This window comes from Lathyrus oleraceus, chromosome 7 (assembly GCF_024323335.1).
Source record: "Lathyrus oleraceus cultivar Zhongwan6 chromosome 7, CAAS_Psat_ZW6_1.0, whole genome shotgun sequence".
Taxonomy (NCBI): Eukaryota; Viridiplantae; Streptophyta; class Magnoliopsida; order Fabales; family Fabaceae; genus Lathyrus; species Lathyrus oleraceus.
The window spans coordinates 546,198,012-546,270,100 of record NC_066585.1 but is presented as its reverse complement, the minus strand read 5'-3'; the positions used below and the strand labels follow the sequence as shown (position 1 = coordinate 546,270,100).

Below are 72,089 nucleotides of genomic sequence, written 5' to 3'. Positions count from 1 at the left end.
TGAATAGATGTCCAACAAAGAAGCTTGAGAATGTAACACTGGAGGAAACATGTTCGAGTTTCAAACTGAATCTGAACAATTTGAGATCTTTTGGTACCGTGGAATATCGACATGTTTCAGGGAAGCTTAGAAAGAAATTGGATGATAAGGGAGAAATGATTATACTTGATGCAGCAAACAAGAGGGTTGTGATCAGCCGAGACGTCACTGTCGATGAAATTAAGGAGCAACAGAAGCCTGTAACCAATTACATAAAAGTTGTAATCGGTTACAACTTTGAAAATTCAAATTCTGCAGATACGGGAAGTGCATAAACTCCCTGTAGCCGAAGCCCAAATTGAAGAAAATATGATAAGATCAACAAGGCAAAGAGGTTTGCCTCAAAGGCTCTAGATTGTCGGTTGTCCTGAGACAACAAGGTCAATGATGGTGGTGATTTCGTTTATTTTGCACTTATGGACGAATCTGAACCCGTTAAAATGGAAGAGGCTTTAAGTGATCCAAAGTATATTTGTGCTATGAAGGAGAAGCTGAAATCTATTAAGAAGAAGAATACTTGGGAGTTGGTTGATCTACCAGACGGAAATATGCCCATTGGTGTGAGATGGTTGTTCAAAGTGAAGGAAAATCCTAAGGATGAAATAATTAAGTATAAGGCTCGATTAGTTGCAAATGAGTTCTTGCAAAGAGAAGGCATAAACTTTGAAGAGGTAATCTCACTGGTTGCTAGGATTGAGACCATAAGGCTAGTTGTTGATATTAATAATAACAACAATTGGCCCATCTATCAAATTGACGTCAAATCTGCATTTTTGAACGAACCTTTTGAAGAAGAGGTTATGTAGAGCAACCCCCTGGTTTTGTTGTGAGAAACCAAAAGCTAAAGTTCTACAAGTTGCAAAAAAATGTTATATGGTTTGAAGCAAGCTCAAATAGCTTGGAACAAAAGAATATATGGTTTCCTAAAGGAGGTTTGCTTTAAGAAATGAGTATCCGAGCATGGCGTGTATGTGAAGACGGATACAAGTGAAGGATTGAGTATCCTTTGTCTATATGTAGACGAATTGTTGATAACGGGCAGCAAAAAAAGTGCATTTCTAAGTTTAAGGGTGAACTTATGAAAGAAATTGATATGACCGACCTTGGCCTCATGACATACTTCCTTGGCATTGTGTTCCACAAGTCCAAAATGGGGTTACTCATGCACCAAAGAAGGTATGTGTTTGAGATATTAAAGAAGTTCGAAATGGAGTATTGTAATGCTGCCATTGCTCCGGCTGAACCGAGGTTACAGTTGTCGAAGAATGAGGATGAGCAAGATGTTGATCCAACTCAATATAGGAGGCTGATTTGATCCTTGCGTTATTTATGCAATACGCGACCGGACTTGGCGTTTAGTGTCAGTGTTGTGAGTAGATTCATAGGGAGACTGAAGGTGTCTCACTTGGAAGCAATCAAGAGAATCCTAAGATATGTCAAAGGTTATGTTGGTTGCGGAATTCACTTTCTCGCAGTGGATATGGGAATAAAATGCAATTTTCTCAATTTTACTGATTCCAATTGTACAAGGATAAAGATGATCTAAAGGCTACAGTTAGATACATCTTTATGTTCGGTGGAACACCAATATCACGGTGTTTGAAGAAGGAATCGATAGTTTCACTCTTGTCTTGTTAGGCCGAGTACATTACCGCTTAATTATGTGTGTGCCAAGCCGTGTGGCTAATGAATCTATTTGAGGAGTTGGAGAGCAATGAGGGTGAGACTATTACACTCCTAGTTGATTATGTTTTCGTGATTAGTATTGCTAAGAAAGAAATTGCACATGGAATGAGCAAGCATATTGAGATGACATTTCACTACTTGATGAAACTTGTTAGTAAAGAAAGGTTAAGATTGAGATATTGTAGAAGTAAAGACCAATTGACTGATTTGTTGACTAAGAGAGTCACAAATGATGTGTTCAAGAGGTTGAAGGTGAACATGGGGATAAAAGACTTGGAACACTTGAATTAAGGTGGTGTGTTAAAAGTATTTTTGACAAGTCAAGTGTTGTAACTGGTTAACGTTAACGCGAGGGTGTAACTGGTTACAGCAAGGCCAAAGTCACTTATGAGTTGAAGAAACATGGAAAATATTGTAGTTGTAAGCAATTAACACATGCACGTAACTGATTACCACTGAAAGTGATTTAATATTTGTAGCAGCGATAACTGGTTACATGTCTAGTGTAATCGGTTATAGGCACACATTTTTTTAGTTTTTCTATTATTTGGCTTATGTTATTTGAGTCCCAGTCACTTTGTAATATTTGTATAAATGCCTTGGAGGCATCCTCATCAATAACTCATAGAAAATATTTTCACCCTCAATTATCTCTCTCAATTTCCTCTCTCCCTCCCCACCCTCTAATGTTCTCCATTATTCATCAATCATGTGATTCTAAGAAAAAAATATATTAAAAAAATAATAAAAATTTAATGATTGAATATAGCAATTTTATAAAATTATCTTTATTTATTACTAGTTATTATAAATTGTCATAAATGAATAATTGAATTTAATAACTTAAAAGTTATGTAAGAAATATTAATTAAATATAAAGTTAAAATGAATTAATTGATGTTGCATTTGAAAAGATTATATTATATGACAAAATTCATTTAAAATGACACTTATTTTGAAATATTACATTTTTATCAATTTAAGAGTCAAATTCAAATTGATAACCTAAATTAATAGATTAATAAAATTTGAATAAGTTGTTTAAGGTTATTTTATTAATTTATTAATTTTTTATTTATTATTCTTGTCACATTTAGTATATTTTTTAAATATTACACTTTATTTTTTAATAGTCAAATTGATAATTTTATTTGGTAGATTAAATCCATTAAGTTTGAATATTATTAATAATTAAACATTAAAAATTATTCTTGTCATATTTAATAAAGAATTAATCATTAAATCTTAAAAATCATTTTAAAAATATTATAAATTTTATTAAAATGATTTTATAATTTAAACCTAATATATTTCTAAATATATAAAATATTAAAATAAAAATATTTTATTTTCTATATATCATATCATATCTTTCATTTTAAATATCATATCTCCATATCATCGTCATTATCGTATTATATGAATTTTTTACAAAAATAACTCATTTTTTAAAGGAAATTCCCAAAATATCCCTAGTTTCAAAAAAATCTCAAACTACCTCACTTTTAGGAGGAGGCGCCAATTCAATTGGCAACTCCTCTTAAAAATTGAATGCAGGCGCCAATTGGATTGGCTAGGGCAGATGCCCTAGCCAATTGGATTGGCGCCCCTGTGTATAAGTTAATAGGAGGCACCAATTGGATTGGCGCCTCAGTGTAAAATGCATTTTTTTTTTGTTATAAATAGATGCGTTGTGTGAGTCATTGTTGCACATCTCATTTTATCATTTGGCAATCATGTTTGGTGTTCGTCACCGATACGGAAAGGTGATTTATGCGAGAAACAAACCTCGGATGCTGGTGTTGTTCTGGAACATCACTACGTTCGATCAACTGAAGAAGGAGTTGGTTCATTGGTTAGATGAGAAAATACCAGAAGGGGAAAAAATTAGAAGTATTGAGAGACTTGACAGTATCTTTGGCTGGGTGCGAATGAAGACTGATAAGGATGCTAGGGAAATGATGTTCGGTCGAGATGACATCAATTTGATTGTTGTAATCAGTTAGAATTTTTTTTTCCAGATAGGTTATTTTGTACTGATGTTTGTTGTGAATCTCGTTGTAACAAAAAGTTAATGATATATAATGATTGAAGGTTACATAAATACAATGTTACAAAAAGCTTAAGACCCAGATGATGCTCCTCGATTGGGACAGTTTTACTTGTTGTGTCCTGGTTGACGACAAATACTACATAATCTTATCATTTTATCTGTGGAATCCATTTCTGTCGTGATACGTGTGCTGTTTGGCCTTCCTTTTTTCTTTCTACGTATCTCGTCATTGTGCCAAACTATATCACCTTCATATGGAGGCCAGTCATTGGTAGTACCGAGAAGCTTTGATTATATACATTCATGACAGTGATGATCTTGTACACATCAGATAAATGGCTGTAAGCGTCTTGACGAGTATAAGCGCATGCTGCAATGACATGAGAGCAAGGAATGCGGAAGGCCTAGAATTTTCCACAATCGCACCAACTTCTGTTTAGTCTAACAGCATAGGCTAAATTTGGTCTCCCCTCGTTGTGGTCCGTTATTTCCTGGACGCTGAAATTTTGCCTATGACGGTCAAAGACTGTTACAACGTGTGTGCTAGCTTTGATGCTCTCCTCTTTCATGACCTTCATGCAACACTCATTGAATACTTGCCCGGACATTAATGTAACACCCAGAATATTGTTAGATTAATTTAAATATTATTTTAATATGATTATTTGAAGGTAAAATGAATTATTAAATAATATTGGGAATTATTATTATTATTATAGATGTTATTTATTTTAATAATAATTAAATAAACAAAATAAATGGAATATGAAGAGTGGAAGGGTAAAAGTGGAAGTGGATAAAAGAGGCCAAGGTGAGAACTCAGAGTGTTTTTCACGTATTTTTGCCTCAGAGTCAGAGAAAGGGAGAAACGCTGAAGAGAAAGAGAAGGAAGAGGAAAAGGCCAAAGATTGCTCAGAACTTCCTTCAATCCAAAGAGGTAAGGGGTCTGAACCTTATTAAACGATAATATGCGAGCAAATTCATGATATATGTTGGATTGTTGATGGATTTTGGGGATTTTAGGGAGATTGGGAAAGTTTGGGGTTTTGATGGAAATTCTCCGATCTGTGAGTTTTGTTGAGTTATATGCTTAGAAGCCCGCGCGTCCACTGTTTCTGCACTTAAAATCTTATTTATGCACATAACAGCCAAATGACGTTCGCCATTATGCCTTTGGCGTTCGCCATTTGGGCTTTTTTTTCCAGAATAAGAGCGTTTAACGCTAATGGCGTTCGCCATTAGCCTAATGGCGTTCGCCATATCAGTTTGACGGACAGTTTTTCCAGAATAAGAGCGTTTAACGCTAATGGCGTTCGCCATTAGCCTAATGGCGTTCGCCATATCAGTTTGACGGACAGCTTTCGCGTTTTAAACTCCCAGATGTGATATCGTTGTAATGTTGTTGTTGTTTTGTTGAGTTGTATGTCATGCTATTAATGGTGATGATAACATGACTATATGATGCTGTTGTTGCTATGTTGATTATGATGCATGTTTGGTGTGCATGCATTCATGAAAGGCCGATGCCTAGTGATGAACGGACTGAGTTCCAATGATGTTGTTGACTCCGGGCTTGTGGAGAGGCTTGGTTCCTTGCGGGGAACTCGGATTCTATGGTGATGAATCTGGGAGTGGTGATCCTGTAGTTGGTCACAAAATGGGTATACCGAGTCGTGTTGAGTCATGCATGGGTGTGTGCATTGCATTTGATATGTTGTTTTGTTGATGTTCATGAGTATGTTGATTATGATGATTATGATGAGCTGTGTTGGCATATGTGAAATATATTTATGTTTATATTTCTGTCGTTATATTATTATTTAATAATGTAATTCTCACCCCTTCTGCATGTGTTTATGTTCATCTATGATGAGCAATGTGCAGATAAAGAGGAGTAGCTATTGTTGAGGTTTGAAGAATAAGTGTAGAGTTATTCTACGGAGTCGAGTCAAATGCTCTGGTCATGTGACACCGGGGTTATGGGATTCGATAGATAATTGGTTATTATTTACGTTGTTTATGATGACTAATATGTTGAGATGCTTTGTTGAGATAATGTTGAAACATTATTATGAATTGTTATATGATGAATGATAATATTTGTGTTGTTGTCCGCTGCGAAGTTTTAATAAAATAAATAATATGGTATATGTTGTGATGCGATAAGTGTTATGTTGTAAGAAATGTAAACTCTTCTACATGTTGTACTCTGATAATTTATTTAAATATGTCGTTTGGGTAGAAGGGTGTTACATTAGTGGTATCAGAGCATAGTCAGTCCAGTCGAGTCATAATGTGATGTTTTCCCTGTTGGTCGATTAGTGTAAATGACAGTGGGAGACTCCGAAGTCTGCTACTGAGATACGCAGTTTTCTGGGGTTAGCTGGTTATTATCGCAGATTTATTGAGGGCTTCTCTAAGTTGGCATTGCCGTTGACGCAATTGACTAAGAAGGGTCAAGTGTATGTGTGGGATGCAGCTTGTGAAGCGAGTTTTGTTGAGTTGAAGAGGCGGTTGACCAGTGCTCCAGTGTTGATCTTGCCTAATCCTGGTGAGTCCTTCGTTGTTTATTGTGATGCTTCTTTGATGGGTCTTGGTGGTGTTTTGATGCAGAATGGTAAAGTTGTAGCTTATGCTTCTAGACAGTTGAAAGTTCATGAGAGGAATTATCCTACGCATGATCTAGAACTTGCAGCTGTTGTATTTGTGTTGAAAATGTGGAGGCATTATCTGTATGGTTCCAGATTCGAAGTGTTCAGTGATCACAAGAGTCTGAAGTATCTGTTTGATCAGAAAGAGTTAAATATGAGGCAGAGAAGGTGGTTAGAATTACTGAAGGATTTTGACTTTGAATTGAGTTATCATCCCGGTAAGGCTAATGTAGTTGCAGATGCGCTGAGTAGAAAGTCTCTACATATGTCTATGATGATGGTTCGGGAGCTTGAGTTAATTGAACAGTTCCGTGATATGAGTTTGGGTTGTGAAGTTTCCGCTGATAGTGTAAAGTTGGGTATGCTGAAGTTGACTAGTGAAATTCTGGAAGATATTCGGAATGGTCAGCAAGTTGATGTCGCTCTAGTTGATCATATTACTATGGTTAACCAGGGTAATGGTGGTAATTTTGAGATTGATGAAAATGGCATCCTGCGATTTAAAGGTAGAGTTTGTGTTCCTGAGGTGTCTGAATTGAAAAAGAGTATTCTTGAAGAGGGCCATAGGAGTGGATTGAGTATCCATCCAGGTGCAACTAAAATGTATCAAGATTTGAAGAAGTTGTTTTGGTGGGCTGGTATGAAAAGAGATGTTGCTAAGTTTGTGTATGCCTGTTTGACTTGTCAGAAGTCAAAGATTGAACATCAGAAACCGGCAGGTATGATACAACCTTTGAAGATTCCTGAATGGAAGTGGGATAGCATTTCCATGGATTTTGTGACGGGATTGCCGAGGACGGTGAAAGGTAATGATTCTATTTGGGTGATTGTGGATCGATTGACTAAGTCGGCGCATTTCTTGCCGATGAAGATTAATCACTCTTTAGAGAAGTTGGCAGAGTTGTATATTGAGGAGATAGTGAGGCTGCATGGTATTCCATCCAGTATTGTGTCTGATAGAGATCCCAGATTTACTTCTAGATTTTGGGAAAGTTTGCAGAAAGCGTTGGGGACTAAGTTGAGGTTGAGTTCAGCTTATCATCCTCAGACTGATGGTCAGACTGAAAGAACTATCCAATCCTTGGAGGATTTGTTGAGAGCTTGTGTGTTGGAGCAGAGTGGTTCTTGGGATAGTTATTTGCCGTTGGTGGAGTTTACTTATAATAATAGTTTTCATGCTAGTATCGGTATGGCTCCATATGAAGCATTGTATGGTAGGAGGTGTAGAACTCCATTGTGTTGGTATGAACCAGGTGAGAGTGTTGTACTCGGACCTGAGATTGTGCAGCAGACGACTGAAAGGGTTAAGATGATTCAAGAGAAAATGAAGATTTCTCAGAGTCGTCAGAAGAGTTATCATGATAAGAGGAGGAAGGCACTTGAGTTCCAAGAGGGAGATCATGTGTTCTTGAGAGTTACTCCGACGACAGGTGTGGGTAGAGCTTTAAAGTCTAAAAAGCTTACTCCGAGGTTTGTGGGTCCGTATCAGGTTTTGAAGAGGGTTGGGGAAGTGGCGTATCGGATAGCTTTACCGCCATCGCTTTCTAATCTGCATGATGTGTTTCATGTATCTCAGTTGAGAAAATATATTGCGGATCCTTCGCATGTTGTTCAGTTGGATGATATCCAGGTGAGGGATAATTTGACCGTTGAGGTGTTGCCAATTCGGATAGATGACCGAGAAGAGAAGACCCTGAGAGGTAAGAAGATTGCTCTAGTGAAAGTTGTTTGGGGAGGTCCAGCTGGTGAGAGCTTGACTTGGGAGCGTGAAGATCAGATGAAGGAGTCGTATCCGGCTCTATTTGCTTGAGGTATGTTTTCGAGGACGAAAACTTCTAAAGTGGGGGAGAGTTGTAACACCCAGAATATTGTTAGATTAATTTAAATATTATTTTAATATGATTATTTGAAGGTAAAATGAATTATTAAATAATATTGGGAATTATTATTATTATTATAGATGTTATTTATTTTAATAATAATTAAATAAACAAAATAAATGGAATATGAAGAGTGGAAGGGTAAAAGTGGAAGTGGATAAAAGAGGCCAAGGTGAGAACTCAGAGTGTTTTTCACGTATTTTTGCCTCAGAGTCAGAGAAAGGGAGAAACGCTGAAGAGAAAGAGAAGGAAGAGGAAAAGGCCAAAGATTGCTCAGAACTTCCTTCAATCCAAAGAGGTAAGGGGTCTGAACCTTATTAAACGATAATATGCGAGCAAATTCATGATATATGTTGGATTGTTGATGGATTTTGGGGATTTTAGGGAGATTGGGAAAGTTTGGGGTTTTGATGGAAATTCTCCGATCTGTGAGTTTTGTTGAGTTATATGCTTAGAAGCCCGCGCGTCCACTGTTTCTGCACTTAAAATCTTATTTATGCACATAACAGCCAAATGACGTTCGCCATTATGCCTTTGGCGTTCGCCATTTGGGCTTTTTTTTCCAGAATAAGAGCGTTTAACGCTAATGGCGTTCGCCATTAGCCTAATGGCGTTCGCCATATCAGTTTGACGGACAGTTTTTCCAGAATAAGAGCGTTTAACGCTAATGGCGTTCGCCATTAGCCTAATGGCGTTCGCCATATCAGTTTGACGGACAGCTTTCGCGTTTTAAACTCCCAGATGTGATATCGTTGTAATGTTGTTGTTGTTTTGTTGAGTTGTATGTCATGCTATTAATGGTGATGATAACATGACTATATGATGCTGTTGTTGCTATGTTGATTATGATGCATGTTTGGTGTGCATGCATTCATGAAAGGCCGATGCCTAGTGATGAACGGACTGAGTTCCAATGATGTTGTTGACTCCGGGCTTGTGGAGAGGCTTGGTTCCTTGCGGGGAACTCGGATTCTATGGTGATGAATCTGGGAGTGGTGATCCTGTAGTTGGTCACAAAATGGGTATACCGAGTCGTGTTGAGTCATGCATGGGTGTGTGCATTGCATTTGATATGTTGTTTTGTTGATGTTCATGAGTATGTTGATTATGATGATTATGATGAGCTGTGTTGGCATATGTGAAATATATTTATGTTTATATTTCTGTCGTTATATTATTATTTAATAATGTAATTCTCACCCCTTCTGCATGTGTTTATGTTCATCTATGATGAGCAATGTGCAGATAAAGAGGAGTAGCTATTGTTGAGGTTTGAAGAATAAGTGTAGAGTTATTCTACGGAGTCGAGTCAAATGCTCTGGTCATGTGACACCGGGGTTATGGGATTCGATAGATAATTCGTTATTATTTACGTTGTTTATGATGACTAATATGTTGAGATGCTTTGTTGAGATAATGTTGAAACATTATTATGAATTGTTATATGATGAATGATAATATTTGTGTTGTTGTCCGCTGCGAAGTTTTAATAAAATAAATAATATGGTATATGTTGTGATGCGATAAGTGTTATGTTGTAAGAAATGTAAACTCTTCTACATGTTGTACTCTGATAATTTATTTAAATATGTCGTTTGGGTAGAAGGGTGTTACAATTAACATCGCACTTCATCTTTTACCTCTGGTTGCGAACGTAGAAGCCAACCTATAATAGGTCGATCTTACCATGGCGGTTATCGGCAGATTTTGAATTCCTTTAAATACCCCGTTCATGCATTCCACAAGGTTTATTGTCATGTGTCCCCATCGACAACCTCTGTCAAATTCCCTTGTTCACCGCTCTACTAGTATGTTATTTATCCATCTCCCTATGTCTTCATTAGACAGTCTAATTTCATCACGATAATATTGAAATAACGGTTAAGTTAGAGCATACCCAGCATTCACCACCTTCTTGCAAAGATTCTTATCTTATATAGCACGCATGAAGTTTTGTGCAATGTGTCTGATGCAATAAACATGGGTAGAAGGAGGATCATGCCATCAATTGTCATGGTTATTGTAGGCACTCTCAACGGAAGCATGTCTATCAGAAATCAAACCGAGATTGGCTTGTGGAGCCACATGCGTTATGAGATGTCGAAGAAAGAAACCCCATCCACTAGCCGTTTCACCTTCAACTAGAGCAAAGGCAATGGGAAAGACATTGTTGTTGCCGTCTTGTGCAACCGCCATAAGCAAAGTAACCTTGTATTTTTCGTATGACCAAGTGTCATCAATTTGAATAATAGGTTTGCAGAATGCGAAACCTTTGATGCATGGGCCAAACGCCCAAAAGAGACAGTGAAAGATTCTATTACCTGTAACACAGGTTCCGTCTGGCATCATCGCTGGTAATGTCTCCATAATTTCCACAGTTCCTGGGACATATGTTTTTAGTGCCCATAAAAACCGTGGCAATTCTTTGTATGAATCCTCCCAGTTGCCAAATACCTGTTCAACAGTCTTTGTCCTCGCAATCCAGGCTTTTCTGTAAGATGGAGTATAATTATATGTTGTTCTGATATGGGATATAATTATACTTACCTTCACTGATGAGTCTTTATTAACCAACGACAGAATGTCTTGACATATCAATGCAGCGCTTAGTTTACGGTGATCTTGTTCAACGTTAGTTGCAATACAACTGTGAGGTGGGTTTATTGAAGCGATCTCCCAAGAGTCGTTTTTCTTTTTGTAAGACGCAGCCAGCTGAAACTTACAAAGGATGTTACGACATTCGATAACATACCTTCTTGAATCAGTGTGTTTCACTGTAAAATCAGCAGAGTTTTTCATGTGGAATTTTTTGATAGCTCGCACACATTCTTCTTTGGTACGAAACATGTCTCCAACCTTTAATTCGCCTTCTGATCATGGATACGGGTTATAGAAAACACTGTTGGATATATCATTGTCGTGCAGATCCAAATTTGTCATATGTTGAGGCGGATTGTAGACATGACTAGGAGGTATTGGTGGTGGTTGATCATCATCTTCAATGTCGCTGTTCAGCATCTGATCAACCTGTATCTCGGTCTCCTCTTCTTCTTCATCAACGACGTCTACTTCTACTTCTGCTTCTGGGTTGACGTCATCTGACCATTGTGGATCAAATTCACCAGATTCATCCTGAATGGTTATTTGAGACTGCTGAGAGGGTATACATGGTTGAAGAGTAATGTACAACTCAATACAATTGCAGCCTGAATGTTCATGACTAACAAACATGTATTCATTATCTTCATCGCCTCGTACCTTAAGCAGGAAAAACTTGCATTGACTATTCTAAAAAAATATTGGATTTCGATACGTGATCTTTGACACAATACCCAATCCTATACACGATTGCATTCTTTTTTTCAAATGCAAGAAGGTTGCATTTCTCTTGATCGTGAGTGTAATGGTATCAATGTTTCGAAAACAAAAACCATATAACTCAGACTCGTATGTTTCACTGTTGTAGTGAACGTTGACAATGTATTTTGGTGAAGATGACATTGTGCAAATGAAAACTATTTTCTTGCTGCAGATGAATGTGAGTGAAGTGTCTTGGATGTTGATAGTAAGACACTTAAATAAGGGAGTGAAGTGTCTCACATGCTAGCTAGTTCGAAATGACGTGTCGCACATGCAAGCTAGTCCGAAATGATGTGTCAACCATGCAAACTACTAAAAAGTGACATGTTCAGCATGCAAGAGAGAGGACAACCACGTGTCAGACATGCAGACACACACTCCAAATGAATTGACGCCCCCATTCATTCCTTGCACATGGGCGCCAATCCATTTGGCGACACCTTGTCAAAGCATGCATGCAGACCTCAAAACTAAGCAATCAGACCTAGGTCTTACATGCATGTCCCTATGGAGGCACCAATTTGAATGGCGACACCATGTACAAGTTGTACATGGGCGCCAATTTAAGTGGAGACACCATGCAAGCACAACTTTTCATGCTCCCATTCATTTGCCTATAAATACATCCACTCCATCAACACTTCTTCCACATCATCACTCTCACTACTTCCTCTACAATATTTCTTCTACAATTTCATCTGCAATAACTTCTTCTAGTTTCATCTGCACCAACCCCCCGACAAAATGTCTATCCTCACAATGGGCGAATCACATAGAGGAACGGTTGCAAACATCGCAACATGTCATACGGTGAACTGACTTGGTGTGTTTTGCTTTGGAAAGCAAATGTCGCGGTTAGCAAGAGTCGCCACCGACTTTTCTTTTATCCAATAAGGAAAGGTGGAAAAGAACAGGAAAGACCTTAATTTAGATTTTGGGTTCGGGAGGTACATTATACAAAGGGAAGGTGTTAGCACCCTTTGTATCCATGGTTATCCATGGGCTCTTAATTGCTTAATCACTTATGTTTTTCTTGTTTGAAAAAGTGTTTGAGAAATGTTTAGAAATGTTTTGAAACGGAGAATTTAGCTTTGTAATGATTCTTGTATGAATGTATACAAAGTGGTTATCTCGTTTAGTTTTGAAAGTCGTTTAGAAAAATATAACTCGGCAATGATTCTAGTACGAATGTATGCCAAGTGGTGATTTTCTAATGGAGGTTTTGAAAGGTGTAAGGTGTGAAAAGTATTTTAAGTTGTGGATAAGCAATTAAGAGTTATACCTACCCAAGGTCTTTACGGGCATTTCCTATCCTTATGAGGGTAAAACTGTCCTTACTATTGAGAAGTAAGTAGTTTTATCCTTTGGATGTAAAAGGGTCATCGTAGGGTCATCGATTGGTCATTGAAGGCAACATTTGTAAGGATACCTTAGCATGCGAAGGGACGATCATCATTTAACCGTAGGCTATACCGACGGGTCATCGAGGGATAAAGGCAACATTCGAGGGACTATGATGATTTAACCGAAGGGTCTTTGCTAAGTGTATCCCCACATTCGCGGGACATGACCGTTATACCGTAATATCGTAGGGTAACAAAGAGAGGTCCAAGATCGCATATTTAAAGGCAAAGTTTTATAATTAATTAGATAGCCGTAATCGATTAAGTAATTAGGTCCACATTAAAATCGATGAAATCAATACATTAAAATTAGCTAGGTAATTTAGGATGAATCTCCACATTAAAATTAAGTAATTCAGAATCCATCTCCATAAGGGTATCCCACACATAAAGTGGAATACCTAGCCGGCCGTTTCCTCGGGAATATGTAAGCCTTTACACAATTCAGCACACGGGTTAGAACATCGAGATAAAGCACAATTGAAAATTGCACCACAAAATAAACACAACAGTCATAAAGTCAGGTCAACTAATGCAGAATTATAATAAAACTCGATTAGATAAACATAAGGCAGAACAGAAAAGCAACAAAACAGCCACTGTCCCGTTCGCTTCTGCTTCGCCTAGCGAAGGCTTAGCGAGTGCTCGCTACAGGCTCGCTTAGCGATGTGCTAGTGAGCGGCTACGGGTTTTGAGTTTGATAGCAGCATGATCTCCGGAACCCTGAACTTTATGGCATTTAATTACAGGAATAGCATGGACAAACATTCAGAATATTCAGGCATACTTAAATTCACATGTGAAATCAAATTACATATCCGAAAATTTAATCATGATGCTTTATGTATGTAGAGATTACCGATTAAAAGCATAAAACAGTAGTGATGCGCAAACCTGTTTGCAACTGAGCTGCGATGTTGAAGGGACTGACCACTCTTGGTATCGGATGGAGTTGGGGCGGAGGTAACTTCGGTGCGGATGAGCGGCCTTCAGGGTTTCTTTACTCGGAATTCTCTGAGTTAGTCTCCAGGGTTTCTATGCCAGGGTTTCTGTCCGTCTTCCTCTGTCTATTTTCGTGACTGAAGTGTCGGTATTTATAGTGATTGTGGTGACCTAATGGGCTCAGAATGAAGCCCAAAAATTCTGATATTCGCAAGCTTCGCTAGGCGAGCGTGTAGCGAAGGGTTCGCTAGGCGAAGGAGTTGCTCGCCTAGCGAGCAGGCCAGTTTGGGCCATTTTCTGGATTGGGCCACTCGTGAGCTGGGCCTTTGTTCTTTTAAGGTCAATCCCTTGAAAAATGAGTTGGAGTGCTTCAAAAAATGTTTTGTAAGATTAACGGGCAAATTTTGGGGTATGACACAACATATGTAAGTTTTTTCTTTTGTTAACTTTTTTTCTTTCATCTCTAACAACTTCTTGTAGTTTCATCTTCACGAACCCCCTTTTATTTTAACATACCAACTTAGTCAAATTTTTTGTTCTTTCTTTTATAGGATGTATCAAGGTTCCAGACTCGGGTATCGCAATATGTTGGATCACCTTCGACCGACAGACATAAGGATGATAACTTAATTATTTTGTTATAATTTGTTAACTTCTTCTACCTAGATTATAATCCTATCTTCTTTCACATTTCAGTTCATTTGGCGTCCATACCTTAATTTGGATCATGACCATGAGGTCAACGCCGAAGACGCGGCCGTATGGACTGCATGCATACCGATAATACGGTTCACAACTGTGGAGATACACAACAATGATCGTGTGAAGTTGTAGTTCGATATGCCCCAAAACATCCCAGATCCCCCAGCTAGCCTAGGAGAATGACATTTGCGCAAAGTTAACGACCAATTGAACTTCAATCCATGGCAAAGCTTCGCAAGATCAGAGTGTCCCAAATGGAAGCACCGCCATGACCATGTGTTAACTGACGCAATCATGCCAACTGAAGAAAAACCAAGCCGTACTTATATGGCTTGGTACATATCGGTTGGTTTTCAGTTCATCGCTGAGGATATGTACCTGTACGACCCACGCCAGATGACTTACACACCTGACACCTAAACATCAAACCCCCAACAACAGTGTCAGACCGGATACACACAACCCCCTGTCCGTCAAACGTTCCGTTCGACCAACACACAAACATACAACCAAAACATGCCATACACCAAACCCCAATACCAAGAGCATACCCCATACCACCACCAACAAATTGACCATCAACCTGAGACTCAACATCGCTTCGCACCCACCCCATCACCCTACCAAAGTCGCCTTAGTCAGAACATCCAACGATCATTCAACACCAACCGCACCTCCTCCTACCATAGCCAAGAAGCCCAGACCTCGCAAAACCAAAACATCCAACAATCCTATCTCTACCAAACACCCCAACAACCATTCCAACCTTTCCTCGACGCATCACTCACACCCATGTCTCCCTTCAACCGTCTCGGTCGCCCATTAATGAGTCAACCACAATCTAACTTCTCTGGCATGAGTCATGAACTTAGCTACGGCGGTACACCATCGATGCATACTGAAGATTATGCCGACTTGTCTGACTACCTCAACAGGCCTTCTCCTGTAGTTGGTAGTGACACTCATGGGCCCTCAGATGCTCAAACATCGGTACTGAATCATCAACGTGGGTTAGGGCCACGGGTTAGGGTAGCTAGAGGATGTGGGACCAAAGGTCGGTTAGTTGATCACGATCATCACCATTAGACTTTTTTGTGTAAACGAAATATTTTATTAATATCAATTGGTCCTATTTCAAATTTATCCTATCAACTTATACACATGGGCGTCAATCTAATTGTTTAGGGCACCTGCCCTAACCAATCCAATTGGCGCATGCATTCAAGCATTTAAGAGGAGTAGCCAATTGAATTGGCACCTCCTCCTAAAAATGGAGTAGTTTGGGAATTTTTTGAAAACCAGGGGTATTTTGGGAATTTCCGTGAAAAATTGAGTTATTTTTCTAAAAGAATCGTATTATATTCTTAGCTTTTTATCATATTATATTTATGGTATATTTAGATAATTTTCAAATATTAAATTTTTTATTTAAATAATTTTATAATTTAAATCTAATAAGTTTATAAATATATAAAATCTTGATATATATATATATATATATATATATATATATATATATATTTGTCAAGAGAGAAAGTTAGAAGGAAAAAGTGATGGCTAGTCTTCCAAGATCAGAAGTATCATTCAGAAGATCAGGTTCATCTGGTCTTGTTTGGGATGATAGATTCTTATCAGCTGAATTAAACAAATTCAATCCAGAACAACAGCATCAACAACAACGCAAAAGTACTTCTACTACTACCGAAGATAATAATAATAATAATAATAATAATAATAATAATAATAATAATAATAATAATAATAATAATAATAATAATAATAATAATAATAATATCAAAGAGCATCACGCGGGAACCACCATACAGAGAAGCCGCTGCACCGGCGCTGGCGGAGGATACCGCACCGGAAAAGTCTCCCCGCCGGCAATCGATCCACCGTCTCCGAAACTCTCTGTGTGCGGGTTCTGTGGTCCTTTTGCGGAAAAGAGTCGACAGTCAAAGCCCGGACCGCGTCGATTGAGATAGGTATGGTTGTCTATTGATGTGAATAGCTGTCGAAGCTTTTCCGGTTGCCGGCAAAAGGATGCTCCGGTGTGTGTAGGCTGGTTGAATTTTGATCTCTCTGTTTTGTGTGTTTTCTTCTTTGTTTGATGAGTGTATGACAAGTTTGATCTTTGTACAAATCATCCAAGTTTGAACGGTTGGTTTTGAATTTCCGATCGTTGTTAAATATAACTCGGTCAAGTAAGTTATTTTGACATGAACTTTTAAGAAAAGGTTCAAAAGAATATCCTTTTTAACGGATTAATCTAAACTTTTAGTTATTCTTTAAAAAATATCGTTCGTTAGAAACCATGGCAGGTTTAAATGAAAAAAGAGAACGAGTCGACAACGAATACCTTACAAAGGTTTTTTGTTTTTTGTTTTAATAATTATTTTTCTCTTTTTGAATTGTACCAAAAAATAAATAGCATCACAAGCTATTTATTAGTAAAAATACAAACAAATATTTCTTAGATACATAATTTAACATCAACACCATAGTTTAACCTGTTTTTTTTTTTGTGGTAAATACAGGTTTTTCATTTTATAGTTGTACTATTGGGACACAAATATTGACAACGATAAATGATTTTTTTTTTAAATAATTAATATTTTTAAATAAAATTTCAAAAAAATTAAAATTTCAAAAAATATATCAAAATAATAACTTTTTTCTATTGATACGCCAATTGAATTGGCGTATCCATCTAAGGTACATAGGAGGCACCCAAAACCACGACGTATGCATGCAAAGTCAATGCATGTAGGCGCCAAACGCATTGGCGAATGCATACACTACATAGTGTATGCGTCAATGCATGTGGCACATGCATACACTACATTGTATATGCGTCAATGCATGTGGCGCATGCTCCTTTCATTTTTTTTTTAAATTTTAAATATTAAATTTATAATTAATTAAATGAAATATTGAAAATAAAAATTATATTATATTATAATGAAAAATTACATAGAATTGACAAGAAATTCAATGACCCGTCCCGATTGAAATGCCCCATGTTCCACATCCAGGTGCGTTAGTCTGTCTTCGAGGTCTCCCACGATTTTTCTGAGGTGTTTGGGGTCTTTGAGTGCTGATATGATCCAATGGTGGCTGGTGTGAAGGTTCGGTAGAAAGTCAAGCAGTATTAGATATATGTGTCATCATTTGTCCCCAATAGCTGAGGGGTTGTCGCCAACGGTTCTTCCGTAATTGAGTCTGGTGCCCATTTTTTCGTAGTTAGATCGTTGTGGTTGAGTGAATTGTGGACGGTATGGTTGTCCGAATTGGGACATCGAATCGATTTGGAAACGAATCAATGGTTCATGGGGTGTACTATAGTTAAACAATGGTTAAGTGTTCTGACAATGAGATGTTTGGGTGGTCATTGGTGGGGGGCTACGATGGCATGACACTGAATCGTATGAATCATCTAGACTATATACTGTTGTGGTGGTTGCGTATGGTTGTTGGTGGTTAGGGTTTGATTCTTGGTTTTTAGTTTGGGTGTGTGGCATGAATGAGTTGTGAGGTTGGATGTATATGGTAGGGTGATGGTGTGAGGTTGGTCGTTGGGTTTGGGTGGATTGACATTGTTCTTTGACGGGGATTTGTTGTTGGGCGTATGATGACGAAGCTAGTTGGCGTGGATCAATCAAATACCTTGGCTCAGACACAAATTGTGGCATTACAACCGACCTAAACCATGTCATATAATGTTGAGTTGGTCTAGCACCTTGTATGACTGATTCGTTTAAGATGTGTTGTCGCCGATTCCTCCAATGACGACACATCTCTTTTGTGAAGTCTCTCTAGTCGGAATAATCCCATTGGGCATCGACTTTTTGTTGATGTCAATCTCCCAAACACGTCGGAGGTTCTGGAATTTGTTGATGCATGCCGAACTGCAGTTTTACACGGTCACTCTGGTGCATTTCCACAGTAGTGAACCGGATAATTGGTGTTTTTATTCTCCAAACTGAATCATCATCATGGTTAACCTGATGATCAAGATCCAAATATGGCCTCCAGATAAACTGTACAAGAATATGACATGATTAAATGATATGTAATTTGATAATTTTTTTAAAACAGAAGTAAAGTTGTGTAGTATTATTACATCGTCTGGTCCAATGTGTTCCAATAGATTGCGATAAATTACTACAGCGTGTTTCGGACACCTGTTGTAGTTTATCCCTTTAACTGACCACCTAGATCGAAAACATTTGAAAAATATTATTTATAATTAGTTGTAATATAAAGCCTAATAAATTAGATGGTAAAGTTGTAAACTTACTTTGTTACAAAGGGAAATATGAACGACTTCTCATTTATCAGGGGGAGTGACAACAGTCTTGACCAATCTCATGCTTGTAGAAAATACGTGTATGAATAAAACGTACAAGTATTTTTTTTTGGCATTTTTACACAACGCACTATATAGATTAGCCAAAACAGCTGAACCTTAACTATATGTGCTTACCTTATTTATGTTTTGTAACAACGGTAAATATATAATATTTATCGTATTACCAGTACTTTCAGGAAATAAAAAATTACCGAATAGAATCATAATATAACACTGAGGTTAAATTATTTTTTCATACTCGGTAGATTCTTCGGTTAGTGTTATACTTGCATAATATTGTTTGAGATATTTTAAGTTAATACCTTGACCCCTAGCTTGACCAGAAGCCTCTCCCGTAGTTGTGTCGTCACACACAGGGGCACCCAACAATTCATTGCGTATAGAGTTATCTTGGTTAACTCTACCATTTACTGCCTTACCATCGATACGTAGACCTAACAACATGTAGATGTCCTCAAGTGTAACGGTACACTCGCCGAAAGGAAGGTGAAATGTGTGGGTCTCAGGTCTCCATCTCTCTAACAAAGCAAAAATAAATTTGTAGTACATGGTTGTATGAGAAATATAAAGGAACGCTATTGATAGCAGTGACCCAAGATGGCAACAACAACATTTTTCCAATCGCCTTTGCCCTAGTTAAAGGGGAGACTGCTGAAGGATGGAGTTTTTTCCTAAAAAATCTTCGATTGCACGTTGCTCCTCAACCTAACTTATGTTTGATCTCTGAGCGACACCCTTCAATAGTGAATTCCTACAAAAACATTGATAATGACTGGCAGAATCCTAAGTCGACGCATGTCTACTGCAGTAGACATATCACTCAAAAATTTATGCGAGAGATCAAAGACAAAACGTTGTGGAAGAAGGTTGTCAATACAGGTTATACATTAACAAAACATTCTTTCAAACACTACCGCGAAGACATCAGATTATCAAACATAGATACATTACAATTGATCAACAATATTCCATTAGAGAAGTGGACTAGGGCATACGAGAACGGTCAATATTGGGGCCACATGACAATAAATCTTGTGGAATCAATGAACTCTGTCTTAGAGGGCATCTGAAACCTACCTATAACCGCTTTAGTGAAAGCAACATATTTTAGACTAGGGGCGTTGTTTGAGACCAGATGTTCCAAATGGAGTTCAGTGTTACAATCTGAGAAGTTCTTCAGTGATGCTTCAATGAAATTCATTAGACACGAAACTGCCAAAACTAACACACACGTGATCATGGTGTTTGACTGTACTAAAGGTTGGTACAGTGTTGTTGAGTCCATGGATCACAATGAAGGCATGCCGATTGGACAATATAGAGTAGAACTAGATAGAGGTTGGTGCAACTGCGGAAAGTTTCAAGCCTTTCGTATACCCTGCTCCCATGTCATTGCGGGATGTTCAAAGGTTTGAAGGGATTCATCCTACTTACTATACGACGTTTACAAAGTCATAAGTTTGTCCAATGTTTACAAAATTAGCTTCTCAGTGGTAGAAAAAGAGGATTACTGACTTGAATATCAAGGGGACATTCTCTGACACAATGAAGTAATACGAAGAAAGAAAAAGGGCCGCCCAAACAACACCCACATTCGAACCGAAATGGATACAGCGAACAAAATGGTTCGATTATGTAGTTCATATCGTCAGCCCGGTCACAATCGTACTAATTGTCCCAGTGTTAGAACAAGCACAACAAGATAATTTTAATTATACCTCTTTTGCTTTATATTAAAAACAACATTTATTTCATATGATAATTTTGTGAGAAAATACCATCACAAACAAATACACCACATTCAACACATAAATAACAACGCAACAGACTACAACAAATAAAATACCATTACTATAACTAAGCGATTATAGCCATCAAAACAGTTTTGAACATATTATACATCATCCTGTGAACGTCTTTGTCAGTCTTAATATCCACTCATACACGCACTTCTCCATTTTGGCTGAACATGGACTCAAACCATTGAGTTCTTCTAATCCTTTCACCATCTATAATTTCTCCATCTAACCAACGGTTCAACATCCGATTAAGACGTTCAAACGATTCTATATTCCAAAGTCGAATCTTTATCGGAGGTTGCACATTTGAAAAGATTAAATCGGCATTTCTCTTGTGAATGTATTCAGACATGATTAAAGAACACAAAATTGAAGGAGATTGAAGGAAAATGAAAGAAAATAGAAGGAGGGTAAGAAGTTTTCTGAAAAATATGGGAGATGCGTATGGTATTTATAGATGAAACCATGCATGCATGCGCCAATGCCCTGGGCGACACACACACATGGCACATGCATGTGTCAAATGCATGGACGCACACACTCAACCACACATGCATGTGCCAGCTCCAATGACGTCGAAGTGCAATGTCATTCCAAGCATGCGTCAGCTCCAATGGCGCCTCATTTGAATGGTTATTGGATGACGTCTCCTTTGAATGGTTATTTTGGTAATTATTTTGAAAAATTGATTATTTTGATATTTAAACTGAAAAAAGTGATTATTTTAAAAAAATTCACAATAAATAAATACCATAAATGATTGTTTTCTATACCGAATTTTAACTTTCCATACTATTTTAGGGTGGATTTTGTCTCTCTTAAATGTCTCTGATATTAGTTGAATTGAGTTAAATTTGATTAAGTTCTATTTCAGAAATCTATTCAATTTGAAATTTCAATTTGAAATTTTAGGTAAATTTGTCGTAATCTTTTTTCAATTTAAATCTTGATTTAAATTTGTTATGAATTTTCTTTTGTCTCGAATTTCAACTTGAGTTCATCATGAATTTTTTCAGTTCAAACTCGACTTAATTAAAATTTACAAACAATTAGGTTAAACTCGATAACGTAAATCGGTTAAACTCGATAACTCAAATTCGGCTCAGCTTGATAGCTCAAAAATGAATTAAAGAATAAATAAATTTAAAAAGACTATTTTTTCAAAAATTATGGTCATATATTTTACACTAGGCAAGAAAAACATATTTAAAAAAAGAAAGTATCTTAAAACTTTTTAAAGTCTCTAATGTTATATATATATATATATATATATATATATATATATATATATATATATATATATATATATATATATATATATATATATATATATATATATATATATATATATATATATATATATATATATATATATATATATATATATATATATATGTGTGTGTGAGAGAAGTATGTTTTACCATTAGAGAATAATAGGATGTAAAGAAGTCTGTTTTATAATGTGAGACTTAAATGAATAAAATAAGAAGAGTTTGCTAAACGTTGAATTTGTAAATGTTGAACTTAATTAATAATAAACTTTAAGTAATAATTTCATCTATCTATATATATATATATAAAATTTAATTGATATACACTGATATTGTAAAGATTTTTTACACTATCAGTTAATCACAACCACTGATCTATTTGAAAAGTTTGACTTTTATTTTAAACATTTAAAAGGGAATACAACGGATGATTGTGATGCATTAACGGTGTAAATTTTTTTACACCGACAATGTATAACAATTAATATTATATATATATATATATAGATTAATTACTATGCACTATCAGTGTAAAAGAATTTACATTGTCGATTCATCACCATCATCCATTTGTATTATTTTATAGATTTTTAAAATAAAAGTCAAACTTATTTCAATATCCAACGTATAGGATTAACTGACGGTGTAAAATCCTTTTACATTATTAATGTATTTCAATTATATATATATATATATATATATATATATATATATATATATATATATATATATATATATATATATATATATATATATATATATATATATATATATATGAAACATAATAATTAAATTAAAATACAAATATATCAATTAAAATAATAGCTCAAAAATTAGGGTGTTGCACCGTTTCTCTAATATTCTTGTCTTTTAAGACAATGTCCCTTCCATTCTCTTGTTTGGGGTCCCAATTTTTAAAGGAAACCCATAGGCTACTAATCTCAGACCTATTGTGAACAAATAAAATCCAAATTTTCCATTTGGAAGCCTTCTCAGTTTTACCAGCAGAGTTGAAATGGTTAAGTCTATAATTCAGGCCATGTTATTTCATAACTTCTCCATTTACTCATATCCCATGTCCTTAATAAAAGAACTAGATAAATGAAACAAAAATTTTATTTTTTATGGATACATCATAAAGGCTAAACCGGTTACTATGTCTTGTAAAAAGGTATGCAAGCTATGAAGCTCCGACACACCATTCACACAGCGTGTCGCCGTGTCGGATACGTGTCAGACACCGAGACACGTATGACACGTATCAGACACGTTTTTGAAGTGTCCAATGAAAAAATAAATTTAATTATTTCGGACATGGATACGACACTTTATTTCAAATAAAAGACACGGTTAAATTCAAAAAATCCCAAAAATTTTTATTTAAAAAAGAAACCCTACTCAAAAAATTTCAAAATAAATAGGTTTTTTACCTTTCATACTCCACTTTACTATAAAAATTATATAATTAGGATTCCTTCTTTTTTTTATATTTCACTGTTTTTGTCTACACAAAATTCTTTTATCTTCTCTTGTTATTTTCATCTTTGCACACCATTGCTTCGATTTTCACAAGATATCTATGAATATCAATTATCATGTTTGAAATTTGTTTGAAAGTTGTTGAAAGATTTTTTTATTGTTTTATCTTAAATAAACATAAATTTTGCTACTCATTTTAAACTCTTTACAAATTTTACCCATAAATAACATTATTATATTAATATATAAAATATATATAGTCGTGTCTGTGTCCTATGATTTTTACATTAGCGGAGTTCTCGTGTCCGTATCTGTGTCGTGTCCCGTGTCCGTGTCCGAGTCTGGGCTTCATAGTACGCAAACCATTTAACCAAGGTAACCACTACAACAAACAAGACCTTAGACAGCGCTTTTTTTAGCCTTAGACAACGCTTTAAAGCGCTGTCTAAACCTCCGCTGCTAAAGGTTTAGACAGCGCTTTTTTAAATCTTAAAAGCGCTGTCTAAGCCCCCCCTTAGACAGCGCTTTGGCCAAAAGCGCTTTATAAGACCCTCTTATTTTAAATTTTTTAGGTATACCTTAGACATCGCTTTTGAAAAGCGTTGTCTAAGCCCCACCCCCCAGAATTTCTACCTGTTTTCAACCAGATTTTGACAGACAATTATCACATTTTATATAAGCCATTTTGGCCTTTTTTCTACCAATTTTTGGCTAACAAATATATATATATATATACCAATTCAAACCAATTTTGCCTTAAATGTATCAAAATATATACAAATTTATGTACACATTTACAAGTCATAACATATACTACAAATGTACACATTAATTACACAAATTTATGAACAAACATTGAGCTTTATCATGAATTGACACCACTCCTCTTTGATTTCGTCCACTTGATCCTTTGTATAAAATGCACACTTGAATTCATCAAAGTACTACATAATAATATAACATATTTTGAATTAATTCCAACTATTTAATTATATGAGATATGTGTAAATATAAAGAAACCATGGATAATTTACCTAAGTCACTAACATCTCTTTCTTTTCTTTGTTGGAATATTAATAACTTGTTTCTTAGCAATGCGTACGGATGAATTGATCCAAATTCCAAGAGCAGCCTGCATAGCCTGCATTGCAGCACAGCCTGCATTGCAGCACAGCCTGCATTGCAGCACAGCCAATGATCACATAATCAAAAGAAAAACCAAAATAATTGATAAGTAGTAAATAATATAAGCAATAATAATAACAATAAGAGTACTGTTCCCAATCCCCGGTGTCTTAAGAACAAATCTTACATAACTACAAAATAAAAAACAGGGCAAAGCCTTACATTGTACATGATAAAATACAATGAGTGTCTATAAGAAAGGTACTAAATTTAGTCTTCAAAAATAATCATTTCAGTATAGTTTCTAGGGATGTATTAGTTCTCATTAGGCACAATTTCGACCTAAATTGTAAACTTTTTAACACTATTTGACACTCAACGTTATTCAGACACTCCTAAACTTCTTTATCATAAAATCATTTACTGAAATTAATAGAGTAAATAAGCATTTTAATCCTCAAAATTATAAGAATCAAACAACTTAGTCCTTTCAATTAAAGAACACAGTCAATTTATTCCATACACCAAAAAATCTACTAAGAAAACATCCATCAAAACCAATAGAATAGAAGACTTACTACATATTGCCTTAAAAATGGTCATATGAGGATACATCAAGACATGCTAAATTCAGAAGAAGAAAAAAAATAGCCTATGTTTTTGGTAACACGGCGGGTCACCGCTGCCGCACGTTTAAGTCCTTTTTCACTGTGATTTTGAGAAGTTGGTATGTGTAGCTTACGCCCCACTGTAATGAACTAAAACTGAGACTATGTTTGGATTGATGAAATGGAATAACCTTATGTTCCATGTTTGGATTGGTAAAAGAGCATGGAAACTCCATCCAATTTCATCACTTACTCTCGTTTTTGTACACCTATTGAATTGAGCATAATAACAATTTTATTACATTCCGTCCTAAAATATCCAAACAAAGATATCTAATCCGCTCCGCTCAATTCCACTCTATCACATTCCGCCCTACTTAGTTCGTTTTAAAATATCCAAACATAGCCTAATTTGTTATTAAATTGACCCAAACATTATAATTTCAAGACTAAAATACGGATACACTAAAAAAAGTTGATATCAAATGCACTGTGATCATGATAATGATGATATAAGGGATTGAACTGAAAATGTAACTTGTGATAAAACAAAAACGAATAACTACCTCATCAGACATAAAAGGGGTCAAGTTCGGAGCAAAAGCAGCCAAAACAGCAGAAGCAGTAGCAGGACCAACTCCTTTCAACGCACTTAACTCAGAAATCGCTTTCTCCACATCAGGAAGACTCTCAAAAGCTTTCTCAGAAGCACGTTTCACAACAGCATCTTCTATCGAAGAGACAAAATCCAACAAACGCGGCCTAAAAAGCAAAAAAAAAAATGGTTGAACGATAAAATAACAATAATCGAACAAATGGTGACGAATTAAAGTAGCTACCTCCATTTTCCACGGGTGAGTTTCCATTGCATGAGTTTGGAAAGTTCTTGAGTGGTGATGAAAGGGTTAGGGTTTCGTTGGTGAATGAGAGAAGGGAGTTCGTTGCAGTAGAATTGGTTGAGAGAAACCAGATCGGGTTTTTTCTTAGTGAGAGAAAGAGATTGGATTTGAGATGGGTATGTAGAGAGTGCTGGAGGGGTTTAATCGCAGGAGGGAAAACAAAAAGAACTTAGACAGCGCTTTTGTGGAAAGCGCTTTCTAAGATATGCCTTAGACAGCGCTTTCCAAAAGCGCTTTCTAAACCCCCACCTTAGACAGCGCTTTTGGTTTTAATTGAAAGACTTTAAACAGCGCTTTCTCAAAAGCGCTGACTAAGGTTTATATTTAAAAGCGCTTTCTAAAAGCGCTGTCTAAGGGGGGGTCTTAGACAGCGCTTTCTAAAAGCGCTGTCTAAGACCCCCCCTTAGACAGCGCTTTCATTATTTTTTTAGAACATTTTCCGTGTTTTATTTTTATTTTAACCTTAGACAGCGCTTTCTTTTAAAAGCGCTGTCTAAGATGCGCTGTTAAAATACCTTTTTGGCGTAGTGAACCTAAACTTGAGATCTATCTCAACTCTCAATGAAGCAACTAATTTGAAGCTTTGTTGGGGAATCATCAACCCCATTGAGCCTTGGGCTCTTTTTCTGAAAGCCATATTTCTCAAAAGTGGAAAACATATCTCTCACCACATATCATCATCCATTTGGAGCCGTATAAAGAGAGAATATGAGTTTGTGGCATCCAATTCTAAAGTCACCATTGGTAATGCCCTCAATACCAATTTCTAGTTGGACTCTTGGAGTAGTCCACCCCTTGTCCAAGGTATTTAAAACAAATACTCTATTGACACCAACATAAATGTGTCCAATTTCCTTCAAAATGGTACATGAAGTTTTCCTGATCACATCATCCTTCTAATGCCAAACCTCCTTGCTCAGGTCCTAGAAATCACCCTTCCTTTGGACTTGATATATGGCAATCGTGCTTGGCCTCACTACACTAATATGGATATGTCCTTAAAGGAAGCATATGAAATCAAATCAATCGACATGCCTTTGCAATCCTAGCCCCAAAATATGTGGATTATTGACATTCCTCCATCCAAAGCTTTCACAATTTGGAGGACTTGTCACAACAAGCTTTCAACTAATGACAACTTGTGCTTAAGAGGTTTCAATGTGCAGTCTATGTCATATGCACCATGAATCTACTAATCACATCTTCTTCACATGTCCTTTTGCCTACAAGATTTGGCATATGTTCCTTTGTTTGGCTAAAGTTCCTTTTCTTGACAATGTCTTTGATGCTTTAAAAATATGTAATAGAAGTTAGAGCTTACAATGTAAAGTCATCATTCAATCCTATATCATATCAATCTTTAGCATTATCTGGTTTTCCCACAACCAGATAAGATACAGTAAAAAATCGTTGCATTGGAGTCAAGCTCTGAACATGATGTAATTAGAAGTGGCCTTAATTGGAAACCTCACAAGAAAAATTGCAAACTTCTTAATTCACGAATTCCCAATCATCAAAAGTTTCAAAGTCAAATTGAATCCTTATAAGGCTTCAAAAATTATTGAGGTTCTTTGGCTTCCTCCAGCTCGTGGTTGGCTCAAGTTTAATACGGATTGGTCTTATTCCAATTCATTAATGGCTTCTTATGTGGGTTGTTTAGAGTTGATCATGGTGATTTCTTATATGGGTACACTAATTTGGTTGAAGGTTCTTGACCTTTTCATACGGAGTTGTAAGGTTTCATTTGTGCTATTGACATTGTCACTAATTTTGGTTGGAAAAAATTGTGGTTAGAAATGGATTCCACTCTAGTGATATTTGTTATGCAAAAGATGCAAAGGTGATGCTTTGGAACATCAAAATGAGATGACTTAACACTATGATCAAGATAAGTCATTCTTCGTTACTTATATCTATCATTAATGCGCGGACAAATTGATTTCCATGGCTAACTTTACTGCTTCTTCCCTTATTTGAAACTCTGCACCTTCATTCCTTGTATCACTTATTTGTCATAACAAATTAGATATGCCTAATTATAGATTGGGAAAAGATAGTTTAACACTACTTTTTAACACTTACACCGTAAGTGTATAAATAAAAGATACTGATTTTATATTTTAATAATTTGTTTTTATATTGGTTTATGTGCAAGAGCATTTTCTTTGATATTATATACGGTGTTTAAGGTCGACCTAATCATATCGGATGTCCTGTTCTAATTTTAAAAATAGATTCAAATTTTTTAAAAATATATCAAAAATATAATTATATATTAATTAAAAATAAATTTAGTTTTAATTATTTTGAGTTTTGAGCAATCTTTGTATGTATTTAATTTTTATCATAACATTTTTTTAACTATTGAGAAGTGTTACGGTAGTCTACCAATTTTAAGAAGTGTTACGGTAGTCTACCAATTTTTTAAGAAGGAGGTGCAGATATTTTAAGAAGTGTTACGGTAGTCTACCAATTTTTTTCCACTCCATAACTCTTTTAAGAAGTGTTTTTTTTATTTTTTTATTTTTATTTATTTTTTAATTATTTTGTTATAATATTTTTTTATAGTGGTTCGAAAACGAGGTGCAGATAGTAGGATTCCAGACCGCAATTCAGACCGGGACGCATCTTCATCTGCAACCGAGTCGGCTGGATATCCAAGAGGGTCATACGATACGTCTCTTTTGGTAAAGTACGAGCATCATGTTGCTCGCCATTTATGGTTTGGTGAGATAAATAAATGAGATATATTTGAAAATGAATAATATTTGAATATTTTATATTGTGTTTTAATTGTTTTTAGGAAAGAGGTCCGAAGAAAGAGTTAAAAGTTGTTGGACACGGATTAAAGCTGACATCGAGGGTTCCACTAGCTCTTCCACAACAGGTGGATAGTTGGATATCTAGATCTGAATTATCTTCACTTCAGAGAACTAGTCTGAACAAGATAGACACAAATCTGCTATCTGCATTTGTGGAAAGATAGCATCTAGAGACATCACTACGCCAAATAAGGGAAAAGAGGGCGCTTATTTTGGCCTATAACAGCGCTTTTAAGCGCCCTCTAAAGTGGCGCTGGCATAGATAAAGACAGCGCTTTGTTTTCCTGGAGAAAGCGCTCTCTAAAGTGACCCTTTAAGGGCCACATTATTTTGCGCTTTCAGAAAAAAACGCCCTCTGGAGTAGTCCATAAAGGGCCACCTTAGAGGGCACTTTCTGGACAAAGCGCCCTCTAAAGTTGTCAATGTAAAGTGTTTAGAGGGCGCTTCCTACAGAAAGCGCCCTCTAAAGTGTTAGTTATTTTAAAAAAAATTGTTTGAAAAACAGTGGGTATTTAATTGGGAACCTGTTCGCATGCTGCAAAAGTGTAAAATTCATATTGATTTCATCATTTAATCTAATGTTATACACCATTAATCCATTGATATATACAACATGAATCCATTTATACACAACATTAATCCTCCATATATACAACATTAATATATTGATATTCATGCATGTACAACAACATTTCATACATATATGTACAACAACTACAACCTATATGATTCTATGATCAATAATGAATTGACACAATTCATCCTTCATTTCATCCAAATGAGCTCTTGAGTAAGATTTGTATTCGTCAAAGTACTACAATTAAGAGAATAAAACATATTCATGATTTAGTAACAAATTAGATGAAATATCCGATAATATTAAAATAAACCCTAAGTTATTATTCCATACCATTTTTGGGATGTCTATACGATTCAACCAATGATATCTCTCATAAATCTCAATACAAAAAATCCACAATTGATCGAATTATTTTGCTGAGGACACTACACAGAAAAACAAACAAACAATATATATATATATATATATATATATATATATATATATATATATATATATATATATATATATATATATATTTAATTTCTTACAAACACTATTATAAGCAAAAATAAGAAACTTAATATATACCTGAACTCTGACCCAGGTAATGTCCTTCCTATTACGATAATTCTTTTTCGATCTAAATTTTAGTATTGCCCTAACAAAATAAAAACGTATATTGAGATCAATCTGACAGACATAATTAAATATACAAATACACACGAATATTTAAGAGAATTTCACTTACGCGTCAACCGTCTTCTTCATACTCGGATATTTACTCCAATCACCCGGTAACGAATCGAGATAATACACCATTAGTCTCGAAAGATCCATAGCAACCAACACCCAATGACCACTGTAAAATAAAACAAAAATTTAGATGCATGAAAATTTTCTACGTAAAAGATATACATAGATTAGAATGAAATTATTAGAAAGAAAATCTAACCCGTTGCCAGAATTAAACGGTAAAAAATACAAACTGGGTGTAGTATTATCGCCGGCCACCATGAATCTATCGACTAGTTCATTCATTACGGATGTTGGATTTTTCGTTATAAACGTTGTGTTGACACGGGAAGCAGCAATAAAATTGAATCGGTTACACAATTCAGTTCCCCGCATCAATGTGTCATACATATATCTTAAATAGAAACATAATAAACATTAGACTACTCATTGAAATGTGTAAATAAATTGTTCAACTAAGTAAATAATAGATTGATCGGAGTACCATATGTATGTATGAATGACAGCGATGCCCAATTCGTCGTGTTCAAAAAGTTGTTGCATGTCCTCCTTTGCAATTAATTCGGAATGAGCAATTCCGAAAACACCTTCATCCATATCTACACTACGGATGGCGCCGTGCATAATATCTGACTCTTCCACCATTTTCTCAAGACGCATCATAATTTGAGATTTTGTCCCGGACGTCGTTGGAATTTCCTTACTAGCTTTGTCCAACATTTGACCGGAAACCTAAAAATATAAATTAAATCATGACTTTTTGTGATGCAACAGAATCGTTGTGTATATAATTCAATGGGTATATATATTTGTACCTCTTTTTGAGATTTATGATTTGTTTTTGTCCCGGACTTCGTTGGAATATCCTTACCAGCTTTTTTCAACATTCGACCGGGAACCTAAAAATTCATATAAATTAAATCATGACTTTTTGTGATGCCACAGAATCGCTGTGTATATAATTCAATGGATATATATATTTGTACCTCTTTTTGAGATTTAGGATTTGTTTGTCCCGGACTTCGTTGGAATATCCTTACCAGCTTTTTTCAACATTCGACCGGGAACCTAAAAATTCATATAAATTAAATCATGACTTTTTGTGATGCAACAGAATCGTTGCGTATATAATTCAATGGGTATATATATTTGTACCTCTTTTTGAGATGCAACCGACTCGATGCGTCTTGAAATCCCTTTACCAGCTTTATGTGTGGGTCTTGTAGGAGTCTAACATTACCATGTAATAAGGATTGATTAAATATCATAATTGTAGCTGAATTGAAATGTGAATACTAAATATTCATAATCATTTAGAACATATATACCTCGGCATCTGGGAAAATTAGATCTGACGGCCATCCAACAAAGGATTCGACTGCATCTCGCATCAACGTTGTCTCTGAAACAACGTCAGGTAATGGTAGAAGCGCGTCCGTATCTAATACAAGGTCAACCGAAACTTTCATATATCCCACCGGGAGGGGATTATGGTGAAGTAATTCACCCGAAGTGTTGTGCACTTTTCCCTTGCCAACTATGCGATAAGTTGGTGACGATATATACAGCTGACAAGGTGTAATGCCCTAAACCAATAATAAATATGTTATTGTTAACGTGTATATGTGTCAAGTAAAAAAGTGCTATTTTAATTTCATAATAACATATATAATTACCTCGGGAAATTTCGGTTGACAATTGATACTAGCTCGGTCACTAGTATCGTTTGCCTCAGAACCGCGCCTTTCCTCTCTATACCTTGCATTCTCCTTTTGCAGTTCGAGTACTTGTGCCCTTAACTCCGCCAAGGTCTCCATCACCTATTTGTTGGTAGGATTTTTTGTTTTTGGTTTTTTATAAAATGACGACGGAGTCACACCAAAACCCTTACCCCTCACACGACCGGAATACTCAGGAACATTTAGTACTCGACTAAGTAGGCTCCTACAATCCTGGACCTCGGTTGAAGGTAAGGTTTGGGATAAAGTCTCCTGAAATATTATTAGAGGAGATTAAAAATGAATTATATGTCTAACAAAATTTTCGATATAATTAAAGAAATAATGTTATATATACTTACACATTCGTCATAAACATTTTGAACCGCTTCAACGACAGCCCCATCCTTCCCAACCCGAGCAGCCTTCCACAATACGTGCTCCGGAAGAGATGTTGCGTCACTTTTCTCCTCGGCTAGCTACACATTGAATTAGATTATAAGATCATCAGTTATAACATATTGTGACAATGTATAAGCTCATAGCATTTGAATATACTCACAATTCTTTGTTGTAACCGTGCATATCCCGTACGCCCTTTTTTGTACGGATACGCGGATTTTGATGCCCTTTTCCGATTTTTGTCGCTTACTTCCTGGATAAAAAAGTTTAAGGCATATCAGAACCAAGTAACTTAACAATTGTATAATACCATAATTAATAGACATTACATGGAATTTTTCGTTTCTTCGTTTGGCGACAAAGTTATCCCATTCTTCGGCTGAAATAATCTTCGCATACTTCATTGGCCGTTCTGCTTCAATGAATTTTCCTTCCTCATCCTTGAGAAATTTTTTGGACAAAAAGGATCGAAATCCTCGGAGTCTTTTTCCGGCCAATTGAATACAATATTTTTGCCGGCTTTCATCGACGTGAAAGGATCTCTAAAAAACATACACATGGAGTGTGTTATTATAAGTAATATTATAACAATATATGGTCAACAAATAGTCAACAAAAAAAACATATAACAATATATGGTAAGTACCTGTATCTCAGACCATATTTTTTCTTTGCCAACCTTCAATTCCGGACTTCTCCAATTATCACATGTAATCGGAATATGTTGTCGAACAAGGAAACCAATGTAACTTGCCAACATTGAACCGTTAGGCTCAATTAGTTGGTCTTCAGCACTCCAATGTACTTCGAATTTTTCACCCTTGTCTCTTGCACGAATGATTGACTTCATAACAGTCAATCCTCGTTTGATTTCATTTTCAACATTGTTACGTGATCCACTCGCGTCATGGGTATCGTCTTGGTTACTAGCCATTTTATCTGTAATATAGAAATGATTCAATAAGACCCAAGTAAGACAATGACCATATTCGTGAAGCTACACAAAAAACACATTCATATACCTTCCATTTCTCTCATGTTACAACAATCTAAACTCTCTCTTTTTTTCATCATTATTGAATACAAACTCACACACACCTACTGCATACAAAAAACCAATGCAAACTTATGGTGTTTGGAACATGAACAAACTTGCATCCATAATCATCAAACTTCCAAGCACAAGCTCAAACACACTCCAAATGACATTAGTTTTCAATCAGAAATAAAAAATCTTACATAACCATACAACATACAACATTCAGTGATCAAAACCATACACAAAAAAATAACAAAAAATGATTTTCAACAAGGTGCTCATGAACACCATATAGTGCTCGTTTGCCCTAAACAACATTAATCAACATAATGCACAAAATGTAAAACTCAGTTTAGAAAATGCCCTAATCAAACACCTGAAAATACAAACTATTGAGAGAAATACCTTCAAGGTGACGGTAACGATGGAGAAGAAAGTGAACAGCGACGGTGGACGCAGATAACTCAGTGAACGTGAACGCAACAGCAGAAAAAGGCGACGGCAACGACGACGGTGAGGGAGGGAGAACAAACAGAGGACGAGAGTAATCGCAGTAGAGAGTAATCGTAGTAGAGAGTAATCGCAGTAGAGAGTAATCGCAGTAGAGAGAAAACCCAATTACGTAAACGAAATAGCATATAGCGAGGGAAAATAAAGAGACATGCATATATGTTATAATTTTAATGTTTACTAAAGGGGACCTTAGAGGGCGCTTGTGTAAAAAAAGTGCCCTCTAAAGGGGGCCTAAGAGGGCGCTTCTAAAAGCGCTCTCTAAGGCTTTCCAAAAGCGCCTTATAAACTGGAAATGTACATGGACTTAGAGAGCGCTTTTTTAAAAGCGCCCTCTAAGGGTACCCTTAGAGGGCGCTTTCATAAGCGCGCTCTCTATTGGTGTCCCTCCATTTCCTCATTATTTTTTCGCTTCACTTTAGAGGGCGTTTTGTTACAAAAGCACCCTCTAAAGTGCGCTGTCTATTCCAGTTGTTCGCTCCTTATTTTTTCTCTTCACTTTAGAGTGCGCTTTTGTAATAAAGCGCCCTCTAAGGTGCGCTGTCTATTCCAGTTTTTGGCGTAGTGCATCTTCATTTCACATGTCGTTTGGTGAAATGAGTATTACTTTGGATGGCGTCTCATGTCTGCTTCACTTGCCCATCAGGGGTGTCTTCTGGAGTCCTCAGGATGTCATGGAAGACGTTGTTGTTGACTACTTAGGAGTGTCACATGGTGAGGCGCAATCACATGTTCGTAGCTGCAGGGGTTCTTATTATAAATTGGAGTGGTTATACGATTTATTCGTACATCATAGAGCTGCTTCTAGCTGGGCATATGCGACCAGAGCATATTTGTTGATGTTGGTGGATTCCACAATTTTTGCCGACAAGACCTTTACACTTGTCGAGGCACTATATCTCCTACTATTTACGAACTTAGATAGGTGTTCAAGATATAGTTGGGGAGCAGCTGCACTGGTTACCCTATACAGATACCTTGGAGATGCATCCATGTTCAGTTGCAAACAACTCGGTGGATATCCTACTCTCCTACAAGTTTATTATCGATTCCAACCTCTTTAATCCATTTTATCACCTCTTCTCGTGTACTAAATCTTTTCGTCGTTAAAAACACTTCAAAAGTATCTACACATATTTGGGGAAGTTTTCCCATTCCTGCACAATAAAAAAAATTCAAAAAAAAGTAAAAAAAACTTGCAAACCGGAAGTCTTCAAAGAAGAGTTCTGGAATACATAAAAACAATACCGAAAGACTTCAACAAAGAGTTCCGGTATGTGTCACTTTGTTTACCGAAACACTTTCAATAAGTGTTCCGGAACATTTTTTTTATTAAAGAATCGGAACTCTTTGTTGAAGTCTTCCGATTTACTGTTTGCAATGTTTCGGATGTCTTTCGTTTAGTCTTCCGGTTTGAAAAAAATACATACCAGAAGTCTTTTTCCAGGAGTTCCAATGCGATAATGGAATGTGTAATTTTCGGAAGTATCAATTGAATGGTAAAAATGAAATGGTAAATTGATTAAAACCAATTAATGATAAAATTGGTATTTTTAAAAAATTGTTGGGGTATGAGTCTAAATGTAGGGGTATGAAATAAAATTCTCAGAAAAATAGTGTCAAAATAGCACACCTCTTATAGATTTGTTAACCATTAAGATAATTTTGACTGAGTCCCCCTTTTTTTCATCATTTCTTCTTTTAAAATATATAAGTGATTTATTAAATTAAAAAAAAAACACTTTTACCATTTTTCTTTTCATTTCCCCCTTAAAATATAGGTTTAAATATAATTTTAGTCATCCTATCTTGTATTTTTTTAGGTTTTTGTCCTCCATTTAAAAAACTACGAGTTTGATCCATTTTTTAAATTTTATGTTTGGTCTTTTTTTAAATTTTATGTTTGGTCCTTTTTTTTTTGGACTATCCAACATAAAAATTAAAAAAATATCAAAATTATGACTTTTAAAATAGGGGATCAAAACCAAAAAAATATATAAAATAGAAGGAACAAAATTATAATTAAATCTAAAATATATGAGTGATTTATAAAATTAAATAAAAAAATACTTTTACCATTTTCTATATGTTTTTGCATCATCCTTTTTAAAAAACTATTTTAATGATAAAATTCAAATTTATCTAATGTAATCTAGGGGTGGCCAACATGTACTTCTAGTCAAAGTCGAACTCATGTCCATAATAAAGAGCTTTGATATTATCAATTGGCTAAAAGATCAATTGTCAAAAATATATATGTTTGGTATTGTATATATTGAATACAGACAAATTATAAATATTATTTATTATATTTACGAGTTATAATAAGTGAAAGATTTTTTATAAAAAAATTATAAAATAAGTAATTTTATTAAATATTTATAAATTAATATTTATATCTTTATACTATCATGCATCATTTTACTAATGTATACATGTATATTTCCGCAACTCTTGTTCCATTTATTTTTTAGAATTTAATTGAAGTATCCTGACAGTGTTAAAAAAATTTACATTTTCAGTTAATCATATCTGTTGTATATTAAAATAAATTTGATTTTTATTTTAAAAATCTATAAAATAATACAAATGAGTGATGGTGATGAATCAACCGTGTAAATTTTTTTACATTGAAAGTGAATAGTAATTAATCCCTATTCTTTATGATTTTTAAATGTTATATTTTATCAATTTAAATCAATAAAATTTTAAAAAGTTTGATTGAAGTTTATGCTTTTTTTTCATTCTTATCACATCTAATCAATTTTATCCTCTTCCTAATTTTTATTATAAGTTATTTTTTTATATTTATTAAATATATATTTAGTTAGTCAAATATATTTATTACTAAATAAATGAAAAAATTAAATTTTCAACAAGTAGTATATTTTATCAATTGACTAGTCAAATTGATAATCTTATCTAGTAGATTAAATCAACAAAATTTAAAAATTTATCTAATATTTTCTAAACATATTTTTAGTATTTTTTTGTAAATTTAGTAAATTTATTAAATATTAAAATTAGTAATTATCTTATGTATTACGTCATTATCTTATCGTACTCTTGCAAGAAACAAATCTACTAGTACTAAATAAATAAGAGAGCTAGAATCATCTTGATAGCTCTATATATAGATTTGTCAAGAGAGAAAGTTATAGAGAAAAAGTGATGGCTAGTCTTCCAAGATCAGAAGTATCATTCAGAAGATCAGGCTCTTCTGGTCTTGTTTGGGATGATAGATTCTTATCAGGAGAATTGAACAAAATCAATCCAGAACAACACCAACAACAACGCAACAGTACTTCTACTACTACCGAAGATAATAATAATAATAATATCAAAGAGCATCACGCCGGAACCACCATACAGAGAAGCCGCTCCACCGGCGCTGGCCGAGGATACCGCACCGGAAAACTCTCCCCGCCGGCAATCGATCCACCGTCTCCGAAAATCTCTGCGTGCGGATTCTGTGGTCCTTTCGCGAAAAAGAGTCGACGGTCAAAGCCCGGTACGCGTCGATCGAGATAGGGATGGTCGTATATTGAATTGAATCGTGTCGAAGATTTTCCGGTGGCCGGTAAATAGATGCTCCGGTGTGTGTAGGGTTAGTTGAGTTTTGATCTCTCTGTTTTGTGTGTTTTCTTCTTTCTATTGAGTTTGGATTAATAGTTTGATTGTAATTATTACGTGTATAATACGAGTATTTGTTTCATGACTCTATGGCAAAGAGATTGAACAAATCAAACTCTTGTTTTTCAATAACTAAAAAAAATATCTTGATTTTAGGCTTTGTTTTCTTATTCTTAAGCTTTTTTTGAAGAACAAAACTATACAGCACTAATCTCCTTTATACAAATCATCCTAATATCATCCAAGTTTGCACTTTGGTTTTGAATTTCTGATCATTAATTAGTAAACATAACTAGGTCAAATTTTAGATTATTCGAGTTCGTCAAAACTTTTTTTTCAAAAAATTCTAGTTGAATTTGTTATAAACTGTTTTTCTCAATTTGAAATTTGACTCACGACTCTATCAAACTTTGAATAAGTATAACTATCTCAAATATAAATTAATAAATATATTTTAAAAAAGGATCAAAAGGATTTTTTTAAGAAATATTTTTGTAACAGATTAATAGTGGATTGTGTATTATGTGTATAATATTTGTTTGATGAGTTTCTGAGAAGTTTTTATCTTTGTGACAAAAAATTTGATGAGATTGAACAATTGAAACTCTTGTTTTTTAATAACTAAAAAGATATCTTGATTTTTGGGTTTGTATTCTTAAGTTTTATTTTTCAAGTATAAATCTATACAGCACTAATATCCCTTATGCAAACCATCCTTATCATTAAGTTTGCGATGTTAATTTTGAAATTTTGATCATTAATTAGTAAGCATAACTAGGTCAAATTTTAGATTGTTTTGATGTGAACTCTACTCAAAATTTTAGTTAATTTTTTTTTCTAGTTTGAAATTCAACTTGAGTTGGGTCCGAAATCAGTTCAATCAATGTTTGCAAACAGTTTGGCTAAGCTCAATAACTCGACTTTGGTCCGACTCTCGATCAAAGTTAGAATAACTCAATTTAGTATATAACTCGAATTCGGTCAGATTCGATTGCTCGAAAATGAATCAATAAATAATTTTTTTTTGAAAAACTAGAATCGTAACTAATAGCCATATAATTTAGAAAATATTTATTGAACTTCATGTATAGTAGAAGAATAGGGTGTAAGGAAGTATGTATTATAATTTGGGACTAACTCCATAGGAGAAGAATAAGGTTTAAGGAAGTATGCTTATGCTATATAATTCGAGACTTGAGTGGTAAAAGTTATAGTAAAAATTGTTGAATTGGAACTACTTGTGTTGAAGTAGGTTGTTTGACAGAAGCAATGAAGTGTCCAACTGTGTAAATGTCAAAACGTCGAAGTTGTGTACCTCGACATGAATTTCGACTTCAGACTAATTTTGTAGTATTAGTAGAATTTGATATTTTGAGCTTTGCTTAAGAAGGAAGCAAATTCAAATCTATATAGAGAGAGTAACCTTTATCATTGTAATAGAGAGAACTTGTAGTTGCAAAGAATAAATCCCAGTTTGAGAGTAGAGAAAAACTCTGCAGAAAGTTCTTCTTCTTCCTTTACTCGAAAAATCTAATTTCCTTTCCTTCCCAATTCAATTTTTGTTTCTTTTCATTATCAATTGTGCAGTAAAAATTTACAACCAAGGTTGGTTGATTCACTCGAGTGAAGAGTGAAGAACAAGATGAGTATTCAATCAGAAAGAATGATTCTTGTTCATCAAGATTTGGTTCAGAATTCATCAATTTATGGTGAAATTCTTGAAAGGGAATTGGAAAAATTCTAAAATATGGTATCTAGAGCACTGGCTGAACATTTCTTGGAAGCATAACTTGATGAATCATTCGAACAAGCATTTTTCGGCGAGTCTCTCAATTATGAAGAATCATAATTACAAGAATTAATGCAAGAAGATAAAGGTTATCTTTTTTCTATCAAGATCTTTGGGATCTTATGAAAGAAGAAGTGACGTCGCTTGCAGCAAACGTATCAGATGAAGAAAAGGATGCACACAAAAAATTGAAGAAGAAATGGTCAAGCCTATGTTTGGGATGTGTATTGTGAGGATAGTTTTCAAGAACACAAGAAGAAGTTGACGTCTGCTCTAGTTTTGATTTTTCCAAATCCAAGTGAGTCCTTTGTGGTGTATTGTGATGCTTCTAAGATGGGTATAGGTGGTGTGTTAATGTAAAATGGCCAGGTTGTGGCTTACACTTCTATACAATTGAGGGTTCATGAAAGGAGTTATCCTACGCATGATCTAGAGTTGGCAGCAATGGTGCTCATGCTAAAGATTTGGAGACATTATATCAGAAGGAGTTGAATATGAGGTAGAGAAGATGGCTCGATTTTCTAAAGGATTGTGATTTCGGCTTGAGTTACCATCCTGGTAAAGCGAATGTCGTAGCATATGTGTTGAGTAGAAAGTCGTTGCATATGTCAAAGTTGATGGTTCAAGAGTTAGAATTGATCGAGCAATTTAGAGATCTGAGTTTGGTATGTGAAAAGACTCCTAATAGTGTGAAGTTGGGTATGTTAAAATTGACTAGTGGTATCCTTGAAGAGATCAGAAAAGGTCATAAAGTTAATATGGGATTGTTTGACCGACTAATGTTAATCAATCAAGGCATATGAGATGATTTCAGAATCGAAGAGAATGATGTGATGAGGTTCAAAGATAGGATTTGTGTATCGGATGTACTTGAGCTTAAGAATATTATTATTGAAGAATGTCATAGAAGTGGTTTGAGTATTCATCCCAGTGCCACTAAGATGTATCAAGACTTGAAGAAATTATTTTGGTGGCCAGGAATGAAGAAGGAAGTAGTTGAGTTTGTTTATGCTTGTTTGACTTGTCAGAAGTCGAAGATTGAACATCATAAATTGTTGGGTTTGATGCAACCATTGAGTATTCCTGAGTGGAAATGGGATAGCATTTCCATGGATTTTGTGACAAGTTTGCCGAAGATTAAGAAAGAATGTGTTTTCATTTGCGTTATTGTTGATAGACTGACTAAATCGTCTCATTTCATACTGATTACGATCAGTTATCCTTTGTAGAAGTTAGTTGAGTTGTATATTGAGAAGATTGTTAGCATGCATCGTATTATGTCAACCATTGTGTCGAATAGAGATCTGAGGTTCACTCTAGGTTTTGGAAGAGTTTGCAAGAGGCATTGGGTACTAAGCCGAGGTTTAGTTCCACTTATCATCTGCAGACGGACAGTTAGACAAATAGGACAATTAAATCATTGAAGAATATATTGAGGGCTTGTGTGCTAGAATAATGACATGCTTGGAATATCTATTTTCTGTTAATTGAGTTCACTTACAATAACACTTTCCATTCAAGTATTGGAATGCCCCCATTTGAGGCTTCGTATGGTATGAGGTATAGGACACCTCTGTGTTGGTATGAATCAGGTGAGAGTGCGGTGATTACACTTGAGATGGTGGAGCAAAATTTTAGGAAGATCAAGATGATCCAAGAGAAGATGAAAGTTTAACAAAGTCTCCAGAAGAGTTACCATGATAAGAGGAGGAAGTCACTTGAGTTCCAAGAGTGGGATCATATATTATTGCGAGTTACTCTGGTAACTAGTATTGGTCGAACTTTGAAGTATCGAAAGCTTACGTCATATTTTTTTGGGTCATATCAAATTTTACAGAGGATAGGAAAGGTGGCCTATCAAATTTCCTTGCCACCGCCGCTTGTCAATATTCATGATGTGTTTCATGTGTCTCATTTGAGGAAATTAATTTCAGATTTGTCTCATGTAATCCATGTGGATGATGTACATGAGAGAGAGAACCTGAGTATAGAGACATTGCCCATGAAGATAGAGGATTAGGAAGTGAAGCAGTTGTGTGGTAAGGGGATTGCCCTGGTGACGATAGTATCGGGAGGACCAGCTGGTGGAAGCGTGACTTGGGAGTTGGAGAGCCATATGAGAGAGTTGTATCTGACTCTATTTCCTTCCGCTAATTTTTGAGGGAGAAAATTTATTAAGTGGGGGAGAGTTGTAACGCCCTGTTTTTATCATTTAGTTATTTAATTGAAACTGCATATGTTTAATTATTGAAGCCAAATTTTAGGTGCATTGGGTGGTGCTGGGGTCGTTAGTAGTAGTAGTTGATGCCTTGGGTTGCTAGAGCATAGTTTTGTTATTTAAATAATAATAGAATAAATAATATTAGAATAATAGATTTTTTATTAAAATAATTAGAACATGGCTATTTTAAATAGTTTATTAGGATAAAATAGAAGAGTGAAAATAGTAGAGAGAAAAGCAGAATATTACTAGTGATATTTTTTTATTAAAATAAAATTAGAGATGGTAAGGGCATTTTAGTGAATAAAGGGATAAGTGAGAGCAAGCTTGAAACTCACTGATTAGGGAGATTAAGGATCTAATAAAGAGAAATTAGTAAGAGTATGGGATTAGTATGTGAGAAAATCAAATTTGGGAGAAAGAGGAAGGGTTAGGCTTGAAGAGGAGAGAGGAACTTGGATAGAGGGAAATCCTTAATCAAATTTGGCATTACTCCTAATATTGGTGTAGATTGCATGTTGGATAGAGGGAAATCCGTAATCCCATTAGGTTTTTATTTACTTTTTCCCGTTTGATAAATGAATGATGAATATGAAATCAATTTTATAATTGCATGATTGTATGTTGTGTTGTGTGAATTACGTGCACTGTTTTACCATGAGATTTGGGTGTTCATGATTCATGATGTTTGTATGTATGAGTGTTCACATGTGAGTGATTAACTTGATGAATAAAGTATGCAAATACATGATTAAATGAGTGAAATTGTATGTTAATTTGTGTTTGGATGTTAGGTGTTATTTCCCTTGCTGTTGTTGTTTGATTTTGGTCAACGAGTGTGAAATCAAAGTTCTTTTTTGAAATCCATTACAAAAAACATAGTTTCTTTTCTGGTTCAGGGTGACGGGCATCATTCTAATCATGCCTTGGTCGTCATCGTTATGGAGGCGCTGACGGACGTCAACTTCCTAACGAGTAGACCATAATGTTCCCCATGCATGTTTGGTTAGGATGGTCGTCACATGTGTGACGCCTGAGGTGACGTGGAAGGTGACGGGTAACTCGTCATGCTTCCATAATGGGTGACATTAGCTCATTGACATGTATCTTACTTGTCGTTCCGAATTTATTTATGTTGTTGTGTTTAGGCTACCATTGGCCACTGTTTGAAGGTGATTGATGTTATTATTATATTGTTATGGATTTAATCCACTTACATGTATAGATAATGATGTTGTTATTTATTATGGTGTTTATATGGTGATTTTATGGTGATCATTTGGTGATATTGTATGTTATGGGGAATCATGTATCATGGTGTACGAACTTCGGTCGAGTTTTGGTGTGCTATGATTCTATGGTGGAGATTCAGAAGTGAGTAGTTGTTTCCAGATGGGAATCAGTGAAGCGTTACCTATGGTGATGGTAGCAATTTGGTATGCTATGGTCCTATGATGGGGATTCATGAGCGAGATGGGCATGTGTTGTCCATAATGGCACCGCATGCATTGTTGAGTCTTGGTGTTAAGTACATTTGCATTCATTATTTGCATGTGTATTGAATGATTTTGTTGTTATCGGTGAATGAAAATGCTTTGGTGAAATATTCGATTGGATTATGTTGAATAAATATTGTTGTTTGTTTGGGCTACCCTTGCATACTTTTTCACTGTTTTATATGAGCGTATTCTGACCCCTTTATTATTTGTGTGGTTATGTGTTTCTCCTTTGGGTACAAACGAGCAGGTGACTGAGTAGCTTCTTAGAAGCTGAAGGATGATGTTGAGGTTGTTCTTCTTTATTTTTTATTTTGTGCGTTGTTTTAAATTTTGTTGCTCTGATCTGTAACACTGGGCGGGTGAATGTTATGTTTAACTATTTGACATTGTTTCGATGTTGCTATGTTGAAGGCATTTAGTCATAACCTTGTTTTATAATTACGAATTTTCCTGGTTGTCGAATTAATTCTGTTGCGATGAGCCATGTTAGGCTAACATGTGATGACATGTGTTTAATTTAATGTGTGTTCTAAATATCCCGTGTTACGGAGCAGGTTTCTATTGTGTTGTAAGTGACACTCTATATGTGTATTTGTGTTATTTTCACATTATTTTGTATTTCAGGGTTAAGGTGCTACATGGGGATCTTTTTGGTGTTATTGATGTTGATGAAGAGAAAGAATGGACTTTTTGCTCTAACACTTAAAACAAACACATAAGATAAGAAATAAGGATGGAATGAGAAGAAATGAGAGGGGTACCTTTAAATAACAAAAAAATTTGATTAGAAGGGGCTAATAATTGATTATTCATTTAATGCAATCGATTAGAAGGGGTACCTTTAAATCAACTACCCCTTTAGGGTTAATTTATTAGAGTGCGTAAAATTTGAAATTCAAACGCTTCTAATCGATTATTTCATTACTTTTATTCTATTATTTGCTGTTTTTTAGCGTCCTTGGTCTTTTGGGCCTTAGATTCATATTAGCCTTATATTTTGATTTTGGCACCCGTTTCCTCAATTTATACACATTTTTCTCTAAAGAGGCTTAAAACTCACATAATCACTATGATGTTTTTTAAATTGACTGAGCAATCAATAAACCACTTATTTAGATGATTAGTCAGAGTTTTCCGATTTTTCAACCTCTAAGAAGTGTACCACCTTAAACCTCAAGTAACTTAAGTAAATTTTCCCTTTCGAGGGAAAGAGAAACCAATATCATAAATCCTTATCTATGCAATGTTTGACTCAAGAGTCGGTTAAAACCATAAGGTTAATAAATCCATTGTAAAATTATCACCTCAACCTTTTAAGAGATCACATGATCATCAAAAATCATCACAGTTGTTGAGATGCGCGCTCAACAAGAATACTTTGATCACGTCTTGAATGTACAATCGGTGAATATACTCTGAACACAAGCATCAAGATCATCAAACTCTATCAGACAATACCTTCTCTTGTATACTCAATGTATACGATTAATAGTTTATTTGTAATTATTTTGTGTATGATATTTGTTTGATGAGTATATGAGAAGTTTTGATCTTTGTGATTAAAACTATGAAGACATTGAACAATTGAAACTCTTGTTCTTTAATATCTAAAAAATATCTTGATTTTAGGCTTTGTATTCTTAAGCTTATTTTTCAAGCCAAAACTATACAACACTAATCTCTCTTATGCAAACCATCCCCATCGTTATAGTTTGCCCGGTTGGTTTTAAATTTTTAATCATCAATTATTAAACATAATTAGGTCAAATTTTAGGTCATTTTGATATGAATTTTCCCGAACTTTTTTCCAACTTGAAATTTGATTCAAGTACCTTACAAACTTTCTTTCAACTCAAACTCAACTCAATCAAAGTTCACACAGATAAATTCGATAACTTGATTTCGATTCAACTCTCGATCAAAGTTTAAATAACTTAATTCAGCACGATAACTTGAATTCGGCCCGACTCGAAAACTCTAAAATGAGCCAATAAATAAATAAATTTTAAAGTCTTAATTAATAGACATATAATTTACGATAGGTCATAACAATATTTTTTTTTAAATAGTCTTAAATATTTGTTAGTGAGCACTATGTATAGAGAATAGTTTAATAAAATATTTTTTATAATATCTAACTTAAATGTTAAAAGTAGAGACTTTCTTAAATGTTGGACTTGATTAAATAGTTAACTTTGAGTAACACAATTAAAAAAAATTGATATCTTTATTTATTGTGTTCATAAAAATTATAGAAAATATTTCTATGTTTTGTATGTTACTGAGTTTCATCTAAAAAAGATATTTATAGTTTAAGATATTTGTAGTGTTATAATTGCAAAAAGTTTCGTCTAGGTTGATGTCTTTGTACCATCCAAGGAGAAGCGACAGGTGAAGGTTGTCCAAAAGGAGGTATTGTCTCGCCCCATGAATTTCTTACTGCCCCTTCGTGGAAACATGGGATAATACGACTCTTAGAGAAAGGGAAAGTTAGGGTCACTAGTGATCCACATCTCCCTTGGAAATATGTATTCAACGGTCCACCATTGACTGGGTGGACGATGACCCTTTCCAAAAGAACCTTAGACCCACGAGCCTCTATAAATACCATTTCCCCCACAGAAAAGAAGATGATCTCTAAGTCATTCACATTCTTCACAACTCAAAGAGCATCACGCTCATTACAGTTTTAACACATACGACTGACCTAACCTCCCGCCTGCGACCAAACATCACCCACCATCAGCAGGGCATCTCACGTTACGTGAGCGGATCCCTTAAACTACCTCAAAACACAACCACGCGGAGCTTCTTGCCACTGTGAGCAAACCCTCACCATCAAAACATGTTATACATTTACTAAGGCCTTTGAGTCTCCCCGTCCTTACACGGAGAACACACAAATGTGTACTTTTTGACCAGTACAGTGGCGTCCATCATGGGATCATAGTAAAACTAACATCGGTCACATTTATACTCCAACCCTTCTATCTCCCTTCTAAAGATGTCTTACGGGATCCTACGTTACAAAGCAAACATCATTGTCAGAGGTATCTCTGGAAGGCAGAACCGCCTGAAGAAGATACACGAAGCAGATGTTCGGGGAAAACGTTATATCTCACGGCTTTCCCATAAGCTCCCCAGGAAAACAGGGGTTGACATCGTTTTCTCCGAGGAGGATGCTATTGGCATTAACCCTCACAACGACGGTCTCTTAGTAATCACTGACCAACACGACAATTGGGATATTAGACGCGTCTTGATAAATTTGGGTAACTCCTCTGATGTTCTATTCTAAGATGTCTTTTGAAAACTACAACTGGATCTAGGCGACATAAAGAGGTTCAACGGTTCTTTGATAGGATTATCAGACAAACAGGTACAAATAATGGGCCATATAACCCTAAAAACCACATGCGGCGAGGCAGCAAACGCCAAGATCATTGATGTCAGCTATCTCATTATAGACATCATGTCAGCTACAAATTAAAATTGAATTTGAAAATTGAAAGCGTTAAATGAAATTATGTCGCGGAAGTTTTTTTGTTACACTGTGAATCCCTAAACCTTTGCTAGCAAGACCCTTTTCTCTTTTTCTTCGATGGTTTCTTCTTATTTCACACTTTCAATTTACAAATTCAATTTTACTTTAATTAGTTGTTCCATTTCCACCTCAATATTCAAAGCTATTTATCATTTCTTAATTGATTAATTTTCTGTTTGTTGTTGAAATCACTTTCATAGATTATGTACTACTTCTTGAATCTTGTGTAATCCATTCTATTTCATGAATGAGTTGTTTATCTGATATGAAAAGGTTTAGAATAGGTTTCATCTGGGTCGCAAAATGGAAATTATCTTTGTATTGTATTGTATTGTATTTTTACCATGTTGTATAACTACGATTTTTTTTAGTTACTTTGAGTTTCCATGTTGTATGCATTCAGGATTCATAGATACATAAATACACTAACCTAAATTGATGATAGCATCATGTAAAAAGTGGCTAGTAATGGTTACTTAAAATATAGGTTAAGTTAATAATAATAATAATAATAATAATAATAATAATAATAATAATAATTATTATTATTATTATTATATTAAAGATGATTACAATAATAATAATAATTAATTACTAAATTTGAAATAATAATTAATAATTAGTCATTAGTGGGATAATTGTCAAAGAAATATTAATTTAATAATTAAATGAGTTAAATAAATAAACAAACAAATAAATATGAAAAATTACAAAAATATCTTCCATTTTGACGCCAAAAAATATTAAATAACTTAACATTTTTTTATATATAAAATAATATTTAATTACTAAATTTGAAATAATAATTAATAATTATTTTTATATACAAAATTAGTAGTTAATTGGATAATTGTAAAAAGAATTAATAATTAAATTAGATATTAAAATAAATAATATTAAATAAATAAATAAATATAAAATTTACAAAAATATTCTTCGTTTTGATGTCAAAATTTACTAAATAACTTAACAATTTTTATATATAAGATTAATCTATGTAAATAGTTCACGTTCTCTAATTTTTATTTAAGTTTTGAACGTTACGAGTATTCTTTATCTTTATTTTGCTTTTAGTTTTTATTTTATATTAATCTTTGTAAAAATTGATTTATATTGGAATGAATGTTTGTAGCTTGTATAATATTTAAATTTAATATATGTAATTTTAAATCTTTTCAAATTTGAATAACTCAATTAATATACATACAATTGAAAAATAATTAATATTTCCTAAAATATATCAATCATATCAAAACAATTAGTTTTTATAAATAGGGACGAAAAAGAATGGAATATTTCTTATTAGACAGATCTACCAACAAGATATATTATGGGGTCCGTATATAATTTGGTTGAGGTAGTGATTATATTATGATGATCTGTACATACCCAAAATTGGCTTGACTTTTAATTTATTTTAGTCTTATTCAAAATTTAATTTTCACTGTGATATGTGTTGATTCAAATAGAAGATTAAACAAAAAATTAAGTTCCTTAAGTCATTTGATGACACGATTAACCTAAATTATTGATGATATATCTAACAAAGATTGATACACTTGACAAAGATTTTTCTGTCGATGAAACTTGAGACTTTTACTATTCTAGTGAACTATGGAACAAATTAAAAAATTGATGATACGACTGAACTTATAAAAAGAACAAACAAATAAAATCAAATTTATGTATATAACAGTTCAACGTAGGTAGTGCAAAATCTCATCTAAATATAATTGATTTGAAAGTTGAACAAAGAATTTGTCCATATCAAGAATGTTTCCTTTTGGAGATTTTAGAACAAATTCTGATGTTCCATCCACCAGCAAGTGACAGTTATCACTCGTGCAAGTGCTTGTGGCCATAATCACTTATTCGTGTTTTGAAGGAATCATAACCTAACATTATAATTTCCCACCAACTCCTCCTTATCAATTTTCTTTTGGGACATTATGGAGCTTTCCAATCTTTATAATATTTACTTCAGCAAAATCTTCTAAATGTTTAACTTTAAATATTAATCAACATTAACAAATTTAAGTGCATTTAATATTTTTATTATAAATCTATCTATATATTAATTATTTAATATTATTAGTGAATAATAATTTAATTAAAGATAGATTAGTAATTGATTTATATATATATATATATATATATATATATATATATATATATATATATATATATATATATATATATATATATATATATATATATATAATTTTTAATAAGCACGAGAATTATCTTTTTTATTTATAAAAGGTCGGAGTAGTATAATTTTTATTGAAAATGTAGGAAGGCAAGAGCAATCTAATGCTCTAAGAATCACAAGAGTATTATTACCTCCGTTTTTTATTATAAATTATTTTTTATTTTTCATACAAATTAAAAAAAAATTATTATTGTCTAAAAATGAAAAATTATAAATATTTTTATAAAATTGTCTTCATTAATGACACGAAGAAGATAAATTTATATAATTGAAATGAGAGATAATAATAATAATTTAAAGATATAATAAAAAATAATATTAATCATTCATGGATAATCTAAAATAACTTATATTATGGTATATATTTTTTTTCAAAACGACTAATAATTAAAAAACGAACAAAATATTATATTAGAATAAATATGAGTTGTCTCAACTTAATTATAGATCTTAAATACAAATTTTTTTGTACTAACTCTCAAAAGAGTTGACATGACTTAGTTGAATGTATTGATATTAGATATTATTAATATTATTATATATTATATATATATATATATATATATATATATATATATATATATATATATATATATATATATATATATATATATATATATATATATATATATATATTAGTAAATGTAATTTAATTTTTTTTATTAGTAAAGTTTAAGAGACAAGTAACAAAATCACACAAGAGTCTCCCTCTTAACTTAATATCTCAGAGATATGTGACTTCAATCAACCCTTTTTTGATGTTTGACAAATTTTCACTTGGAATTAAACCGACTTCAAACAAAAAAAAACGTGATAAATGCTTTCCTTCAATTGCTTGTGGCCCATGAAGCATTGCACAAAAACATCATTATAAAATGTATAAAATAAATTTAAACTCACATTACAACTTCCCCCCTTTCACAAGATCAAAAACAGATATATGCAAATGAGGCAAAACTCAAACATAACCAACAACAAAAAACGATACTCCAAAGAAGCAAATGAGTTAAAGATAGCTAAGAAAAATATACAATGTCAAAGATCAAATACAGAATACGAAGATAGACATGATAAATGCAACAAATACGCAATTAGACATGCAACTGCATAGCAAAACACAATTATGTGATCAAAACTTCTATATATGAAAGATTAAATAATGCATGAACAAACACAATAATGCTAAAATGCACATAATTAATAATATACATTTAATATATTTTAAATACAACAGATGAACAATCATACAACAACTTATGAATGAATGAAATAAGAATGTAAGAAGTAAACAAATGAACATATCACAACAAAATACAAATAATGATATAAAAGAGTATGAGATTTAGAGAAACATACCAAAAGGATTGATTAAAGTAAATTGCTACAAGATAAGTTAGTGTACAACATAATACAAATAGCAAATAAAATGAAATAGGAAAATGAATCTATTTAAAGCACGAAGAATCTAGGATTTTCAATTCTCTATGTATCTTGTGAAATGGTCCAAAGGATAATGATTTTGTAAAAATATCAACAAGTTGGTTTTTTTTGTATCTACATATTCAAATATAACATCACCCTTTTCAACATGATCCGTAAGGAAATGGTGAATGATCTCTATATGTTTAGTTTGTGAATGAAGTATTGGATTCTTAGTGAAGTTTTTAGCGCTAGCTAGTGTTATCGCCTTTGATTGCAACGCAACCGAGTTTTAAATCATAATCCAATAATTGTTGATTTAGCCATAAAATTCGCAATAATTAATAGCAGCTTAATATTCATCATGGCGGTAGAAAGAGAAACGATATGTTACTTATTACTATACCAAGAAAGCAAACAATTTCCAAATAGATGACAGGTACGACTAGTGCTTTTCATATTCGACTTGCAACAAGCAAAATTAGAATCAGAAAAACCTACTAAGCTACATTTTTTGCCTTTGGTAAACCAAATATCGTGATGTGGGATTCCGTTAAGATACCTCAAAATTAATTTTACAATCTTAAAGTGGAATTCCCTAGGACATGCCTGGAATCTAGCATACATACACACATTAAACATAATATCTGGCAAGCGTGCCTTCTAGGGGAGGAGCTAGTCTCCCTGCCTCTGGCGAATTATCCTGTAATAGTATTGAGCGTGTGGTGCACGACTTTGCTTCCATATACTTAGGATACCTCTTTTACCTTCTTGGCCAAGGGATCCCTACACCGTCTCTCACACGAGAGCTAGATTCATCTGGTCCCCGGAAGGAATCACCTTTGACATACTTCTTGAGGTGTCCCTCCTAGATCAACCTCTCAATCTATTTTTTTAAGTTGATAACAGTCTTCGGTGTGGTTCCTTCTGACTTTATTAAACTTACACCATTTACCTGATTTATGGTCCATTACATAATGCCTTGGGAGCTGGAGGCACAGAGATATTGTGCAGGTGAAGAACCTCGCGCCAAATTTATTCACTACGATTGTTCCGAGACATCAAGCTTTTAGCCATATTTCCTACTCTCTTGAAAGTATTCTTGTCTTTAATGGGAAAGGTATAATTACTCTTCCTCTGGTGGTGTGAACCTTCAGCGTTGGAACACGCTCCCTAGTGTCTCACACATTCTTTTCAACATTTCTCTCCTCCAAGGTGTTGACTTATGGGCGAGAGACTCATTGAAGTGTCCCACCTTAATTCCATTTTGGAACACCTGCACAAACATTTCTTTATTTGGGGGAACGACCGTGATGGTGGCTTCGTTGAACCATACGAGATAGTCCTTCAACAACTTTGAAGGGCTTTGCCGTATATTGTACCTTCTGGTGCTAGACATCTTCCTATGACGGTTGGTGGTGAACTGATGTACGAGTTTTTTTCTCTAGTTCTTCATAATTTGCGATGAAGGCTCGGGATATATACATATACCATCGTAAGGTTGCATACATGGGGGTGCCAAACAAAAAATTTCACTTTAGGGAGTCAAGTGTTCTAATGATGGTCATTTGTGTGTTGATGGAGGTGATGTGTTCATAAGTATCGCAACCTATCAAACTTGGCCAGAAAGGGAGGTTTAAATCCTTCAGGGACATGTACTTCTCATATTTTGTCCGAGAGTAGATGAGGATCCAACATTTACATCTCCTCTGAGGGATTGAACACTAAATGCGCTGTCTGATATTATGGACATTTTCCTCTAGCGTTTGACTATGACAACGTAGTGCATCCATGGTGGCACGCATCTCCGCCAAGGTGTTGGCATCACCGCTACCAATGGTATTCTCCGACGTAGGGGATAGAGTTCTCCTGTTAATCATGGTTGAGGATGGCTAGGTATAGGATTTGAGGGTAACAATGAGTATGGTTATTGTAATAAATAAGTTGTGATCCAAATTATTTTCACCAGCCACATTAGGTACCACTGTAATGGTCAAAACATATAGGTGTGCATGGTATTCCTACAAGAGTAGAGGATATTTAAAGGCCTTAGTAGGTTTATAATAATTTAGGGTGATTAGGACTTGTCATGGTGGTGAGAAGCCATACATGGTGATGTTATAGTGGTTTTAAAGGACATGCTCACGTGAGTTGAGTGATTTTGTATATTAGCATAATGGTTAAGGTATTTTATGCAAATTATAATTTCCCCCTCTTTTGTTAGGGTAAGAGGTATTTATTGAGATCTTTGGACCTAAGACTTAGGAAACCCTAAGAAGTGGTAACCCCTTCTCTTTGACTAAGGGAGATTGTTGATTACCCATTCTTTAGAAAATCATAATATGACTCGGTATGCATAACAAATATATTAATAATGACATTGTGCATGTGTCTTATTAAGAGGGCGAACGCCCTACCAGACAAAGGTAGCGCTTATATGTCACTTCAAGAGGCGGGTAACCCTTGCGTCACCCTTATTTGGGTACTTTCACAAATATAACACTAGAATATTTTTTATCACTAATATAAAAATATTTTATTAATTCTATTTTTAAATTTTTTATTATCTATTTTATTTTTAAAAAATGAATGTATATAGATGGAGAAAAAAAAATAATTTAAAAAAAATGATGTTGCAAGGTGTTACACTCTTTACAACTTAGTTTTTCAAAATTTTCAAATTCTTTCATTTAATTGTGAGGTGTTGAACGTTTTAAATTGACCTTTAAATTGAAGTTGCAAGGTGAAAAACATCTGGCGATAGAACTTTGTTGTAATGTAAAAAACACCTGGCATAAAAACCATATATCTTTACGATAGATTTGTTTGATAACTTTAAGTTATTTTGACACGAAACAAAACTTACTACTTAAGAGACCTATATATATATAAACATCTTCATAGCTTTATATATCCATTTCTCAATAGAAAAAGTGATGGCTAGTCTTGCAAGATCTCAAGTATCATTCAGAAGATCAGGTTCATCTGGTCTTGTTTGGGATGATAGAATCTTATCAGGAGAATTAAACAAACTCAATCCAGAAAAACAACAACAATGCAAGAATACTACAATTGAAGAGTATAATAATAATCTCAAAGAGCATCACGGTGGAACCACCATACAGAGAAGCCGTTCCGCCTGTGCTTCCCGAGGATACCGTTCAGGAAAAGTATTCCCGACAATCGATCCGCCGTCTCCAAAACTCTCCGTGTGCGGCTTCTGTAGCCTTTTCGCGAAAAATGATCTCCGATCAAAGTCTGGAAAACGTCGATCGAGATAGATATTCCGGTGTGTAGGGTGAGTTGAGTTCATAAGAATGTTGGGATTAAAGTTGGGATGTAATTATTATTATGTGGATAATATTTGTTTGATGAGTTTACGAGGAATTTTGATCTTTGTACAAATATAAGGGTTAAAGCGAATCTAAGTGTGTTTGGTCATGCATGAACATGAAAAGAAATTGTGGCAAAAATATGAATTATTAAACTATTGAAACTCTTATTTTTCAAGAACAACAACATACAACAGTAATTTCCTTCATACAAATAATCCTTATCATCCCAATTACCATTGTTGATTGTGAAAAGGTTTTAAAATAGATACATAATTTGATATATCATAGTTTTATCCCATATTTTTTTCTTTTATAAAATTGTTAATGGAAACACAAAAATAGACAATGATAAATACTGCTCCGTCATAATTATAAGCAAAAATAACTATTTTAACATTCATTAAGAAAGTTAGTTAAATATAATTATTTTTTTTTTTATTTTGGTTACAATCAATATCCTTAGTTATAGTTAGATTTGATAAGTTAACTACAACATTAATACTTTTACGCTAAATGAAGAGTATACTAATAATACAAGAATTAATTAGTTTACAAATTAATGACTTTTACTTATAATAGTGACCAAATTTTAAGATCATTTTTTACTTATAATTGTGACCGGAGAGTGTATATTGTTAAAGCAATTTAGTTAGTAGTTGTAGTGACATTATACGATCTTTAATGGATAAGGCACATATAATAGATTAGATTATACGATCTTTAATGGATAAGGCACATATAACAGATTCTTGAAGCGTCATTTTGTCCTTTATGCCATTCACTGCTTGCTAGAGAAATTCTTTCTTCCTTTTATCGTCATATTTTCTTGCGAGTTTTGTTGCTCCAGTTTTTGGTAAAGCTCGTGTATGAGAAATCGATCCATTTTCCTGCGAGTTTCGCTCGTTTGTACTTGATATTTTCTTGTGAGTTTCACTCGTTTTTACTTGACATGTATGAGAAATCGATACATTTTCCTTAAGATTAAGCTAACATCTTCTTCTTACTTTTGCATCTTTTCTAAGGTTTCCTAGGTAGTGTGTTATTGATATTGTTGCTTCTCTTTCGATAGGTTTCTCCCCCATTGACATTTTTTATATGAGTTTTTGCATTTGAACTTTCTTGCTTATCCCATATTGTTCGTACTAGTCTCTTTTTCATAGACTTTTTTTATACAATGGTAATGGCGTCAACTATGTCTCAGAAGGATTTTTTTTATCTCGGTCGATTGGGTGGACTGGGAAACATTGGAGATTGTTTATGCTTTTGTTCGTAAGGGTGGCTTATATTAGACTTTGATTGATATGGGGCCTTCACCTGACTGGAGGTGTTTCCACCATATGGAAACAAGACATTATGTAGTGAATATGATGGGTGTGTCATTCCTTTTCATGAGTGTTTATTCTCCCTTATGGGATTCCGCCTTCCATTTAATGACTTCGAGATTAGTGTCAGGAATCACTTAATGATCTCACTTTTGCAACTGCATCTGGTGAGTTAGTATTTTGTCATGGTTTTTTTTCATATTGGTGTGAATATAAAAGGGGATGGGGGAAGTTCATATCTTAGCCTAAAATTGAAGAACTTTTGGTATATATTCCATTTATACAGCCTTCCCGGTTGATGTCCGCTGAGGAGCGTGTATCGGTTCCAATTAGGTTGCCTCGTGTATTTATAGCTCACCAGTCTGAGAATACATTTCTTATATTTTTAGATCACCATGGTCTGAGAATATCTAGGCTTCTATTCAGACGATATCTTTCTTATATTTCAAACAAGACTAAATAAGCTCTCTATGGGGAGTTATCAAATTTGACATACCACGTTTGTCGGGTATCTTCCGTCTTGGCCTTTGGAGCTGTTGAAAAAGTGGAAGTCTTTTTACCCAACTTTCTTCGGAGGGAGAAAGAGATGCTCAAATAACGCGCTGAATCCATTACTTATAAGTGAAAATGATGTTTGAAAGGAATCTGGGAAATGTATGCCTCATTTATGGGTATAGAGGTTGTCATTAAGCCTTTAGCATTTCCTGACACTCTGGTTGAGAAGGTGAAATTCCTTTCTAATGAGGTGACAAAGAAGTATGAGGCTTTAGCTTTTACTCTGGCATCATTATCTAAGGCGGAGGATGCTCTTGATTAAGCAAACTGTTCCATGGACCCTTCCTAGAGAAAGATAGAAGAGCTAGGGTGTCTTTGAAGGAGTCTCAAGAAGGTCGGAAGAATGATGAGGATGGCCTTTGTGAGATGCCTCTTGAGAACCTTGCTTTGTCCAAAGAGTATGCAAAATCATTGGAAGAGAATCACTCTATCGCTCAAGACTCTTTTGAAAGTGCCTTGTGGAGCATTTTTATCCCACGTGGCTTATCTCTTGAGAGCAAGTCCATCTTGACAGAGAGATTCAATATTTGAAGGTGGTTTCCTTGGTGGATTAGCCTTTTTTACCGGCGTGCTTGTATGTGGCATGTGTACATTCAATGAATAAGTAAGCTTTATTGTTCTTGTTCTGAATTTGTATGTTAGTTTTGTTACTTACCATTGCTTTTACTTGTTTAAGTGATATTGCTTTCAGTCAAGACTTTATTTATATGGGATATAGCTTTTCTTCTGAGATACTTCTTGATGTTTTATTGGATGTATCTAGGGACCGTGCTCGGACAAGGGTTAATACCCCTTCCCTCCCCTAGGTGAAAACCTAGTTTGAGGTTGACGTAAATTGGACACACCATTGCCTTTAGAGTGTTTATCTAAAAAGAAGGGGTGATTCAGTATTTTCCACTTTGTTATTTGTTCTCTTTATCTATATGCTGAAACTATTAGGGGTTGATTGTTTTAGTCGTACGCCAATGGCATTCACGAACACACCTCTGAGTCTATGTGGTGGGGCTTTGATTGCATTACTCGTATGCCAGTGGCGTTTTTGACAGCACCCCTGACTCATTGTCACCTTTATAATCATAAGGAAATGAGAGAGTTTAATGGAAATTTATTTACTCTTTTATGGATAACCATTGCACATCATAACGATGTATCATAACTTTACATATTAACTGGATTAAAATTAACCTAACGGTTTGGCTGCTTCTTATTTGACCATTAGGGGTGTGATAGTTGGTTTTGACTTTCACCCAGGTTGGTTACTTGCACACATCTATCCGTGGTGATTCGCTTTACCTGTCAGGGGTCAGATAGTCATCTCTCTTAACTGCCTGATCAAGAAAGTCACGCTGATCTCAATATCTTTACTTTCTCCCTTCTCCTGGTCTTATTGGAGCATTTTTATATCCTTTTTTCCCCATAAAGGCCGACTCTTATTGTCACCATCTCATCATGGGCATTATGATATTCCAACTTGAGGATGACCTGAGACGCAAAGGGTCTTCCTAAGATGCAGTTGTAGACACTTTTACAAGAAACTACCAAAACTTGCGAGTCAACCGTTCTAGTATTCCTTCCTTATCCCAGAGTGACCATCAGTTAAATGTACCTCCATAGATAGGTAATTGTTTTGTTTAAGGCTTGCATGTCGGATCTTTCGTAGGGTCATAACTTCTCTTTCTTCAGCTCCACCTTTTTGAAAATGTTTGAGTGCATGATATTGAAGGAACTCCCGCCATCAATGAGATCTCAGGACACGTAGAAGTTCATAATTATGGTCGGGATCACCAGGGGAAGACCTTGTTTGGGATCCTCTACCTTTCCACCGTCGTAAAATATGATGATTGGTCTCTCTAACACCCAAATTGAAGAGTTTCCATCCTTCTTACTAACGAACACTAGCTAGACAATCTTCTTATTCATTGTCCATTTGGAGGGGTTACTCGCTCTTAGGCACCATCCGTGATGGATGTGATATATTGTAGCCTATTTTTATGACCTTCTTCTTCTTTTCTGCTGGTATCCTTCCCTTTGGTTCTGGAAATAACTTTAATGGTCTTCTTAGGGGATTTCTTCCTACGAGGAGATTTTTTTTCAGAGAACCTTTTTGGCTTCCCTGACCTCTCTTACTATCTCGAGTGTATTCAGGATATCATCCCTTCTTAATAAGTCCTTCTATTTCATCATTCAGATGAAAATGACAGTACTTGGACTTGTTTGTTTGAGACGATTCCCTGACCGGATAGAGATTCCTAATTTCGGCCTCCTTGAACTCAATATTTGCACACTTCATCCAAAATTTCCCTATATAAGTATTTAGAGTGCGTAAGCATTGAATATGGATTTGGGGTTATGTTCTCCTTATTCTCTAAGATGGCCTCCATATTTTTCTACCACCCAATTGAATCCAGAATTTCTCGTTCCTTGGCTTCCTCCCTCAAATAGGAGTTTTTCTTTTTAATTGATATAAGGTTGTTCCCTACTCAATAAATCATTTAAACTATTGGCTTCCTTGAGCCCCAACTTCTCACAAAAACATGCAATCTTGCCTCAACCCCCTTTCAAATACTGAACACTTTAACTCATCATATGTGCCTCCACGACTAATGCCAATTTGGAGAAGCAACAAATGTATTCTCATAAGGTCTCTTTGTTATTCTAAGTGATCCCACTGAGTATGGCCATTAATGTTGACTGTCTCTTTCATGCAATAAAATGGGAAGTGAATGATTCGCAAAGATCTTTCCAAGAATCAATGTTCATGTTTGGGAGGGTCTTGAATTAGATCATCACATATCCATTCAAAGATAGAGAAAAGACCATGAACTTTACTCCTCTCTAGGCGTGATAATATTCTAAATGGTTGTTCACGGACTTGACGTATTTGTTTGGGTCCTCGGTCCCATCATAGACTTGAAGCTTCAACGGCTTTTCTAGTAATCTTGAAATCCTACTATCGAGGATGCAAGCAAATAAATGATTTATTTTCCGCTCTGATACCAGAGCGTCTTCTTCATGCATCGTCGTCCTTTGAGGACGAAAGACTTCCGGGGGAGTATGGCTACCATTTCCTCATTCAAGACTGGGGGGAGGAGTCATGTGTCTTTGGTGACGGCGAGTCGATCTTGGGATTTATCCTTGTTGTGTCGCTGCTCCGATGGAAGTTAGCTAAAGAATGGTATCTTGGTTTCTTTGGGAGGCCACGTCCTGCACATTACTATTCTTTGGACTGACATGTTATAGGGTCTCTTCAATCTTGATTAGCCATTATGCTAAGACTCGTGAGTTTTGTTATTGCACCATGTTATAAATAATTATTCAGCATATCATTTTCTCCTTGTACGCCAAAGTTATCTTGTAAGAGTTGAAGGGTGGGAAGCATTTCATATATAGGTATCATAGATAGTGCAGAAGTCGGTGTGAAGGTTCGTCTAGATGAAATTGTTGTATGGATCTGAAGAACATAATTTTTTGGAATATTCCTTGACCGACTCTCGGTGAAGCGGAATCTTGTTGTGAGATATTGGATAGGGATGCTACTAAGACAAGATTGTTCTCTGTTTGAGGAAGAGAAGGTGGATCCTTGATAGCTTCAGCACTTGTAATGGTGGCTTGCCATTGAACGAATAATCGAGTGGCTTTCGATGCCACCATGATGGATGAATATGAATGAGATATGTAGGAAAGAATATTGAAACTCGAGGAGGAAGATCGAGAAATGGAGATTTGAAGTTCTAAGATAAGAGATCTGGATCTCTATATTAGAGGAGGTTTGAACATGGATATTCGTGGGAATCGGATTTGGATTCCCACATATGGCGCCACTGTTCCATGGTGAAACCAGAATTGTTCGGTGAGTTGATGAAGTAGGCTTACTACGGTGTACTTTAGCTTTCAGTGTGGTTGAGAGGTGTTGATCTGCAATGTTAGAACTTCAACATCCAAGTTAGTGAGAGAATGAGAATTGATGTAAGAGTAAGAATGAATTTGAATACCTTAGAATGACACACTTTCAGATTAAATAAGGTGGAATGAAGCATTGATCGTAGTCAACCGTCATATTGATCTGAATAACTATTAATGCTCTTAAAGGCGGAATTACCTATTTAAAATATAATGAAGGTCTACATATTCTTCACACGTGCTTCCCTTGCTTTATAATTGGACATTTTGTCTTTAGACCTTGTGGACCATCGATAACACTTACCATTTTGTTTCCTTTTCTCCTCTCATATTGGTTTTTATGTAAAAAAGAAAAGAATATTATATATATATATATATATATATATATATATATATATATATATATATATATATATATATATATATATATATATATATATATATATATAGAGGGTTTGTTTGCCATTTTTTTTTGTTATGATTAATTTTCCAATTATGCTGCCAACAAAAATCAAACACACAACCTTCTCATCAAGAGTCAAACACATTACCATTACACCACAAACGCTTCATGTTAATTTGTTTCATCATATATTTAATATACCGTGTATAATTACAGTAGATTAATAAATTACTAAAACTTAGTTGAAATTTTTTTCACTTAGTTTTAAAATAATGTATAATTACATTAGATTAATTTGTTTCATCTCTATATATTTGTCTTAATTATTTTCACTTAGAACTTTTATACCTATTTTAAAATTTTAAATTAACTAAATATATATTTAATTTTATTTTATTATTGTTTTAAAATATATAAGTTAAGAATATTATTTAATATTTGCATTTTAATTTCTTAAGAGTACAATCGCAATTTTATATTATAACATTAAATATAAAATGTAGATAATATTCATTCGACATATCAAATATGAACGTAGATAGTTAAAATATTTATGTTTATTTAAAATTCATTATAATTAAATTAAATAAAATATATCTTTTTTATTTTATAAAAATAAATGTTTAATAAAAAAGAGTATTGTATAAAAGAATATTTTAATTTTATAAAAATAAATATTAAATAAAATAATGGATGAAACATAATTATAAAAATATTAAATAAAATAATGGATGAAACATAGTGTAAAATAAAATTAAACATTAAATAAAATAATGGATGAAATATAATTATTTAAATAGTGTAAAATAAACATTAAATAAAATAATGGATGAAACATAATTATGAAAATATTAAATAAAATAATGGATGAAACATAATTAGTTAAAATATTTAATGGATGAAACATAATGGATGAAATCCATTATTTTATTTAATATTATAACATAATTATATTAAATATTTTAACTAATTATGTTTCAAGTAATTATGTTTCATCCATTAAATATTTTAACTAATTATGTTTCATCCATTATTTTATTTAATATTTTCATAATTATGTTTCATCCATTATTTTATTTAATGTTTATTTTACACTATTTAAATAATTATGAAAATAATTATATTTCATCCATTATTTTATTTAATGTTTATTTTTATTTTACACTATATTTTTACACTATGTTTCATTCATTATTTTATTTAATATTTTCATAATTATGTTTCACCCATTATTTTATTTAATGTTTATTTTTATAAAATTAAAATATTCTTTTATACAATACTCTTTTTTATTAAACAATTATTTTTATAAAATAAAAAATATATATTTTATTTAATTTTATTATAATGAATTTTAAATAAACATAAATATTTTAACTATCTACGTTCATATTTGATATGTCGAATGGATATTATCTATATTTTATATTTAACGTTATAATATAAATCTACGATTGTACTCTTAAGAAATTAAAATGCAAATATTAAAACAATGATAAAATAAAGTTAAATATATATTTAGTTAATTTAAAATTTTAAAATAGGTATAAAAGTTCTAAGTGAAAATAATTAAGACAAATATATAGAGATGAAACAAATTAATCTAATGTAATTATACATTATCTTAAAACTAAGTGGAAAAAATTTCAACTAAATTTTAATAATTTATTAATCTACTGTAATTATACACGGTATATTAAATATATGATGAAATAAATTAACCTGAAGCGTTTGTGGTGTAATGGTAATGTGTTTGACTCTTGATGAGAAGGTTCTATATTCAATTCTTGTTTGATCCAAAGTGGATATATGGACTGATTATATATAAATTTTGGATATTTTTTAAGTATATTTAAATTTTGACTTGTAGTTAGTTTAACTGATTAAAACGTGAGGGTTAAATTCATAGATTCACGAGTTTGTCTGTCACTTTCTACAAAATACTTTTAAAACTAACTATATTTTTATCTCTTATAGTTTTGTCCATTATAAAATTTACCGGGAAAAAAATATAGTTACCAAACACATAAATACTACAAATTATTAGTTTGAAGTATATATTAAAAAAATTCTTTAACATTTTTGTGATTAATAATATTTACAATTTATGAATTTTTATTTTAAATAATCAACAATAATAATTTTTTAATTGATTTTTTTTTTGTATTAATATTTTTTAAAAACTTAACAAAAATTTATTTATTTATGTTCTTAGACACTCATATCACAATCCGTGAATAATTGCGAATCAATCAATTTTGACGGTTAATATTAGAATTTGTATAAAAGAAGTTAAATTGGATAGGTTTGACTTATAACATATAATTCAGTTTTTTCAGAAAATTGGAATCGAATCGAAGTTAAAATAATCAAACCGTTATATTTAGTTAGGAAATCAAACCATATTGTTCAAACAGATTTAGAATCAAACCGATATTGAAACCGAATTAAATCGAAATTGAAATTGAACCGAATTGAAAATGAAAAAAATACTAAAAGAGGTTTTAAATTAAAAAAGTATTTAAAAATAATTTAATAAATGGTTTGATTTGGAAAAATTAATTTTTAACGGTTTAGTACAGTTTAAAATTTCGATACGGTATATCAACCTAATAACTTTGATTCAATTTAATTATGAATAAACTGAAATGATTCGATTCAATTTAAATACATTTTCATATAATTTGATTCGGTTTGATTCAATTTTATTATTGAAATATAGCATAAACAATCCTACAAATATTACTTGGCAGCATTTATTTAATTTATATTATGCATTTATTTAATTTATATTGGCCTATTCAAATTTTACTTTTGACTTATATGCGTTGATTCACAAAAATGATTTACCTCTTCAAATTTATTTAACCTATTCAAATTTTAATTTTGACTCTGATATGCGTTGATTAAAATAAATGGTTAAACAAAAATGAAGTTTCTCTAATTTTAGATTTTCCTTGAATCATTTGGTGACACACTATTTGCCTAATTATTGGTCATAAAAACAAAGATTTGCTTGTCCTTAAAACTCTTACATGTTATAGAGAACTATTGAACAAATAAAAACAATTGGTGATACAACTCAACATATAAAAACAAACCATTAAGATCAAATTGTATATATAAGTTATAACGATTCAGTGTAGGTAGTGCAAAATCTCATCTAATATAATTGATTTGAAAGTTGAACAAATAATTTATCCAAATCAAAATGTTTCCATAGTGTAGGTACTATAATTGCACCGAAAGATCTTCTTGTGTGGCATGATTGAAATCCCCACGAATTAGTACTATAATTCCATAAGAATAAAGACGTAAATGATGGAGGAAGAACCAAGACAATAAGACAGGAAAGGTGGAGGAAGAATCAAGGCAATAAGACACTAATATATGGTTTTAAATCTCATCAACTTCAATGTTTAGTTGAAAGTAGATGTGCCAAGTCTAGTCATTATTGACAGATATTAATTACTATGATTCACTACATCCATTTATCAATCAAGTAATCACATATTTTCAAATTTAATATTTTGAAAAGTGAAAAATTAACATTGTTGCTAGCTTATCCATTCAAAGTTGTTGGAATTTGGAAGCGGTGTACATAGACAATGAAGGAGTAATGATATTTATCTTAATGTGAAATCAAAAGAGTTTTTGATTAAGAGCTGACAAAAGGTTCAATAAGAATGATCTAATATAAAATACAATCTATAGTTCTGTCTATTAGATTGACGAACTATTGTACCACATTTATCTCGATCATTAGAGACTATTTAACAGTCTCCCGCGTCAACCACCTTATTCACCGAAGACGGTTCTAGTTGTCGTCCATATATAAGTGTGTCTTTGCGTCACACCAAGATATGACTCATTGTACACTTTGCGAGTTTCACCTCTCTAACTTTATTGATTTGAGTGTTTGAATGTTAACCTTACATGTACACCTCCCTCTCCATCTTCTAGAGACTCTCACCACCGTACCAGAGAACTTTCATGATGGACTTCGCCAACAATTCACCAATTTCTTATTCCACATCAGATTAATAATGCGATATGTGTGAATTGTTTCTTGATTCTCACGAAATTCCACTTTAAACTTCTTAAATTTCGCCGTATACATCTTTGAAACCGTTTAATAATCGATCATATCACCGTTCATTTTCATAATTGTTGGCAATGGCACCTTCTAAAGCAACTCGGTCAGTCACTCAACGCAATGATGTCTCTGCGACAGACGCCTATCCGAGTTTGACACTTCTTCTCGTGTTATCTTGGAGTAAGGTTCTTCAAAAAAAAGGTCTTTCGTCTATGCTCCTTGTCTGGGAACATTACTCAGGGTAAAAGTCTAAGAACATTCTCGTCACCAAACAATGGTGGGGCTTTCACATATGATCACCTTTAGGCCGAAGATAACTTTTTTTCTAGGTTGCTCAAGCAAAAGTACCGTTAAAGGTTTAAGATCTTAAAGGTCGTCTCTAAGGGAAGTCACCTCGGAGGTGGTGCAATAACGAGAGAGTACTTCTGAATGCCTTCTTCATCTGAGTCGCAATGTTTAAGCATATCATCTTATCTGCAAAATAAAATATGATATTGTGAATATTAATAGTTACTCTTGCTAGAAAAATGATAAACACCCAGAAGATTCAAGAGATCTCCGCACTTACCAAAAATATTCCTATTCTCTTCTTTAGTAGCCACCTCAAATAGCGAACGAGTTTTGATGTATCACTTGAGGATTTTTTTTTTTTTTTGATATTTTGAAGATAACAAACCCTTGTATAAATATAATTTAAGATTATGATCTTATTTGCTATTTGATATGTGTTATTGAATATAAATAAATAACACATTCATTCATTCGCATTCAATATATTATACTATAGTATAATGATTCTTAAAAGAATAATATTCCTTAACATGAAATAAGAAGAAAGAATATAATATAGGATGCAAAAGTCGAAGATACAAATCCAAGAACACAAATCCGATGATAGAAGTGTCAAGGAAAAAAGTGACAAGAATACAAATAAGAGGATACATAAGTTACTTGAGCACCAAATAACATAAAAGATATTTAAAAGTGATTTGACTTGACAGTATGCATTTTATGTCATAGGATACAAATGAATAGTAAAAAGTATTCAAAGAATAGTACTAGTTGTCTTTTTAAATTACTAATTTCAAGAAAGATGATTTTCATGGATAGATTCATATATAACAAGTTGCAACGGTTTCTTCATCCAAATTTCATTTATAAAAGGAACACTTCCTTATTGTTGAAGAAAATATTGTACATAAAAAGGAGAGAAAAAAATCATTAAACTCTTCAAAAACGTATACATATTATCTTTTTTATAAAAAAATCATCGCACCTCAAGAATCCTAAACACATTTCATTAAAGATGTTTCTACAAATCTCTTACTAGCAATATGGTGAAGTTTTAATCAATCTTTAATCCAAATAAAATTATATATCCTCAAGTAATACAAAATCCTATTCATTACATTGTAAGTTTACTAAAATCATATTAATCAATTTCTCGTGACATTTCTAATAACTTCAATTGAAATCAGAATACTGCCTCTAAATTTAGATCCGGAAAAAATTTCAAAACCAACAAAATGTATACATATAACTGAATCATTAAGTTGACAACTACGAGTCACTACGAAAAAATACATTTACTTTTATTGAATTATCATGTAGCATATATTGTTCTATCGTGTAAATATATTAAGTTACTACTTAACCTTATTTCTACGAAGTCATCAACCATAAATAATATAAAAGAAAAATAAAAATTAAACCTATGAACATATAAGGCACATGTTATATGTTTCCTTTATGCTCCACGTCTCATTACAACCAGCATAATATTTCAGCAACAAGAATAATGTAGAAACAATTAAAAACGCAGACAAAGAAAAGGAAAGAACCACTGGTGGCAGTGGTAGTGCGGTGAGATGAAAATATATATATATATATATATATATATATATATATATATATATATATATATATATATATATATATATATATATATATATATATAGTTGCAGTGCAGGGATGGTGTGGATGAACTCAGATTTGTGGCGGTTTTGATTTTTGCAGCACTGGCTTTTATGTTTCGCGCATCGGTGGCGATTCCGTTTTGTTTTCTATTTTACCCGTGATGATGTGTTGTTATTGCAGGAGGAGGATTGTTGCTTATTTGTTATTTGTTGATGTGTTTGGTTGAGGATTGGTGTAAATGAATGTGCTTTTATGTTCATGGCGTTGAGAGTTGTTGGTGGAGGCTTTTTTTAAGAGTTTTGGGGATTTGTATCTTTCAGAAGAAAACACAATGTGAAGGAGAAAACAATTTGAAGATGGATATGCTTCAATGGGTATGCACATAGGCTGTCAGATTAGGATTCATCATTATTATTGGAGTTCGGATCGGAGGTCAGATTCTGGTTCTTATCGGAGGTCAGATTCTGGTTCTGAAAAAACAAGTATTTGTTACAATGATATCTTGAAGTTGAAATTTGATGTCACCAGATCGAGGAAATGTGAATGTTCTTTTAAGTTGTGTGACTACCTCAAGGCAAATGTTACATGGACATTTAATATAATTTGTGGTATTCATAACCATGGTCATCCAATTGTATGTTGTCTAATTCTAAAGAGAAGAAAATTGTTTATGACATAACATTGAACATGATTCATACCAAAAACATATTATCCATTTTGAAATTGATGGTATTACTTCTATTGAGATGACTTTTTCAATTGGGTTTTCATTTTTGGAAAGTGAAAAAAAAGTATAATGTTACATGTGCTTTAGAAATGTGTCTAAATATGTTGAAAGACCAAGAAAACATGTCATGTATAATTGTCACTGATCGCGATAATGCACTGATGAATTCAGTTGCAAAAGTGTTTCCTATATCATATGCTTTACTGTGTAGGTATTATCTAACAAATAAATGTGAGAGATAGACTTAAGCATGTGGTAGGGACCAAAGAAATCAAAGGTGAAGACAGGAATATGGTGAAACCTAGTGTGATATTGGAAAGCATAATTGATTCCTACAATGTTATAATAAATTTTTCTACTGAGGAATTATATGATGAATCTATCATACATTTCATATGGATGTGTGGCATATCCAAATTTTTTGAAATATGTGAAAGCATAATTTTAGACCAGATGAACGAGAAGATTGTTTGTGTTTCGATCAATTTTGAAAAACTACAACTAATAGAGTTGAATTTGATATTGTATCATTGAAGAATTGCTTGAGAAATAGTAAAACTGATTTGTGTAAGGGTTTGGAATCGATGAACCAAATTATTCAAATCAACATAACAAGAAACAAACATCATTTGGTTGCAGCATCACAGAATTATAACATAAATCCATATACAAAACAAATGTATTCATAGTTGGTTTGCAGTATATCCCAAGCGGGATTGAACTTTTTTTATCACGAATATGTGTGAGCAGAGAAAACATGTCTAGATAACTTCAATTGTGTTTGTACATTTAGAAGAACATACGGTCTTTTGTATCCTTGTTTAATTTCCAAGAAGATGAGAGTTGATAAAATCTTACGTATGGATGAGGTTTACACGCACTACAAAAGGCTTCGATTTTAATATAATGGTATGGTAAAAGAGAGTAAATCAACTATATTTACTATGAAAAATGGTAGGTAAGTAAAGAGAGATTTTTGAAAACTAATTATAACATTAAAATGCACATCAAGGATGAGCTGCGAAAGATAGCCTACCCAAAAACCACAAATATGAAACCACCTGCAAAATCGGAAAAAACAAAAGATGCTCCTAAGAAGTTCAAAGCAACACCAAGTGGCAATTCAAGAAAGTGATATTCGGCCTATTTTGAGCAAGTCAATTAACTTTTTCTAGACTTTCCAAGTTCATAGTCTAAAAGAAGTTCATTTAAAGGTGCTCGCATTAGCAAACCACCGTCTTCACCATCTTTATCACCTTTACCGTCTTTACCAAAAATGATACACATTGAAGAGATGCAGGTTTTTATGCACAAATACATTGATCGGCTTGTAGATGTTAAAGGTAATAGTAACTACGGCTATCGCATTGTTTTAGCTTCGCTGGGTTAGGGAGAGGAAAATCATACATTTGTCCACCAGCATCTTATCAAAGAGAAAGCTCATAAGGAATCATGCAAAAAAATAAACGGGAAAAAAGAACAATACGATAAAGTTAATGAATCTCTTATTCCTTATATTAGTAATGCAGCATCAGAGGAAAAATGGTTGTGTTTCTCTAAAATGGATCATCTTATAGCAAGTGCATATAATAGGGTGTGTATCGATTTAACAATATATGACTTTTCAGAAATATTTTTTCTACTTTGAAGTGGTACACCTCAAAATCCAGTAGGACACATTATGTGTATTGTGTGGCTTTCAAAATCACAATATTTTATTCAAGATTTTTTGAAAGCATGATCTCTTATACCACAAACATCCCTTGAATGCACATCTTATTCCACAAAAGAAGCTGAAACTTGGCCAAACATTTATTGGATATGGTGGAAGAGTTTACAAAGTTGAGAACCATTAAAAGATAATGGAATTAGGAAAACTCAATAAAGGAACCATCCATAGATGTAGATTTAGCTGGTGACACATCTTTTGATACATTTTAGTTTTATCTTACAATGTATTTAAGTGGTGACATAATGTTGTATGTAATGTTAGTTTGTTATTTTCACCGATGTAATCTTGACACATTTTGATGTGGAAAATTTTACCCTATACCCCTACAATTGTACCCATACCCTTACATTAAAAAAAATTTGACCAAAATACCCTCATATAAATAGGGTATATTTACCATTTCAAAATTTTTTTACCATTTTCGTTGAAGACTTCAGGAGAAGACAAATTTTTGGCGTTTTTGCACTGTATACCGGAACACTTAAGAGTAAGTCTTCCGGTTTGGAAATTTGTACACCGGAACACTTCTCTAAAGAGTTCCGGTTTGTTGTCTTTAATGGACACTGAACCGGAAGTCTTTTAGAGAGTCTTCCGGTTTGTATACTTGTATACCGGAACACTTTCTTCAAGACTTCCGGTTTGGTTGATGTATACCGGAACTCTTTAAGAAAGTGTTCCGGAAGGCTTTTTGGTTTTTTTGCTAACCGGAACTCTTCTTGGAAGTGTTCCGGTACGTTTTTTTTTTTTTTTTTTTTTAATTTTAATTATTTTTTTTAACATTATTTTTGCAGTGGTTCGAAGAAGAGGTGCAGATGGCCGGATTCCAGTCCGCACGTTAGACCGGGGTGCATCTTCATCTGCAGCTGCAGCTGAGCCGACTGGATATCCAGGAGGGTCGTACGATACGTCTCTTTTGGTGAAGTACGAGCATCATGTTGCTCGACATATATGGTTCGGTGAGGTAAGTAAACGGGCTATATTTGAAAATGAATAATAGTTGAATATTTTATAATTTGTTTTCTAATATGTGTTTTAATTGTTTTTAGGAAAGAGGACCAAAGAAAGAGTTGAAGGTTGCCGGACATGGACTGAAGTTGAATTCTAGGGTTCCATTGGCTCTTCCACCACAGATGGAGAGTTGGGTATCTAGATCCGGTTTAGCTTCACTGCAGAGAACGAGTCTGAACAAGATAGACACAAATCTTGTCTCTGCATTTGTGGAAAGATGGCATCTAGAGACATCTTCATTTCACATGCCGTTTGGTGAAATGAGCATTACTTTAGATGATGTCGCATGTCTACTTCACTTGCCCATTAGGGGTATCTTTTGGAGTCCTCAGGATGTGACTGAAGAGCTAGCTGTTGAACTTGCTGTTGACTACCTAGGAGTGTCACAGGGTCAGGCACAGTCACATGTTCGGAGCTGCAGGGGGTCGTATTACAAGTTGGAGTGGTTATATGATATATTCGTACATCATAGGGCTGCTTCCAACTGGGCATATGCGACTAGAGCATATCTATTGATGTTGGTGGGTTCCACCATATTTGCTGATAAGACCTTTACACTTGTAGAGGCACGATACTTCCTCCTGTTTAGGGACTTGGATGGATGTTCAGGATATAGTTGGGGAGCAGCTGCACTAGTTACCCTCTACCGATATCTTGGAGATGCGTCCATGTACAGTTGCAAACAGCTAGGTGGATATCCTACTCTCCTACAGGTATATAATTTAATTTTGTTAATTAAGTGTTGGATTCATTTTATAAAATATTGTAACTTAATTTGTTTTATTTATTATGTTTTTATTTTGTAACAATGTTGGATTCACGAGTATTTTCCAACTGTTGGAAAAAGAGGGGAGAATTGGAATCCTGCTGGAAACTGTGGTCTTCCCCGAGCGATGAGATGGTCGTATAGACAGGGAGTCCTGAAGGTCGATGATTTACGACCTATTTTGGACGAGCTGACACCTACCGACGTCATCTGGCGACCATTTGAGGATCATAGAGCATGGCGTGTATTTGATGAGATATGTCTTTACAGGGGTTGTTTGAAGTGGGGTGAAACAGTTGTTCCATACTTGCCTGATAGATGTTTACGTCAGTTCGGGTATAGGCAGTATGTTCCATCCCCACCTCTGGATTGTATGATGGCGACGGATATTGATGTTGATTGGATCAGTTACCATCAGAGTATTGTCGATGTGATCGGTTCATCTTCCGTGGCCACCACTCCATCTGAGGTAGTAGACGGTTATCTGGAGTGGTATTATCGTGTTTCCCATCCACAGTTGGTCCCTCCCCATCGTGACGCTCCTAGAGAGGTACCCGTTCCTGTATATGACGTCGGGCCATCTGATCCTGATTGGGCTCGTGTGTCTACATTGATTCGTCGCTATCTGAGACAGGTTAATGCTGAAGAGGAAGATCCACAGTTTTCTGATTTATTTGAAGCTTTGCATATTTCTCGTTCACATTGATTATATGTATTAAGCTTTGAATATAATAGACATAATAATATAGATTTCATGTTTTGATTACATATTTATGTTTTGATTACATAATCATGCTAATACAGGTGTAAGTAATTGCCAATGTTGCATACGTCCTGCAAATCCTAGCATCCAAGTAGTTGCTATATGAGAACGAAATTTCTTCCAATCTAATGTGACCGGTGGCAATGGAAACCCCTCTTTCATGTTAACCTGATAAAGTAAAATAATTAAAAGATTAAGTCATATAACATAAAATATTAACTGAAATAATTAAAATATTTAGACATATAAATACGTACCTGAACCCAATGATTCTGGTTAACAAAACCAATGCAATAAATAGAGACATTTGGTGAATGTGAACTTGTCATCGGAAAGAAAGTGATGCACGGATTGCCTAAACAGACAAGTACAACATTATAACGATTCGCTATCAAGTAACCCATATCTGGTAGACTCATCCATTTTTCAGGTGGCTGTGAACCAAACGATTCTATCATCAAAGATTCTCTCATAGCTGACAACCGATTAGAAAATAACTTGTCATACAAAGTTGACCTATCCTTGTCTATTAATTCCAACCCCAACTCTCTGCGAACCATTGACCAACCATCCTCACCATATCCATGCAACGATGCAATGACTCTAAATCCACAATTACCATCTGATTCAACATTAACTACATCTTCAATGTATGACCTAATATGATTAGGAAATTGAACAATGAATTGTGGTTGCTTCTTTGATAATTTGATCTTCTTCGAAGTCTGTGATGGTTGAGATTGCCTTTGTGAAGATTGAGATGCCTTATCAACATACTCATGATACGAAGGGTCCCTATAAACATCATAATCTGCTGGTTTTTTCCCTTTCTTCTTCACTCCTCCTTTGGTTTTTATTTTCTCAGGTGGTGGACACAATGTTGTCATTGTTGGGTATGCTAGTTCACATACCCTACTCCTTAATGCCCTTTTCCCAATAACATCTAATGACCTAAATCGTCTCCACAACTCATCCATTGCAGCCGTCATATCCACCTCTGATCCATCATCTTCACCTATCTCTAACTCAACTTCCATAGTTAGTTTCCTCCAATGAACATGAACAGCATCAATGGGTATCGGTATACCACCTACTCTGTATCTTCCTAACTCACAAGCACAAGGTAACCCATAAGATGTTCTAAGAGTACAACCACATATTTGCCTGTTAGTT

The 72,089-nt window shown here is 34.0% G+C and overlaps 6 protein-coding genes across 6 annotated transcripts in view; 4 read left to right on the top strand and 2 right to left on the bottom strand.

Annotated features, from left to right (window-relative positions):
- The first annotated feature begins 16,269 nt into the window (after positions 1-16,269).
- Positions 16,270-16,702, top strand: LOC127104931 (uncharacterized protein At1g15400-like). The gene is made up of 2 exons (XM_051042069.1): positions 16,270-16,431; positions 16,543-16,702. The coding sequence occupies exons 1-2, from the start codon at positions 16,270-16,272 to the stop codon at positions 16,699-16,701; spliced, it is 321 nt and encodes a 106-aa protein (XP_050898026.1). The 3' UTR covers position 16,702.
- Positions 16,703-25,702: 9,000 nt separating this feature from the next.
- LOC127107601 (uncharacterized) lies at positions 25,703-26,391 on the bottom strand. Its single transcript, XM_051044894.1, has 2 exons — positions 26,210-26,391; positions 25,703-26,132 (listed from the first exon to the last, which is right to left on the bottom strand). Exons 1-2 carry the CDS (start codon positions 26,239-26,241, stop codon positions 25,820-25,822), a joined length of 345 nt encoding a protein of 114 aa, XP_050900851.1. The 5' UTR covers positions 26,242-26,391; the 3' UTR covers positions 25,703-25,819.
- A 10,789-nt stretch (positions 26,392-37,180) lies between these two features.
- On the top strand, positions 37,181-37,793 carry LOC127107600 (MAPK kinase substrate protein At1g80180). Its single transcript, XM_051044892.1, has one exon. It carries the CDS (start codon positions 37,247-37,249, stop codon positions 37,604-37,606), a length of 360 nt encoding a protein of 119 aa, XP_050900849.1. The 5' UTR covers positions 37,181-37,246; the 3' UTR covers positions 37,607-37,793.
- A 15,470-nt stretch (positions 37,794-53,263) lies between these two features.
- LOC127107599 (MAPK kinase substrate protein At1g80180) lies at positions 53,264-53,859 on the top strand. Its single transcript, XM_051044891.1, has one exon. It carries the CDS (start codon positions 53,329-53,331, stop codon positions 53,671-53,673), a length of 345 nt encoding a protein of 114 aa, XP_050900848.1. The 5' UTR covers positions 53,264-53,328; the 3' UTR covers positions 53,674-53,859.
- A 14,064-nt stretch (positions 53,860-67,923) lies between these two features.
- On the top strand, positions 67,924-70,621 carry LOC127104929 (protein MAIN-LIKE 1). The gene is made up of 4 exons (XM_051042068.1): positions 67,924-67,990; positions 69,048-69,340; positions 69,426-69,908; positions 70,562-70,621. The coding sequence occupies exons 1-4, from the start codon at positions 67,924-67,926 to the stop codon at positions 70,619-70,621; spliced, it is 903 nt and encodes a 300-aa protein (XP_050898025.1).
- Positions 70,622-70,842: 221 nt separating this feature from the next.
- Positions 70,843-72,089, bottom strand: part of LOC127107598 (uncharacterized) — a 2,797-nt gene continuing 1,550 nt past the window's right edge. The window contains exons 1-2 of the mRNA XM_051044890.1: positions 71,174-72,089; positions 70,843-71,084 (exon numbers count right to left, since the gene is read on the bottom strand). The exon at positions 71,174-72,089 is cut by the window's right edge and continues 1,550 nt beyond it. Coding sequence (XP_050900847.1) covers positions 70,944-71,084; positions 71,174-72,089 — 1,057 coding nt within the window. The 3' untranslated portion in view covers positions 70,843-70,943. The remainder of the gene's footprint in view (positions 71,085-71,173) is intronic.

What these genes read in the sequence shown, in the direction of transcription:
- LOC127107599 (XM_051044891.1), top strand. Translation starts at nt 53,329, where the DNA reads ATGGCTAGTCTTGCAAGATCTCAAGTATCATTCAGAAGATCAGGTTCA.
- LOC127104929 (XM_051042068.1), top strand. Translation starts at nt 67,924, where the DNA reads ATGATACACATTGAAGAGATGCAGGTTTTTATGCACAAATACATTGAT. An exon ending in TCGGCTTGTAGATGTTAAAG is followed by an intron (nt 67,991 to 69,047) that starts GTAATAGTAACT and finishes GAACTCTTTAAG; the next exon opens with AAAGTGTTCCGGAAGGCTTT. An exon ending in GAGCATATCTATTGATGTTG is followed by an intron (nt 69,909 to 70,561) that starts GTGGGTTCCACC and finishes TGATTGGATCAG; the next exon opens with TTACCATCAGAGTATTGTCG.
- LOC127107601 (XM_051044894.1), bottom strand. Translation starts at nt 26,241, where the DNA reads ATGCAATGGAAACTCACCCGTGGAAAATGGAG. An exon ending in CTCACCCGTGGAAAATGGAG is followed by an intron (nt 26,133 to 26,209) that starts GTAGCTACTTTA and finishes TTTGCTTTTTAG; the next exon opens with GCCGCGTTTGTTGGATTTTG.
- LOC127107600 (XM_051044892.1), top strand. Translation starts at nt 37,247, where the DNA reads ATGGCTAGTCTTCCAAGATCAGAAGTATCATTCAGAAGATCAGGCTCT.
- LOC127104931 (XM_051042069.1), top strand. Translation starts at nt 16,270, where the DNA reads ATGGCTAGTCTTCCAAGATCAGAAGTATCATTCAGAAGATCAGGTTCA. An exon ending in CTACTACCGAAGATAATAAT is followed by an intron (nt 16,432 to 16,542) that starts AATAATAATAAT and finishes ACCACCATACAG; the next exon opens with AGAAGCCGCTGCACCGGCGC.